This window comes from Eleutherodactylus coqui, chromosome 2 (genome assembly GCF_035609145.1).
Source record: "Eleutherodactylus coqui strain aEleCoq1 chromosome 2, aEleCoq1.hap1, whole genome shotgun sequence".
Taxonomy (NCBI): domain Eukaryota; kingdom Metazoa; phylum Chordata; class Amphibia; order Anura; family Eleutherodactylidae; genus Eleutherodactylus; species Eleutherodactylus coqui.
Genome location: NC_089838.1, coordinates 80787289 through 80859377, shown reverse-complemented (window position 1 = coordinate 80859377; position 72089 = coordinate 80787289).

Genomic DNA, 72089 nt, shown 5'->3' with positions numbered 1-72089 from the left:
ATCATAATGGAATTTTGCATTATGATATCATAAGGGAATGTTACATTATGACATCATAATGGAATTTTGCATTATGACATCATAATAGAATTTTGCATTATGGCATCATAATGGAATGTTACATTCTGACATCATAATGGAATGTTGCATTATGACATCATAATGGAATTTTGCATTATGACATCATAATGGAATGTTGCATTATGACATCATAATTGAATTTTGCATTATGACATCATATTGAATATTACATTATGACATCATAATGGAATTTTGCATTATGACATCATAATAGAATTTTGCATTATGGCATCATAATGGAATGTTACATTATGACATCATAATGGAATTTTGCATTATGACATCATAATAGAATTTTGCATTATGGCATCATAATGGAATGTTACATTATGACATCATAATAGAATGTTACATTATGACATCATAATGGAATGTTGCATTATGGCATCATAATGGAATGTTACATTATGACATCATTATGGAATGTTACATTATGACATCATAATGGACTTTTGCATTATGGCATCATGATGGAATGTTGCATTATGACATCATAATGGAATTTTGCATTATGACATCATAATGGAATGTTACATTATGACATCATAATGGAATGTTGCATTATGACATCATAATATAATTTTGCATTATGGCATCATTATGGAATGTTACATTATGACATCATAATAGAATGTTACATTATGACATCATAATGGAATTTTGCATTATGACATCATAATATAATTTTGCATTATGGCATCATTATGGAATGTTACATTATGACATCATAATGGAATTTTGCATTATGACATCATAATGGAATGTTGCATTATGACATCATAATGGAATTTTGCATTATGACATCATAATGGAATGTTACATTATGACATCATAATGGAATTTTACATTATGACATCATAATGGAATGTTACATTATGACATCATAATGGAATTTTACATTATGACATCATAATGGAATTTTGCATTATGACATCATAATGGAATGTTACATTATGACATCATAATGGAATTTTGCATTATGACATCATAATAGAATTTTGCATTATGGCATCATAATGGAATGTTACATTCTGACATCATAATGGAATGTTGCATTATGACATCATAATGGAATTTTGCATTATGACATCATAATGGAATGTTGCATTATGACATCATAATTGAATTTTGCATTATGACATCATATTGAATATTACATTATGACATCATAATGGAATTTTGCATTATGACATCATAATAGAATTTTGCATTATGGCATCATAATGGAATGTTACATTATGACATCATAATGGAATTTTGCATTATGACATCATAATAGAATTTTGCATTATGGCATCATAATGGAATGTTGCATCATGGCATCATAATGGAATGTTACATTATGACATCATTATGGAATGTTACATTATGACATCATAATGGACTTTTGCATTATGGCATCATGATGGAATGTTGCATTATGACATCATAATGGAATTTTGCATTATGACATCATAATGGAATGTTACATTATGACATCATAATGGAATGTTGCATTATGACATCATAATATAATTTTGCATTATGGCATCATTATGGAATGTTACATTATGACATCATAATGGAATTTTGCATTATGACATCATAATGGAATGTTACATTATGACATCATAATGGAATTTTGCATTATGACATCATAATAGAATGTTACATTATGACATCATAATGGAATTTTGCATTATGACATCATAATGGAATTTTGCATTATGACATCATAATGGAATGTTACATTATGACATCATAATGGAATGTTACATTATGACATCATAATGGAATGTTACATTATGACATCATAATGGACTTTTGCATTATGGCATCATAATGGAATGTTGCATTATGACATCATAATGGAATGTTACATTATGACATCATAATGGAATGTTGCATTATGACATCATAATGGAATTTTGCATTATGACATCATAATGGAATGTTACATTATGACTAGGGATGAGCGAACGTGTCCGTTACGGACACATCCGCACCCGGACACCGGCTTTGCCGAACACTGCAGTGTTCGCGAGTAAGTGTCCGGGTGCCGCCGGGGGGCGGGGAGATGCGCGGCGGCGCGGGCGGCAGTAGCGGGGAACAGGGGGGAGCCCTCTCTCTCTCCCTCTCCCCCCCACTCCCCGCCGCACCCCCCCGCGCTGCCACGGCGGCCCCTGAACTTTTTCGCCCGAACACTGAAGTGTTCGCAAAGTTCGGTGTTCGGGCGAAAAAGGGGCGGAGCCGAACGTGTTCGCTCATCTCTAATTATGACATCATAATGGAATTTTGCATTATGACATCATAATGGAATGTTACATTATGACATCATAATGGAATGTTGCATTATGACATCATAATGGAATGTTACATTATGACATCATAATATAATTTTGCATTATGGCATCATTATGGAATGTTACATTATGACATCATAATGGAATTTTGCATTATGACATCATAATGGAATGTTGCATTATGACATCATAATAGAATGTTACATTATGGCATCATAATGGAATTTTGCATTATGACATCATAATAGAATGTTACATTATGACATCATAATGGAATTTTACATTATGACATCATAATGGAATGTTACATTATGACATCATAATGGAATTTTACATTATGACATCATAATGGAATTTTGCATTATGACATCATAATGGAATGTTACATTATGACCTCATAATGGAATTTTGCATTATGACATCATAATAGAATTTTGCATTATGGCATCATAATGGAATGTTACATTCTGACATCATAATGGAATGTTGCATTATGACATCATAATGGAATTTTGCATTATGACATCATAATGGAATGTTGCATTATGACATCATAATTGAATTTTGCATTATGGCATCATAATGGAATGTTACATTATGACATCATAATGGAATTTTGCATTATGACATCATAATAGAATTTTGCATTATGGCATCATAATGGAATGTTACATTATGACATCATAATAGAATGTTACATTATGACATCATAATGGAATGTTGCATTATGGCATCATTATGGAATGTTACATTATGACATCATAATGGAATGTTACATTATGACATCATAATGGAATTTTGCATTATGACATCATAATGGAATTTTGCATTATGACATCATAATGGAATGTTACATTATGACATCATAATGGAATGTTACATTATGACATCATAATGGAATTTTGCATTATGACATCATAATAGAATTTTGCATTATGACATCATAATGGAATGTTACATTATGACATCATAATGGAATGTTACATTATGACATCATAATAGAATGTTACATTATGACATCATAATGGAATGTTGCATTATGACATCATAATAGAATTTTGCATTATGGCATCATAATGGAATGTTACATTATGACATCATAATGGAATTTTGCATTATGACATAATGGAATGTTACATTATGACATCATAATGGAATTTTGCATTATGACATCAAAATGGAATTTTGCATTATGACATCATAATGGAATGTTACATTATGACATCATAATGGAATGTTACATTATGACATCATAACATAATAGAATGTTACATTATGACATCATAATGGAATGTTGCATTATGACATCATAATAGAATGTTACATTATGACATCATAATGGAATGTTGCTTAATGCCATCATAATAGAATTTTGCATTATGGCATCATTATAGAATGTTACATTATGACATCATAATGGAATGTTGCATTATGACATCATAATGGACTTTTGTATTATGACATCATAATGGAATGTTGCATTATGACATCATAATGGAATTTTGCATTATGACATCATAATGGAATTTTGCATTATGATATCATAAGGGAATGTTACATTATGACATCATAATGGAATTTTGCATTATGACATCATAATAGAATTTTGCATTATGGCATCATAATGGAATGTTACATTCTGACATCATAATGGAATGTTGCATTATGACATCATAATGGAATTTTGCATTATGACATCATAATGGAATGTTGCATTATGACATCATAATTGAATTTTGCATTATGACATCATATTGAATATTACATTATGACATCATAATGGAATTTTGCATTATGACATCATAATAGAATTTTGCATTATGGCATCATAATGGAATGTTACATTATGACATCATAATGGAATTTTGCATTATGACATCATAATAGAATTTTGCATTATGGCATCATAATGGAATGTTACATTATGACATCATAATAGAATGTTACATTATGACATCATAATGGAATGTTGCATTATGGCATCATAATGGAATGTTACATTATGACATCATTATGGAATGTTACATTATGACATCATAATGGACTTTTGCATTATGGCATCATGATGGAATGTTGCATTATGACATCATAATGGAATTTTGCATTATGACATCATAATGGAATGTTACATTATGACATCATAATGGAATGTTGCATTATGACATCATAATATAATTTTGCATTATGGCATCATTATGGAATGTTACATTATGACATCATAATAGAATGTTACATTATGACATCATAATGGAATTTTGCATTATGACATCATAATATAATTTTGCATTATGGCATCATTATGGAATGTTACATTATGACATCATAATGGAATTTTGCATTATGACATCATAATGGAATGTTGCATTATGACATCATAATGGAATTTTGCATTATGACATCATAATGGAATGTTACATTATGACATCATAATGGAATTTTACATTATGACATCATAATGGAATGTTACATTATGACATCATAATGGAATTTTACATTATGACATCATAATGGAATTTTGCATTATGACATCATAATGGAATGTTACATTATGACATCATAATGGAATTTTGCATTATGACATCATAATAGAATTTTGCATTATGGCATCATAATGGAATGTTACATTCTGACATCATAATGGAATGTTGCATTATGACATCATAATGGAATTTTGCATTATGACATAATAATGGAATGTTGCATTATGACATCATAATTGAATTTTGCATTATGACATCATATTGAATATTACATTATGACATCATAATGGAATTTTGCATTATGACATCATAATAGAATTTTGCATTATGGCATCATAATGGAATGTTACATTATGACATCATAATGGAATTTTGCATTATGACATCATAATAGAATTTTGCATTATGGCATCATAATGGAATGTTACATTATGACATCATAATAGAATGTTACATTATGACATCATAATGGAATGTTGCATCATGGCATCATAATGGAATGTTACATTATGACATCATTATGGAATGTTACATTATGACATCATAATGGAATTTTGCATTATGACATAATGGAATGTTACATTATGACATCATAATGGAATTTTGCATTATGACATCAAAATGGAATTTTGCATTATGACATCATAATGGAATGTTACATTATGACATCATAATGGAATGTTACATTATGACATCATAACATAATAGAATGTTACATTATGACATCATAATGGAATGTTGCATTATGACATCATAATAGAATGTTACATTATGACATCATAATGGAATGTTGCTTAATGCCATCATAATAGAATTTTGCATTATGGCATCATTATAGAATGTTACATTATGACATCATAATGGAATGTTGCATTATGACATCATAATGGACTTTTGTATTATGACATCATAATGGAATGTTGCATTATGACATCATAATGGAATTTTGCATTATGACATCATAATGGAATTTTGCATTATGATATCATAAGGGAATGTTACATTATGACATCATAATGGAATTTTGCATTATGACATCATAATAGAATTTTGCATTATGGCATCATAATGGAATGTTACATTCTGACATCATAATGGAATGTTGCATTATGACATCATAATGGAATTTTGCATTATGACATCATAATGGAATGTTGCATTATGACATCATAATTGAATTTTGCATTATGACATCATATTGAATATTACATTATGACATCATAATGGAATTTTGCATTATGACATCATAATAGAATTTTGCATTATGGCATCATAATGGAATGTTACATTATGACATCATAATGGAATTTTGCATTATGACATCATAATAGAATTTTGCATTATGGCATCATAATGGAATGTTACATTATGACATCATAATAGAATGTTACATTATGACATCATAATGGAATGTTGCATTATGGCATCATAATGGAATGTTACATTATGACATCATTATGGAATGTTACATTATGACATCATAATGGACTTTTGCATTATGGCATCATGATGGAATGTTGCATTATGACATCATAATGGAATTTTGCATTATGACATCATAATGGAATGTTACATTATGACATCATAATGGAATGTTGCATTATGACATCATAATATAATTTTGCATTATGGCATCATTATGGAATGTTACATTATGACATCATAATAGAATGTTACATTATGACATCATAATGGAATTTTGCATTATGACATCATAATATAATTTTGCATTATGGCATCATTATGGAATGTTACATTATGACATCATAATGGAATTTTGCATTATGACATCATAATGGAATGTTGCATTATGACATCATAATGGAATTTTGCATTATGACATCATAATGGAATGTTACATTATGACATCATAATGGAATTTTACATTATGACATCATAATGGAATGTTACATTATGACATCATAATGGAATTTTACATTATGACATCATAATGGAATTTTGCATTATGACATCATAATGGAATGTTACATTATGACATCATAATGGAATTTTGCATTATGACATCATAATAGAATTTTGCATTATGGCATCATAATGGAATGTTACATTCTGACATCATAATGGAATGTTGCATTATGACATCATAATGGAATTTTGCATTATGACATAATAATGGAATGTTGCATTATGACATCATAATTGAATTTTGCATTATGACATCATATTGAATATTACATTATGACATCATAATGGAATTTTGCATTATGACATCATAATAGAATTTTGCATTATGGCATCATAATGGAATGTTACATTATGACATCATAATGGAATTTTGCATTATGACATCATAATAGAATTTTGCATTATGGCATCATAATGGAATGTTACATTATGACATCATAATAGAATGTTACATTATGACATCATAATGGAATGTTGCATCATGGCATCATAATGGAATGTTACATTATGACATCATTATGGAATGTTACATTATGACATCATAATGGACTTTTGCATTATGGCATCATGATGGAATGTTGCATTATGACATCATAATGGAATTTTGCATTATGACATCATAATGGAATGTTACATTATGACATCATAATGGAATGTTGCATTATGACATCATAATATAATTTTGCATTATGGCATCATTATGGAATGTTACATTATGACATCATAATGGAATTTTGCATTATGACATCATAATGGAATGTTACATTATGACATCATAATGGAATTTTGCATTATGACATCATAATAGAATGTTACATTATGACATCATAATGGAATTTTGCATTATGACATCATAATGGAATTTTGCATTATGACATCATAATGGAATGTTACATTATGACATCATAATGGAATGTTACATTATGACATCATAATGGAATGTTACATTATGACATCATAATGGACTTTTGCATTATGGCATCATAATGGAATGTTGCATTATGACATCATAATGGAATTTTGCATTATGACATCATAATGGAATGTTACATTATGACATCATAATGGAATGTTGCATTATGACATCATAATGGAATTTTGCATTATGACATCATAATGGAATGTTACATTATGACTAGGGATGAGCGAACGTGTCCGTTACGGACACATCCGCACCCGGACACCGGCTTTGCCGAACACTGCAGTGTTCGCGCGTAAGTGTCCGGGTGCCGCCGGGGGGCGGGGAGATGCGCGGCGGCGCGGGCGGCAGTAGCGGGGAACAGGGGGGAGCCCTCTCTCTCTCCCTCTCCCCCCCACTCCCCGCCGCACCCCCCCCGCGCTGCCACGGCGGCCCCTGAACTTTTTCGCCCGAACACTGAAGTGTTCGCAAAGTTCGGTGTTCGGGCGAAAAAGGGGCGGAGCCGAACGTGTTCGCTCATCTCTAATTATGACATCATAATGGAATTTTGCATTATGACATCATAATGGAATGTTACATTATGACATCATAATGGAATGTTGCATTATGACATCATAATGGAATGTTACATTATGACATCATAATATAATTTTGCATTATGGCATCATTATGGAATGTTACATTATGACATCATAATGGAATTTTGCATTATGACATCATAATGGAATGTTGCATTATGACATCATAATAGAATGTTACATTATGGCATCATAATGGAATTTTGCATTATGACATCATAATAGAATGTTACATTATGACATCATAATGGAATTTTACATTATGACATCATAATGGAATGTTACATTATGACATCATAATGGAATTTTACATTATGACATCATAATGGAATTTTGCATTATGACATCATAATGGAATGTTACATTATGACCTCATAATGGAATTTTGCATTATGACATCATAATAGAATTTTGCATTATGGCATCATAATGGAATGTTACATTCTGACATCATAATGGAATGTTGCATTATGACATCATAATGGAATTTTGCATTATGACATCATAATGGAATGTTGCATTATGACATCATAATTGAATTTTGCATTATGGCATCATAATGGAATGTTACATTATGACATCATAATGGAATTTTGCATTATGACATCATAATAGAATTTTGCATTATGGCATCATAATGGAATGTTACATTATGACATCATAATAGAATGTTACATTATGACATCATAATGGAATGTTGCATTATGGCATCATTATGGAATGTTACATTATGACATCATAATGGAATGTTACATTATGACATCATAATGGAATTTTGCATTATGACATCATAATGGAATTTTGCATTATGACATCATAATGGAATGTTGCATTATGACATCATAATGGAATGTTACATTATGACATCATAATGGAATTTTGCATTATGACATCATAATAGAATTTTGCATTATGACATCATAATGGAATGTTACATTATGACATCATAATGGAATGTTACATTATGACATCATAATAGAATGTTACATTATGACATCATAATGGAATGTTGCATTATGACATCATAATAGAATTTTGCATTATGGCATCATAATGGAATGTTACATTATGACATCATAATGGAATTTTGCATTATGACATAATGGAATGTTACATTATGACATCATAATGGAATTTTGCATTATGACATCAAAATGGAATTTTGCATTATGACATCATAATGGAATGTTACATTATGACATCATAATGGAATGTTACATTATGACATCATAACATAATAGAATGTTACATTATGACATCATAATAGAATGTTACATTATGACATCATAATGGAATGTTGCATTATGACATCATAATAGAATGTTACATTATGACATCATAATGGAATGTTGCTTAATGCCATCATAATAGAATTTTGCATTATGGCATCATTATAGAATGTTACATTATGACATCATAATGGAATGTTGCATTATGACATCATAATGGACTTTTGTATTATGACATCATAATGGAATGTTGCATTATGACATCATAATGGAATTTTGCATTATGACATCATAATGGAATGTTACATTATGACATCATAATGGAATTTTACATTATGACATCATAATGGAATGTTACATTATTACATCATAATAGAATGTTACATTATGACATCATAATGGAATTTTGCATTATGACACCATAATAGAATTTTGCATTATGGCATCATTATGGAATGTTACATTATGACATCTTAATGGAATTTTGCATTATGACATCATAATGGAATGTTGCATTATGACATCATAATGGAATGTTGCATTATGACATCATAATGGAATGTTACATTATGACATCATAATGGACTTTTGCATTATGGCATCATAATGGAATGTTGCATTATGACATCATAATGGAATTTTGCATTATGACATCATAATGGAATGTTACATTATGACATCATAATGGAATGTTGCATTATGACATCATAATATAATTTTGCATTATGGCATCATTATGGAATGTTACATTATGACATCATAATGGAATTTTGCATTATGACATCATAATGGAATGTTACATTATGACTAGGGATGAGCGAACGTGTCCGTTACGGACACATCCGCACCCGGACACCGGCTTTGCCGAACACTGCAGTGTTCGCGCGTAAGTGTCCGGGTGCCGCCGGGGGGCGGGGAGATGCGCGGCGGCGCGGGCGGCAGTAGCGGGGAACAGGGGGGAGCCCTCTCTCTCTCCCTCTCCCCCCCACTCCCCGCCGCACCCCCCCGCGCTGCCACGGCGGCCCCTGAACTTTTTCACCCGAACACTGAAGTGTTCGCAAAGTTCGGTGTTCGGGCGAAAAAGGGGCGGAGCCGAACGTGTTCGCTCATCTCTAATTATGACATCATAATGGAATTTTGCATTATGACATCATAATGGAATGTTACATTATGACATCATAATGGAATGTTGCATTATGACATCATAATATAATTTTGCATTATGGCATCATTATGGAATGTTACATTATGACATCATAATGGAATTTTGCATTATGACATCATAATGGAATGTTGCATTATGACATCATAATAGAATGTTACATTATGGCATCATAATGGAATTTTGCATTATGACATCATAATAGAATGTTACATTATGACATCATAATGGAATTTTACATTATGACATCATAATGGAATGTTACATTATGACATCATAATGGAATTTTACATTATGACATCATAATGGAATTTTGCATTATGACATCATAATGGAATGTTACATTATGACCTCATAATGGAATTTTGCATTATGACATCATAATAGAATTTTGCATTATGGCATCATAATGGAATGTTACATTCTGACATCATAATGGACTGTTGCATTATGACATCATAATGGAATTTTGCATTATGACATCATAATGGAATGTTGCATTATGACATCATAATTGAATTTTGCATTATGACATCATAATTGAATGTTACATTATGACATCATAATGGAATTTTGCATTATGACATCATAATAGAATTTTGCATTATGGCATCATAATGGAATGTTACATTATGACATCATAATGGAATTTTGCATTATGACATCATAATAGAATTTTGCATTATGGCATCATAATGGAATGTTACATTATGACATCATAATAGAATGTTACATTATGACATCATAATGGAATGTTGCATTATGGCATCATTATGGAATGTTACATTATGACATCATAATGGAATGTTACATTATGACATCATAATGGAATTTTGCATTATGACATCATAATGGAATTTTGCATTATGACATCATAATGGAATGTTACATTATGACATCATAATGGAATTTTACATTATGACATCATAATGGAATTTTGCATTATGACATCATAATGGAATGTTACATTATGACATCATAATGGAATTTTGCATTATGACATCATAATAGAATTTTGCATTATGACATCATAATGGAATGTTACATTATGACATCATAATGGAATTTTACATTATGACATCATAATGGAATTTTGCATTATGACATCATAATGGAATGTTACATTATGACATCATAATGGAATTTTGCATTATGACATCATAATAGAATTTTGCATTATGACATCATAATGGAATGTTACATTATGACATCATAATGGAATTTTGCATTATGACATAATGGAATGTTACATTATGACATCATAATGGAATTTTGCATTATGACATCAAAATGGAATTTTGCATTATGACATCATAATGGAATGTTACATTATGACATCATAATGGAATGTTACATTATGACATCATAACATAATAGAATGTTACATTATGACATCATAATGGAATGTTGCATTATGACATCATAATAGAATGTTACATTATGACATCATAATGGAATGTTGCTTAATGCCATCATAATAGAATTTTGCATTATGGCATCATTATGGAATGTTACATTATGACATCATAATGGAATTTTGCATTATGACATCATAATGGAATGTTGCATTATGACATCATAATGGACTTTTGTATTATGACATCATAATGGAATGTTGCATTATGACATCATAATGGAATTTTGCATTATGACATCATAATGGAATGTTACATTATGACATCATAATGGACTTTTGCATTATGGCATCATAATGGAATGTTGCATTATGACATCATAATGGAATTTTGCATTATGACATCATAATGGAATGTTACATTATGACATCATAATGGAATGTTGCATTATGACATCATAATATAATTTTGCATTATGGCATCATTATGGAATGTTACATTATGACATCATAATGGAATTTTGCATTATGACATAATGGAATGTTACATTATGACATCATAATGGAATTTTGCATTATGACATCAAAATGGAATTTTGCATTATGACATCATAATGGAATGTTACATTATGACATCATAATGGAATGTTACATTATGACATCATAACATAATAGAATGTTACATTATGACATCATAATAGAATGTTACATTATGACATCATAATGGAATGTTGCATTATGACATCATAATAGAATGTTACATTATGACATCATAATGGAATGTTGCTTAATGCCATCATAATAGAATTTTGCATTATGGCATCATTATAGAATGTTACATTATGACATCATAATGGAATGTTGCATTATGACATCATAATGGACTTTTGTATTATGACATCATAATGGAATGTTGCATTATGACATCATAATGGAATTTTGCATTATGACATCATAATGGAATGTTACATTATGACATCATAATGGAATTTTACATTATGACATCATAATGGAATGTTACATTATTACATCATAATAGAATGTTACATTATGACATCATAATGGAATTTTGCATTATGACACCATAATAGAATTTTGCATTATGGCATCATTATGGAATGTTACATTATGACATCTTAATGGAATTTTGCATTATGACATCATAATGGAATGTTGCATTATGACATCATAATGGAATGTTGCATTATGACATCATAATGGAATGTTACATTATGACATCATAATGGACTTTTGCATTATGGCATCATAATGGAATGTTGCATTATGACATCATAATGGAATTTTGCATTATGACATCATAATGGAATGTTACATTATGACATCATAATGGAATGTTGCATTATGACATCATAATATAATTTTGCATTATGGCATCATTATGGAATGTTACATTATGACATCATAATGGAATTTTGCATTATGACATCATAATGGAATGTTACATTATGACTAGGGATGAGCGAACGTGTCCGTTACGGACACATCCGCACCCGGACACCGGCTTTGCCGAACACTGCAGTGTTCGCGCGTAAGTGTCCGGGTGCCGCCGGGGGGCGGGGAGATGCGCGGCGGCGCGGGCGGCAGTAGCGGGGAACAGGGGGGAGCCCTCTCTCTCTCCCTCTCCCCCCCACTCCCCGCCGCACCCCCCCGCGCTGCCACGGCGGCCCCTGAACTTTTTCACCCGAACACTGAAGTGTTCGCAAAGTTCGGTGTTCGGGCGAAAAAGGGGCGGAGCCGAACGTGTTCGCTCATCTCTAATTATGACATCATAATGGAATTTTGCATTATGACATCATAATGGAATGTTACATTATGACATCATAATGGAATGTTGCATTATGACATCATAATATAATTTTGCATTATGGCATCATTATGGAATGTTACATTATGACATCATAATGGAATTTTGCATTATGACATCATAATGGAATGTTGCATTATGACATCATAATAGAATGTTACATTATGGCATCATAATGGAATTTTGCATTATGACATCATAATAGAATGTTACATTATGACATCATAATGGAATTTTACATTATGACATCATAATGGAATGTTACATTATGACATCATAATGGAATTTTACATTATGACATCATAATGGAATTTTGCATTATGACATCATAATGGAATGTTACATTATGACCTCATAATGGAATTTTGCATTATGACATCATAATAGAATTTTGCATTATGGCATCATAATGGAATGTTACATTCTGACATCATAATGGACTGTTGCATTATGACATCATAATGGAATTTTGCATTATGACATCATAATGGAATGTTGCATTATGACATCATAATTGAATTTTGCATTATGACATCATAATTGAATGTTACATTATGACATCATAATGGAATTTTGCATTATGACATCATAATAGAATTTTGCATTATGGCATCATAATGGAATGTTACATTATGACATCATAATGGAATTTTGCATTATGACATCATAATAGAATTTTGCATTATGGCATCATAATGGAATGTTACATTATGACATCATAATAGAATGTTACATTATGACATCATAATGGAATGTTGCATTATGGCATCATTATGGAATGTTACATTATGACATCATAATGGAATGTTACATTATGACATCATAATGGAATTTTGCATTATGACATCATAATGGAATTTTGCATTATGACATCATAATGGAATGTTACATTATGACATCATAATGGAATTTTACATTATGACATCATAATGGAATTTTGCATTATGACATCATAATGGAATGTTACATTATGACATCATAATGGAATTTTGCATTATGACATCATAATAGAATTTTGCATTATGACATCATAATGGAATGTTACATTATGACATCATAATGGAATTTTACATTATGACATCATAATGGAATTTTGCATTATGACATCATAATGGAATGTTACATTATGACATCATAATGGAATTTTGCATTATGACATCATAATAGAATTTTGCATTATGACATCATAATGGAATGTTACATTATGACATCATAATGGAATTTTGCATTATGACATAATGGAATGTTACATTATGACATCATAATGGAATTTTGCATTATGACATCAAAATGGAATTTTGCATTATGACATCATAATGGAATGTTACATTATGACATCATAATGGAATGTTACATTATGACATCATAACATAATAGAATGTTACATTATGACATCATAATGGAATGTTGCATTATGACATCATAATAGAATGTTACATTATGACATCATAATGGAATGTTGCTTAATGCCATCATAATAGAATTTTGCATTATGGCATCATTATGGAATGTTACATTATGACATCATAATGGAATTTTGCATTATGACATCATAATGGAATGTTGCATTATGACATCATAATGGACTTTTGTATTATGACATCATAATGGAATGTTGCATTATGACATCATAATGGAATTTTGCATTATGACATCATAATGGAATGTTACATTATGACATCATAATGGACTTTTGCATTATGGCATCATAATGGAATGTTGCATTATGACATCATAATGGAATTTTGCATTATGACATCATAATGGAATGTTACATTATGACATCATAATGGAATGTTGCATTATGACATCATAATATAATTTTGCATTATGGCATCATTATGGAATGTTACATTATGACATCATAATGGAATTTTGCATTATGACATAATGGAATGTTACATTATGACATCATAATGGAATTTTGCATTATGACATCAAAATGGAATTTTGCATTATGACATCATAATGGAATGTTACATTATGACATCATAATGGAATGTTACATTATGACATCATAACATAATAGAATGTTACATTATGACATCATAATAGAATGTTACATTATGACATCATAATGGAATGTTGCATTATGACATCATAATAGAATGTTACATTATGACATCATAATGGAATGTTGCTTAATGCCATCATAATAGAATTTTGCATTATGGCATCATTATAGAATGTTACATTATGACATCATAATGGAATGTTGCATTATGACATCATAATGGACTTTTGTATTATGACATCATAATGGAATGTTGCATTATGACATCATAATGGAATTTTGCATTATGACATCATAATGGAATGTTACATTATGACATCATAATGGAATTTTACATTATGACATCATAATGGAATGTTACATTATTACATCATAATAGAATGTTACATTATGACATCATAATGGAATTTTGCATTATGACACCATAATAGAATTTTGCATTATGGCATCATTATGGAATGTTACATTATGACATCTTAATGGAATTTTGCATTATGACATCATAATGGAATGTTGCATTATGACATCATAATGGAATGTTGCATTATGACATCATAATGGAATGTTACATTATGACATCATAATGGACTTTTGCATTATGGCATCATAATGGAATGTTGCATTATGACATCATAATGGAATTTTGCATTATGACATCATAATGGAATGTTACATTATGACATCATAATGGAATGTTGCATTATGACATCATAATATAATTTTGCATTATGGCATCATTATGGAATGTTACATTATGACATCATAATGGAATTTTGCATTATGACATCATAATGGAATGTTACATTATGACTAGGGATGAGCGAACGTGTCCGTTACGGACACATCCGCACCCGGACACCGGCTTTGCCGAACACTGCAGTGTTCGCGCGTAAGTGTCCGGGTGCCGCCGGGGGGCGGGGAGATGCGCGGCGGCGCGGGCGGCAGTAGCGGGGAACAGGGGGGAGCCCTCTCTCTCTCCCTCTCCCCCCCACTCCCCGCCGCACCCCCCCGCGCTGCCACGGCGGCCCCTGAACTTTTTCACCCGAACACTGAAGTGTTCGCAAAGTTCGGTGTTCGGGCGAAAAAGGGGCGGAGCCGAACGTGTTCGCTCATCTCTAATTATGACATCATAATGGAATTTTGCATTATGACATCATAATGGAATGTTACATTATGACATCATAATGGAATGTTGCATTATGACATCATAATATAATTTTGCATTATGGCATCATTATGGAATGTTACATTATGACATCATAATGGAATTTTGCATTATGACATCATAATGGAATGTTGCATTATGACATCATAATAGAATGTTACATTATGGCATCATAATGGAATTTTGCATTATGACATCATAATAGAATGTTACATTATGACATCATAATGGAATTTTACATTATGACATCATAATGGAATGTTACATTATGACATCATAATGGAATTTTACATTATGACATCATAATGGAATTTTGCATTATGACATCATAATGGAATGTTACATTATGACCTCATAATGGAATTTTGCATTATGACATCATAATAGAATTTTGCATTATGGCATCATAATGGAATGTTACATTCTGACATCATAATGGACTGTTGCATTATGACATCATAATGGAATTTTGCATTATGACATCATAATGGAATGTTGCATTATGACATCATAATTGAATTTTGCATTATGACATCATAATTGAATGTTACATTATGACATCATAATGGAATTTTGCATTATGACATCATAATAGAATTTTGCATTATGGCATCATAATGGAATGTTACATTATGACATCATAATGGAATTTTGCATTATGACATCATAATAGAATTTTGCATTATGGCATCATAATGGAATGTTACATTATGACATCATAATAGAATGTTACATTATGACATCATAATGGAATGTTGCATTATGGCATCATTATGGAATGTTACATTATGACATCATAATGGAATGTTACATTATGACATCATAATGGAATTTTGCATTATGACATCATAATGGAATTTTGCATTATGACATCATAATGGAATGTTACATTATGACATCATAATGGAATTTTACATTATGACATCATAATGGAATTTTGCATTATGACATCATAATGGAATGTTACATTATGACATCATAATGGAATTTTGCATTATGACATCATAATAGAATTTTGCATTATGACATCATAATGGAATGTTACATTATGACATCATAATGGAATGTTACATTATGACATCATAATAGAATGTTACATTATGACATCATAATAGAATGTTACATTATGACATCATAATGGAATGTTGCATTATGACATCATAATAGAATTTTGCATTATGGCATCATAATGGAATGTTACATTATGACATCATAATGGAATTTTGCATTATGACATAATGGAATGTTACATTATGACATCATAATGGAATTTTGCATTATGACATCAAAATGGAATTTTGCATTATGACATCATAATGGAATGTTACATTATGACATCATAATGGAATGTTACATTATGACATCATAACATAATAGAATGTTACATTATGACATCATAATGGAATGTTGCATTATGACATCATAATAGAATGTTACATTATGACATCATAATGGAATGTTGCTTAATGCCATCATAATAGAATTTTGCATTATGGCATCATTATGGAATGTTACATTATGACATCATAATGGAATTTTGCATTATGACATCATAATGGAATGTTGCATTATGACATCATAATGGACTTTTGTATTATGACATCATAATGGAATGTTGCATTATGACATCATAATGGAATTTTGCATTATGACATCATAATGGAATGTTACATTATGACATCATAATGGAATTTTACATTATGACATCATAATGGAATGTTACATTATGACATCATAATAGAATGTTACATTATGACATCATAATGGAATTTTGCATTATGACATCATAATAGAATTTTGCATTATGGCATCATTATGGAATGTTACATTATGACATCATAATGGAATTTTGCATTATGACATCATAATGGAATGTTACATTATGACATCATAATGGAATGTTGCATTATGCCATCATAATAGAATTTTGCATTATGCCATCATAATGGAATTTTGCATTATGACATCATAATGGAATTTTGCATTATGACATCATAATGGAATTTTGCATTATGACATCATAATGGAATTTTGCATTATGACATCATAATGGAATGTTACATTATGACATCATAATGGAATGTTGCATTATGACATCGTAATGGAGTGTTGCATTATGACATCATAATGGAATGTTGCATTATGACATTATAATGGAATTTTACATTATGACATCATAAGGGAATGTTGCATTATGACATCATAATGGAATTTTGCATTATGACATCATAATGGAATTTTACATTATGACATCATAATGGAATGTTACATTATGACATCATAATGGAATTTTGCATTATGGCATCATAATGGAATTTTGCATTATGACATCATAATGGAATTTAACATTATGACATCATAATGGAATTTTACATTATGACATCATAATGGCATTTTGCATTATGACATCATAATGGAATGTTACATTATGACATCATAATGGAATTTTGCATTATGACATCATAATGGAATGTTACATTATGACATCATAATGGAATGTTGCATTATGACATCATAATATAATTTTGCATTATGGCATCATTATGGAATGTTACATTATGACATCATAATGGAATTTTGCATTATGACATCATAATGGAATGTTGCATTATGACATCATAATAGAATGTTACATTATGACATCATAATGGAATTTTGCATTACGACATCATAATAGAATGTTACATTATGACATCATAATGGAATTTTACATTATGACATCATAATGGAATGTTACATTATGACATCATAATGGAATTTTACATTATGACATCATAATGGAATTTTGCATTATGACATCATAATGGAATGTTACATTATGACCTCATAATGGAATTTTGCATTATGACGTCATAATAGAATTTTGCATTGTGGCATCATAATGGAATGTTACATTCTGACATCATAATGGAATGTTGCATTATGACATCATAATGGAATTTTGCATTATGACATCATAATGGAATGTTGCATTATGACATCATAATTGAATTTTGCATTATGACATCATAATTGAATGTTACATTATGACATCATAATGGAATTTTGCATTATGACATCATAATAGAATTTTGCATTATGGCATCATTATGGAATGTTACATTATGACATCATAATGGAATTTTGCATTATGACATCATAATGGAATGTTACATTATGACATCATAATGGAATGTTGCATTATGCCATCATAATAGAATTTTGCATTATGCCATCATAATGGAATTTTGCATTATGACATCATAATGGAATTTTGCATTATGACATCATAATGGAATTTTGCATTATGACATCATAATGGAATTTTGCATTATGACATCAAAATGGAATGTAACATTATGACATCATAATGGAATGTTACATTATGACGTCATAATAGAATGTTACATTATGACATCATAATGGATTGTTGCATCATGACATCGTAATGGAGTGTTGCATTATGACATCATAATGGAATGTTGCATTATGACATTATAATGGAATTTTACATTATGACATCATAGGGGAATGTTGCATTATGACATCATAATGGAATTTTGCATTATGACATCATAATGGAATTTTACAATATGACATCATAATGGAATGTTACATTATGACATCATAATGGAATTTTGCATTATGACATCATAATGGAATTTTGCATTATGACATCATAATGGAATGTTACATTATGACATCATAATGGAATTTTGCATTATGACATAATGGAATGTTACATTATGACATCATAATGGAATTTTGCATTATGACATCAAAATGGAATTTTGCATTATGACATCATAATGGAATGTTACATTATGACATCATAAAGGAATGTTACATTATGACATCATAACATAATAGAATGTTACATTATGACATCATAATGGAATGTTGCATTATGACATCATATTAGAATGTTACATTATGACATCATAATGGAATGTTGCTTAATGCCATCATAATAGAATTTTGCATTATGGCATCATTATGGGATGTTGCATTATGACATCATAATGGAATTTTGCATTATGACATCATAATGGAATGTTACATTATGACATCATAATGGAATTTTACATTATGACATCATAATGGAATGTTACATTATTACATCATAATAGAATGTTACATTATGACATCATAATGGAATTTTGCATTATGACATCATAATGGAATTTTGCATTGTGACATCATAATGGAATGTTACATTATGACATCATAATGGAATGTTACATTATGACATCATAATGGAATTTTGCATTATGACATAATGGAATGTTACATTATGACATCATAATGGAATTTTGCATTATGACATCAAAATGGAATTTTGCATTATGACATCATAATGGAATGTTACATTATGACATCATAAAGGAATGTTACATTATGACATCATAACATAATAGAATGTTACATTATGACATCATAATGGAATGTTGCATTATGACATCATATTAGAATGTTACATTATGACATCATAATGGAATGTTGCTTAATGCCATCATAATAGAATTTTGCATTATGGCATCATTATGGGATGTTACATTATGACATCATAATGGAATTTTGCATTATGACATCATAATGGAATGTTGCATTATGACATCATAATGGACTTTTGTATTATGACATCATAATGGAATGTTGCATTATGACATCATAATGGAATTTTGCATTATGACATCATAATGGAATGTTACATTATGACATCATAATGGAATTTTACATTATGACATCATAATGGAATGTTACATTATTACATCATAATAGAATGTTACATTATGACATCATAATGGAATTTTGCATTATGACATCATAATAGAATTTTGCATTATGGCATCATTATGGAATGTTACATTATGACATCATAATGGAATTTTGCATTATGACATCATAATGGAATGTTACATTATGACATCATAATGGAATGTTGCATTATGCTATCATAATAGAATTTTGCATTATGCCATCATAATGGAATTTTGCATTATGACATCATAATGGAATTTTGCATTATGACATCATAATGGAATTTTGCATTATGACATCATAATGGAATTTTGCATTGTGACATCATAATGGAATGTTACATTATGACATCATAATGGAATGTTACATTATAACGTCATAATAGAATGTTACATTATGACATCATAATGGAATGTTGCATTATGACATCGTAATGGAGTGTTGCATTATGACATCATAATGGAATGTTGCATTATGACATTACAATGGAATTTTACATTATGACATCATAGGGGAATGTTGCATTATGACATCATAATGGAATTTTGCATTATGACATCATAATGGAATTTTACATTATGACATCATAATGGAATGTTACATTATGACATCATAATGGAATTTTGCATTATGACATCATAATGGAATTTTGCATTATGACATCACAATGGAATTTAACATTATGACATCATAATGGAATTTTGCATTATGACATCATAATGTTATTTTGCATTATGACATCATAATGGAATCTTGCATTATGACATCATAATGGAATTTTACATTATGACATCATAATGGAATTTTGCATTATGACATCATAATGGTATTTTGCATTATGACATCACAATGGAATTTTGAATTATGACATCATAATGGAATTTTGCAGTATGACATAATAATGGAGTTTTACATTATGACATCATAATGGAGTTTTACATTATGACATCATAATGGAATTTTGCATTATGACATCATAATGGAATTTTGCATTATGACATCATAATGGAATTTTGTATTATGACATCATAATGGAATTGTATATTATGACATCATAATGGAGTTTTACATTATGACATCATAATGGAGTTTTACATTATGACATCATAATGGAATTTTACATTATGACATCATAATGGAGTTTTACATTATGACATCATAATGGTATTTTGCATTATGACATCACAATGGAATTTTGCATTATGACATCATAATGGCATTTTGCAGTATGCCATGATAATGGAATTTTATATTATGACATCATAATGGAGATTTACATAATGACATCATTATGGCATTTTACATTATGACATCATAATTGAGTTTTACATTATGACATCATAATAGAATGTTACATTATGGCATCATAATGGAATTTTGCATTATGACATCATAATAGAATGTTACATTATGACATCATAATGGAATTTTACATTATGACATCATAATGGAATGTTACATTATGACATCATAATGGAATTTTACATTATGACATCATAATGGAATTTTGCATTATGACATCATAATGGAATGTTACATTATGACCTCATAATGGAATTTTGCATTATGACATCATAATAGAATTTTGCATTATGGCATCATAATGGAATGTTACATTCTGACATCATAATGGAATGTTGCATTATGACATCATAATGGAATGTTGCATTATGACATCATAATATAATTTTGCATTATGGCATCATTATGGAATGTTACATTATGACATCATAATGGAATTTTGCATTATGACATCATAATGGAATGTTGCATTATGACATCATAATAGAATGTTACATTATGACATAATAATGGAATTTTGCATTACGACATCATAATAGAATGTTACATTATGACATCATAATGGAATTTTACATTATGACATCATAATGGAATGTTACATTATGACATCATAATGGAATTTTACATTATGACATCATAATGGAATTTTGCATTATGACATCATAATGGAATGTTACATTATGACATCATAATGGAATTTTGCATTATGACATCATAATAGAATTTTGCATTATGACATCATAATGGAATGTTACATTATGACATCATAATGGAATGTTACATTATGACATCATAATAGAATGTTACATTATGACATCATAATAGAATGTTACATTATGACATCATAATGGAATGTTGCATTATGACATCATAATAGAATTTTGCATTATGGCATCATAATGGAATGTTACATTATGACATCATAATGGAATTTTGCATTATGACATAATGGAATGTTACATTATGACATCATAATGGAATTTTGCATTATGACATCAAAATGGAATTTTGCATTATGACATCATAATGGAATGTTACATTATGACATCATAATGGAATGTTACATTATGACATCATAACATAATAGAATGTTACATTATGACATCATAATGGAATGTTGCATTATGACATCATAATAGAATGTTACATTATGACATCATAATGGAATGTTGCTTAATGCCATCATAATAGAATTTTGCATTATGGCATCATTATGGAATGTTACATTATGACATCATAATGGAATTTTGCATTATGACATCATAATGGAATGTTGCATTATGACATCATAATGGACTTTTGTATTATGACATCATAATGGAATGTTGCATTATGACATCATAATGGAATTTTGCATTATGACATCATAATGGAATGTTACATTATGACATCATAATGGAATTTTACATTATGACATCATAATGGAATGTTACATTATGACATCATAATAGAATGTTACATTATGACATCATAATGGAATTTTGCATTATGACATCATAATAGAATTTTGCATTATGGCATCATTATGGAATGTTACATTATGACATCATAATGGAATTTTGCATTATGACATCATAATGGAATGTTACATTATGACATCATAATGGAATGTTGCATTATGCCATCATAATAGAATTTTGCATTATGCCATCATAATGGAATTTTGCATTATGACATCATAATGGAATTTTGCATTATGACATCATAATGGAATTTTGCATTATGACATCATAATGGAATTTTGCATTATGACATCATAATGGAATGTTACATTATGACATCATAATGGAATGTTGCATTATGACATCGTAATGGAGTGTTGCATTATGACATCATAATGGAATGTTGCATTATGACATTATAATGGAATTTTACATTATGACATCATAAGGGAATGTTGCATTATGACATCATAATGGAATTTTGCATTATGACATCATAATGGAATTTTACATTATGACATCATAATGGAATGTTACATTATGACATCATAATGGAATTTTGCATTATGGCATCATAATGGAATTTTGCATTATGACATCATAATGGAATTTAACATTATGACATCATAATGGAATTTTACATTATGACATCATAATGGCATTTTGCATTATGACATCATAATGGAATGTTACATTATGACATCACAATGGAATTTTGCATTATGACATCATAATGGAATGTTACATTATGACATCATAATGGAATGTTGCATTATGACATCATAATATAATTTTGCATTATGGCATCATTATGGAATGTTACAAAATGACATCATAATGGAATTTTGCATTATGACATCATAATGGAATGTTGCATTATGACATCATAATAGAATGTTACATTATGACATCATAATGGAATTTTGCATTACGACATCATAATAGAATGTTACATTATGACATCATAATGGAATTTTACATTATGACATCATAATGGAATGTTACATTATGACATCATAATGGAATTTTACATTATGACATCATAATGGAATTTTGCATTATGACATCATAATGGAATGTTACATTATGACCTCATAATGGAATTTTGCATTATGACGTCATAATAGAATTTTGCATTGTGGCATCATAATGGAATGTTACATTCTGACATCATAATGGAATGTTGCATTATGACATCATAATGGAATTTTGCATTATGACATCATAATGGAATGTTGCATTATGACATCATAATTGAATTTTGCATTATGACATCATAATTGAATGTTACATTATGACATCATAATGGAATTTCGCATTATGACATCATAATAGAATTTTGCATTATGGCATCATTATGGAATGTTACATTATGACATCATAATGGAATTTTGCATTATGACATCATAATGGAATGTTACATTATGACATCATAATGGAATGTTGCATTATGCCATCATAATAGAATTTTGCATTATGCCATCATAATGGAATTTTGCATTATGACATCATAATGGAATTTTGCATTATGACATCATAATGGAATTTTGCATTATGACATCATAATGGAATTTTGCATTATGACATCAAAATGGAATGTAACATTATGACATCATAATGGAATGTTACATTATGACGTCATAATAGAATGTTACATTATGACATCATAATGGATTGTTGCATTATGACATCGTAATGGAGTGTTGCATTATGACATCATAATGGAATGTTGCATTATGACATTATAATGGAATTTTACATTATGACATCATAGGGGAATGTTGCATTATGACATCATAATGGAATTTTGCATTATGACATCATAATGGAATTTTACAATATGACATCATAATGGAATGTTACATTATGACATCATAATGGAATTTTGCATTATGACATCATAATGGAATTTTGCATTATGACATCATAATGGAATGTTACATTATGACATCATAATGGAATTTTGCATTATGACATAATGGAATGTTACATTATGACATCATAATGGAATTTTGCATTATGACATCAAAATGGAATTTTGCATTATGACATCATAATGGAATGTTACATTATGACATCATAAAGGAATGTTACATTATGACATCATAACATAATAGAATGTTACATTATGACATCATAATGGAATGTTGCATTATGACATCATATTAGAATGTTACATTATGACATCATAATGGAATGTTGCTTAATGCCATCATAATAGAATTTTGCATTATGGCATCATTATGGGATGTTGCATTATGACATCATAATGGAATTTTGCATTATGACATCATAATGGAATGTTACATTATGACATCATAATGGAATTTTACATTATGACATCATAATGGAATGTTACATTATTACATCATAATAGAATGTTACATTATGACATCATAATGGAATTTTGCATTATGACATCATAATAGAATTTTGCATTATGGCATCATTATGGAATGTTACATTATGACATCATAATGGAATTTTGCATTATGACATCATAATGGAATGTTACATTATGACATCATAATGGAATGTTGCATTATGCCATCATAATAGAATTTTGCATTATGCCATCATAATGGAATTTTGCATTATGACATCATAATGGAATTTTGCATTATGACATCATAATGGAATTTTGCATTGTGACATCATAATGGAATGTTACATTATGACATCATAATGGAATGTTACATTATGACATCATAATGGAATTTTGCATTATGACATAATGGAATGTTACATTATGACATCATAATGGAATTTTGCATTATGACATCAAAATGGAATTTTGCATTATGACATCATAATGGAATGTTACATTATGACATCATAAAGGAATGTTACATTATGACATCATAACATAATAGAATGTTACATTATGACATCATAATGGAATGTTGCATTATGACATCATATTAGAATGTTACATTATGACATCATAATGGAATGTTGCTTAATGCCATCATAATAGAATTTTGCATTATGGCATCATTATGGGATGTTACATTATGACATCATAATGGAATTTTGCATTATGACATCATAATGGAATGTTGCATTATGACATCATAATGGACTTTTGTATTATGACATCATAATGGAATGTTGCATTATGACATCATAATGGAATTTTGCATTATGACATCATAATGGAATGTTACATTATGACATCATAATGGAATTTTACATTATGACATCATAATGGAATGTTACATTATTACATCATAATAGAATGTTACATTATGACATCATAATGGTATTTTGCATTATGACATCATAATAGAATTTTGCATTATGGCATCATTATGGAATGTTACATTATGACATCATAATGGAATTTTGCATTATGACATCATAATGGAATGTTACATTATGACATCATAATGGAATGTTGCATTATGCTATCATAATAGAATTTTGCATTATGCCATCATAATGGAATTTTGCATTATGACATCATAATGGAATTTTGCATTATGACATCATAATGGAATTTTGCATTATGACATCATAATGGAATTTTGCATTGTGACATCATAATGGAATGTTACATTATGACATCATAATGGAATGTTACATTATAACGTCATAATAGAATGTTACATTATGACATCATAATGGAATGTTGCATTATGACATCGTAATGGAGTGTTGCATTATGACATCATAATGGAATGTTGCATTATGACATTACAATGGAATTTTACATTATGACATCATAGGGGAATGTTGCATTATGACATCATAATGGAATTTTGCATTATGACATCATAATGGAATTTTACATTATGACATCATAATGGAATGTTACATTATGACATCATAATGGAATTTTGCATTATGACATCATAATGGAATTTTGCATTATGACATCACAATGGAATTTAACATTATGACATCATAATGGAATTTTGCATTATGACATCATAATGTTATTTTGCATTATGACATCATAATGGAATCTTGCATTATGACATCATAATGGAATTTTACATTATGACATCATAATGGAATTTTGCATTATGACATCATAATGGTATTTTGCATTATGACATCACAATGGAATTTTGAATTATGACATCATAATGGAATTTTGCAGTATGACATAATAATGGAGTTTTACATTATGACATCATAATGGAGTTTTACATTATGACATCATAATGGAATTTTGCATTATGACATCATAATGGAATTTTGCATTATGACATCATAATGGAATTTTGTATTATGACATCATAATGGAATTGTATATTATGACATCATAATGGAGTTTTACATTATGACATCATAATGGAGTTTTACATTATGACATCATAATGGAATTTTACATTATGACATCATAATGGAGTTTTACATTATGACATCATAATGGTATTTTGCATTATGACATCACAATGGAATTTTGCATTATGACATCATAATGGCATTTTGCAGTATGACATGATAATGGAATTTTATATTATGACATCATAATGGAGATTTACATAATGACATCATTATGGCATTTTACATTATGACATCATAATTGAGTTTTACATTATGACATCATAATAGAATGTTACATTATGGCATCATAATGGAATTTTGCATTATGACATCATAATAGAATGTTACATTATGACATCATAATGGAATTTTACATTATGACATCATAATGGAATGTTACATTATGACATCATAATGGAATTTTACATTATGACATCATAATGGAATTTTGCATTATGACATCATAATGGAATGTTACATTATGACCTCATAATGGAATTTTGCATTATGACATCATAATAGAATTTTGCATTATGGCATCATAATGGAATGTTACATTCTGACATCATAATGGAATGTTGCATTATGACATCATAATGGAATGTTGCATTATGACATCATAATATAATTTTGCATTATGGCATCATTATGGAATGTTACATTATGACATCATAATGGAATTTTGCATTATGACATCATAATGGAATGTTGCATTATGACATCATAATAGAATGTTACATTATGACATAATAATGGAATTTTGCATTACGACATCATAATAGAATGTTACATTATGACATCATAATGGAATTTTACATTATGACATCATAATGGAATGTTACATTATGACATCATAATGGAATTTTACATTATGACATCATAATGGAATTTTGCATTATGACATCATAATGGAATGTTACATTATGACCTCATAATGGAATTTTGCATTATGACGTCATAATAGAATTTTGCATTATGGCATCATAATGGAATGTTACATTCTGACATCATAATGGAATGTTGCATTATGACATCATAATGGAATTTTGCATTATGACATCATAATGGAATGTTGCATTATGACATCATAATTGAATTTTGCATTATGACATCATAATTGAATGTTACATTATGACATCATAATGGAATTTTGCATTATGACATCATAATAGAATTTTGCATTATGGCATCATTATGGAATGTTACATTATGACATCATAATGGAATTTTGCATTATGACATCATAATGGAATGCTACATTATGACATCATAATGGAATGTTGCATTATGCCATCATAATAGAATTTTGCATTATGCCATCATAATGGAATTTTGCATTATGACATCATAATGGAATTTTGCATTATGACATCATAATGGAATTTTGCATTATGACATCATAATGGAATTTTGCATTATGACATCAAAATGGAATGTAACATTATGAAATCATAATGGAATGTTACATTATGACGTCATAATAGAATGTTACATTATGACATCATAATGGAATGTTGCATTATGACATCGTAATGGAGTGTTGCATTATGACATCATAATGGAATGTTGCATTATGACATTATAATGGAATTTTACATTATGACATCATAGGGGAATGTTGCATTATGACATCATAATGGAATTTTGCATTATGACATCATAATGGAATTTTACATTATGACATCATAATGGAATGTTACATTATGACATCATAATGGAATTTTGCATTATGACATCATAATGGAATTTTGCATTATGACATCATAATGGAATGTTACATTATGACATCATAATGGAATTTTGCATTATGACATAATGGAATGTTACATTATGACATCATAATGGAATTTTGCATTATGACATCAAAATGGAATTTTGCATTATGACATCATAATGGAATGTTACATTATGACATCATAAAGGAATGTTACATTATGACATCATAACATAATAGAATGTTACATTATGACATCATAATGGAATGTTGCATTATGACATCATATTAGAATGTTACATTATGACATCATAATGGAATGTTGCTTAATGCCATCATAATAGAATTTTGCATTATGGCATCATTATGGGATGTTACATTATGACATCATAATGGAATTTTGCATTATGACATCATAATGGAATGTTGCATTATGACATCATAATGGACTTTTGTATTATGACATCATAATGGAATGTTGCATTATGACATCATAATGGAATTTTGCATTATGACATCATAATGGAATGTTACATTATGACATCATAATGGAATTTTACATTATGACATCATAATAGAATGTTACATTATGACATCATAATGGAATTTTGCATTATGACATCATAATAGAATTTTGCATTATGGCATCATTATGGAATGTTACATTATGACATCATAATGGAATTTTGCATTATGACATCATAATGGAATGTTACATTATGACATCATAATGGAATGTTGCATTATGCCATCATAATAGAATTTTGCATTATGCCATCATAATGGAATTTTGCATTATGACATCATAATGGAATTTTGCATTATGACATCATAATGGAATTTTGCATTATGACATCATAATGGAATTTTGCATTATGACATCATAATGGAATGTTACATTATGACATCATAATGGAATGTTGCATTATGACATCATAATGGAGTGTTGCATTATGACATCATAATGGAATGTTGCATTATGACATTATAATGGAATTTTACATTATGACATCATAAGGGAATGTTGCATTATGACATCATAATGGAATTTTGCATTATGACATCATAATGGAATTTTACATTATGACATCATAATGGAATGTTACATTATGACATCATAATGGAATTTTGCATTATGGCATCATAATGGAATTTTGCATTATGACATCATAATGGAATTTAACATTATGACATCATAATGGAATTTTACATTATGACATCATAATGGCATTTTGCATTATGACATCATAATGGAATGTTACATTATGACATCATAATGGAATTTTGCATTATGACATCATAATGGAATGTTACATTATGACATCATAATGGAATGTTGCATTATGACATCATAATATAATTTTGCATTATGGCATCATTATGGAATGTTACATTATGACATCATAATGGAATTTTGCATTATGACATCATAATGGAATGTTGCATTATGACATCATAATAGAATGTTACATTATGACATCATAATGGAATTTTGCATTACGACATCATAATAGAATGTTACATTATGACATCATAATGGAATTTTACATTATGACATCATAATGGAATGTTACATTATGACATCATAATGGAATTTTACATTATGACATCATAATGGAATTTTGCATTATGACATCATAAAGGAATGTTACATTATGACCTCATAATGGAATTTTGCATTATGACGTCATAATAGAATTTTGCATTATGGCATCATAATGGAATGTTACATTCTGACATCATAATGGAATGTTGCATTATGACATCATAATGGAATTTTGCATTATGACATCATAATGGAATGTTGCATTATGACATCATAATTGAATTTTGCATTATGACATCATAATTGAATGTTACATTATGACATCATAATGGAATTTTGCATTATGACATCATAATAGAATTTTGCATTATGGCATCATTATGGAATGTTACATTATGACATCATAATGGAATTTTGCATTATGACATCATAATGGAATGTTACATTATGACATCATAATGGAATGTTGCATTATGCCATCATAATAGAATTTTGCATTATGCCATCATAATGGAATTTTGCATTATGACATCATAATGGAATTTTGCATTATGACATCATAATGGAATTTTGCATTATGACATCATAATGGAATTTTGCATTATGACATCAAAATGGAATGTAACATTATGACATCATAATGGAATGTTACATTATGACGTCATAATAGAATGTTACATTATGACATCATAATGGAATGTTGCATTATGACATCGTAATGGAGTGTTGCATTATGACATCATAATGGAATGTTGCATTATGACATTATAATGGAATTTTACATTATGACATCATAGGGGAATGTTGCATTATGACATCATAATGGAATTTTGCATTATGACATCATAATGGAATTTTACATTATGACATCATAATGGAATGTTACATTATGACATCATAATGGAATTTTGCATTATGACATCATAATGGAATTTTGCATTATGACATCATAATGGAATGTTACATTATGACATCATAATGGAATTTTGCATTATGACATAATGGAATGTTACATTATGACATCATAATGGAATTTTGCATTATGACATCAAAATGGAATTTTGCATTATGACATCATAATGGAATGTTACATTATGACATCATAAAGGAATGTTACATTATGACATCATAACATAATAGAATGTTACATTATGACATCATAATGGAATGTTGCATTATGACATCATATTAGAATGTTACATTATGACATCATAATGGAATGTTGCTTAATGCCATCATAATAGAATTTTGCATTATGGCATCATTATGGGATGTTACATTATGACATCATAATGGAATTTTGCATTATGACATCATAATGGAATGTTGCATTATGACATCATAATGGACTTTTGTATTATGACATCATAATGGAATGTTGCATTATGACATCATAATGGAATTTTGCATTATGACATCATAATGGAATGTTACATTATGACATCATAATGGAATTTTACATTATGACATCATAATGGAATGTTACATTATTACATCATAATAGAATGTTACATTATGACATCATAATGGAATTTTGCATTATGACATCATAATAGAATTTTGCATTATGGCATCATTATGGAATGTTACATTATGACATCATAATGGAATTTTGCATTATGACATCATAATGGAATGTTACATTATGACATCATAATGGAATGTTGCATTATGCCATCATAATAGAATTTTGCATTATGCCATCATAATGGAATTTTGCATTATGACATCATAATGGAATTTTGCATTATGACATCATAATGGAATTTTGCATTATGACATCATAATGGAATTTTGCATTGTGACATCATAATGGAATGTTACATTATGACATCATAATGGAATGTTACATTATGACATCATAATGGAATTTTGCATTATGACATAATGGAATGTTACATTGTGACATCATAATGGAATTTTGCATTATGACATCAAAATGGAATTTTGCATTATGACATCAAAATGGAATTTTGCATTATGACATCATAATGGAATGTTACATTATGACATCATAAAGGAATGTTACATTATGACATCATAACATAATAGAATGTTACATTATGACATCATAATGGAATGTTGCATTATGACATCATATTAGAATGTTACATTATGACATCATAATGGAATGTTGCTTAATGCCATCATAATAGAATTTTGCATTATGGCATCATTATGGGATGTTACATTATGACATCATAATGGAATTTTGCATTATGACATCATAATGGAATGTTGCATTATGACATCATAATGGACTTTTGTATTATGACATCATAATGGAATGTTGCATTATGACATCATAATGGAATTTTGCATTATGACATCATAATGGAATGTTACATTATGACATCATAATGGAATTTTACATTATGACATCATAATGGAATGTTACATTATTACATCATAATAGAATGTTACATTATGACATCATAATGGAATTTTGCATTATGACATCATAATAGAATTTTGCATTATGGCATCATTATGGAATGTTACATTATGACATCATAATGGAATTTTGCATTATGACATCATAATGGAATGTTACATTATGACATCATAATGGAATGTTGCATTATGCCATCATAATAGAATTTTGCATTATGCCATCATAATGGAATTTTGCATTATGACATCATAATGGAATTTTGCATTATGACATCATAATGGAATTTTGCATTATGACATCATAATGGAATTTTGCATTGTGACATCATAATGGAATGTTACATTATGACATCATAATGGAATGTTACATTATAACGTCATAATAGAATGTTACATTATGACATCATAATGGAATGTTGCATTATGACATCGTAATGGAGTGTTGCATTATGACATCATAATGGAATGTTGCATTATGACATTACAATGGAATTTTACATTATGACATCATAGGGGAATGTTGCATTATGACATCATAATGGAATTTTGCATTATGACATCATAATGGAATTTTACATTATGACATCATAATGGAATGTTACATTATGACATCATAATGGAATTTTGCATTATGACATCATAATGGAATTTTGCATTATGACATCACAATGGAATTTAACATTATGACATCATAATGGAATTTTGCATTATGACATCATAATGTTATTTTGCATTATGACATCATAATGGAATCTTGCATTATGACATCATAATGGAATTTTACATTATGACATCATAATGGAATTTTGCATTATGACATCATAATGGTATTTTGCATTATGACATCACAATGGAATTTTGAATTATGACATCATAATGGAATTTTGCAGTATGACATAATAATGGAGTTTTACATTATGACATCATAATGGAGTTTTACATTATGACATCATAATGGAATTTTGCATTATGACATCATAATGGAATTTTGCATTATGACATCATAATGGAATTTTGTATTATGACATCATAATGGAATTGTATATTATGACATCATAATGGAGTTTTACATTATGACATCATAATGGAGTTTTACATTATGACATCATAATGGAATTTTACATTATGACATCATAATGGAGTTTTACATTATGACATCATAATGGTATTTTGCATTATGACATCACAATGGAATTTTGCATTATGACATCATAATGGCATTTTGCAGTATGACATGATAATGGAATTTTATATTATGACATCATAATGGAGATTTACATAATGACATCATTATGGCATTTTACATTATGACATCATAATTGAGTTTTACATTATGACATCATAATAGAATGTTACATTATGGCATCATAATGGAATTTTGCATTATGACATCATAATAGAATGTTACATTATGACATCATAATGGAATTTTACATTATGACATCATAATGGAATGTTACATTATGACATCATAATGGAATTTTACATTATGACATCATAATGGAATGTTACATTATGACATCATAATGGAATTTTACATTATGACATCATAATGGAATTTTGCATTATGACATCATAATGGAATGTTACATTATGACCTCATAATGGAATTTTGCATTATGACATCATAATAGAATTTTGCATTATGGCATCATAATGGAATGTTACATTATGACATCATAATGGAATGTTGCATTATGACATCATAATATAATTTTGCATTATGGCATCATTATGGAATGTTACATTATGACATCATAATGGAATTTTGCATTATGACATCATAATAGAATTTTGCATTATGGCATCATAATGGAATGTTGCATTATGACATCATAATGGAATGTTGCATTATGACATCATAATATAATTTTGCATTATGGCATCATTATGGAATGTTACATTATGACATCATAATGGAATTTTGCATTATGACATCATAATGGAATGTTGCATTATGACATCATAATAGAATGTTACATTATGACATAATAATGGAATTTTGCATTACGACATCATAATAGAATGTTACATTATGACATCATAATGGAATTTTACATTATGACATCATAATGGAATGTTACATTATGACATCATAATGGAATTTTACATTATGACATCATAATGGAATTTTGCATTATGACATCATAATGGAATGTTACATTATGACCTCATAATGGAATTTTGCATTATGACGTCATAATAGAATTTTGCATTATGGCATCATAATGGAATGTTACATTCTGACATCATAATGGAATGTTGCATTATGACATCATAATGGAATTTTGCATTATGACATCATAATGGAATGTTGCATTATGACATCATAATTGAATTTTGCATTATGACATCATAATTGAATGTTACATTATGACATCATAATGGAATTTTGCATTATGACATCATAATAGAATTTTGCATTATGGCATCATTATGGAATGTTACATTATGACATCATAATGGAATTTTGCATTATGACATCATAATGGAATGTTACATTATGACATCATAATGGAATGTTGCATTATGCCATCATAATAGAATTTTGCATTATGCCATCATAATGGAATTTTGCATTATGACATCATAATGGAATTTTGCATTATGACATCATAATGGAATTTTGCATTATGACATCATAATGGAATTTTGCATTATGACATCAAAATGGAATGTAACATTATGACATCATAATGGAATGTTACATTATGACGTCATAATAGAATGTTACATTATGACATCATAATGGAATGTTGCATTATGACATCGTAATGGAGTGTTGCATTATGACATCATAATGGAATGTTGCATTATGACATTATAATGGAATTTTACATTATGACATCATAGGGGAATGTTGCATTATGACATCATAATGGAATTTTGCATTATGACATCATAATGGAATTTTACATTATGACATCATAATGGAATGTTACATTATGACATCATAATGGAATTTTGCATTATGACATCATAATGGAATTTTGCATTATGACATCATAATGGAATGTTACATTATGACATCATAATGGAATTTTGCATTATGACATAATGGAATGTTACATTATGACATCATAATGGAATTTTGCATTATGACATCAAAATGGAATTTTGCATTATGACATCATAATGGAATGTTACATTATGACATCATAAAGGAATGTTACATTATGACATCATAACATAATAGAATGTTACATTATGACATCATAATGGAAAGTTGCATTATGACATCATATTAGAATGTTACATTATGACATCATAATGGAATGTTGCTTAATGCCATCATAATAGAATTTTGCATTATGGCATCATTATGGGATGTTACATTATGACATCATAATGGAATTTTGCATTATGACATCATAATGGAATGTTGCATTATGACATCATAATGGACTTTTGTATTATGACATCATAATGGAATGTTGCATTATGACATCATAATGGAATTTTGCATTATGACATCATAATGGAATGTTACATTATGACATCATAATGGAATTTTACATTATGACATCATAATGGAATGTTACATTATTACATCATAATAGAATGTTACATTATGACATCATAATGGAATTTTGCATTATGACATCATAATAGAATTTTGCATTATGGCATCATTATGGAATGTTACATTATGACATCATAATGGAATTTTGCATTATGACATCATAATGGAATGTTACATTATGACATCATAATGGAATGTTGCATTATGCCATCATAATGGAATTTTGCATTATGCCATCATAATGGAATTTTGCATTATGACATCATAATGGAATTTTGCATTATGACATCATAATGGAATTTTGCATTATGACATCATAATGGAATTTTGCATTGTGACATCATAATGGAATGTTACATTATGACATCATAATGGAATGTTACATTATAACGTCATAATAGAATGTTACATTATGACATCATAATGGAATGTTGCATTATGACATCGTAATGGAGTGTTGCATTATGACATCATAATGGAATGTTGCATTATGACATTACAATGGAATTTTACATTATGACATCATAGGGGAATGTTGCATTATGACATCATAATGGAATTTTGCATTATGACATCATAATGGAATTTTACATTATGACATCATAATGGAATGTTACATTATGACATCATAATGGAATTTTGCATTATGACATCATAATGGAATTTTGCATTATGACATCACAATGGAATTTAACATTATGATATCATAATGGAATTTTGCATTATGACATCATAATGTTATTTTGCATTATGACATCATAATGGAATCTTGCATTATGACATCATAATGGAATTTTACATTATGACATCATAATGGAATTTTGCATTATGACATCATAATGGTATTTTGCATTATGACATCACAATGGAATTTTGAATTATGACATCATAATGGAATTTTGCAGTATGACATAATAATGGAGTTTTACATTATGACATCATAATGGAGTTTTACATTATGACATCATAATGGAATTTTGCATTATGACATCATAATGGAATTTTGCATTATGACATCATAATGGAATTTTGTATTATGACATCATAATGGAATTGTATATTATGACATCATAATGGAGTTTTACATTATGACATCATAATGGAGTTTTACATTATGACATCATAATGGAATTTTACATTATGACATCATAATGGAGTTTTACATTATGACATCATAATGGTATTTTGCATTATGACATCACAATGGAATTTTGCATTATGACATCATAATGGCATTTTGCAGTATGACATGATAATGGAATTTTATATTATGACATCATAATGGAGATTTACATAATGACATCATTATGGCATTTTACATTATGACATCATAATTGAGTTTTACATTATGACATCATAATAGAATGTTACATTATGGCATCATAATGGAATTTTGCATTATGACATCATAATAGAATGTTACATTATGACATCATAATGGAATTTTACATTATGACATCATAATGGAATGTTACATTATGACATCATAATGGAATTTTACATTATGACATCATAATGGAATTTTGCATTATGACATCATAATGGAATGTTACATTATGACCTCATAATGGAATTTTGCATTATGACATCATAATAGAATTTTGCATTATGGCATCATAATGGAATGTTACATTATGACATCATAATAGAATGTTACATTATGACATCATAATGGAATGTTGCATTATGGCATCATTATGGAATGTTACATTATGACATCATAATGGAATGTTACATTATGACATCATAATGGAATTTTGCATAATGACATCATAATGGAATTTTGCATTATGACATCATAATGGAATGTTACATTATGACATCATAATGGAATTTTACATTATGACATCATAATGGAATTTTGCATTATGACATCATAATGGAATGTTACATTATGACATCATAATGGAATTTTGCATTATGACATCATAATAGAATTTTGCATTATGACATCATAATGGAATGTTACATTATGACATCATAATGGAATGTTACATTATGACATCATAATAGAATGTTACATTATGACATCATAATAGAATGTTACATTATGACATCATAATGGAATGTTGCATTATGACATCATAATAGAATTTTGCATTATGGCATCATAATGGAATGTTACATTATGACATCATAATGGAATTTTGCATTATGACATAATGGAATGTTACATTATGACATCATAATGGAATTTTGCATTATGACATCAAAATGGAATTTTGCATTATGACATCATAATGGAATGTTACATTATGACATCATAATGGAATGTTACATTATGACATCATAACATAATAGAATGTTACATTATGACATCATAATGGAATGTTGCATTATGACATCATAATAGAATGTTACATTATGACATCATAATGGAATGTTGCTTAATGCCATCATAATAGAATTTTGCATTATGGCATCATAATTGAATGTTACATTATGACATCATAATGGAATTTTGCATTATGACATCATAATAGAATTTTGCATTATGGCATCATTATGGAATGTTACATTATGACATCATAATGGAATTTTGCATTATGACATCATAATGGAATGTTACATTATGACATCATAATGGAATGTTGCATTATGCCATCATAATAGAATTTTGCATTATGCCATCATAATGGAATTTTGCATTATGACATCATAATGGAATTTTGCATTATGACATCATAATGGAATTTTGCATTATGACATCATAATGGAATTTTGCATTGTGACATCATAATGGAATGTTACATTATGACATCATAATGGAATGTTACATTATAACGTCATAATAGAATGTTACATTATGACATCATAATGGAATGTTGCATTATGACATCGTAATGGAGTGTTGCATTATGACATCATAATGGAATGTTGCATTATGACATTACAATGGAATTTTACATTATGACATCATAGGGGAATGTTGCATTATGACATCATAATGGAATTTTGCATTATGACATCATAATGGAATTTTACATTATGACATCATAATGGAATGTTACATTATGACATCATAATGGAATTTTGCATTATGACATCATAATGGAATTTTGCATTATGACATCACAATGGAATTTAACATTATGACATCATAATGGAATTTTGCATTATGACATCATAATGTTATTTTGCATTATGACATCATAATGGAATCTTGCATTATGACATCATAATGGAATTTTACATTATGACATCATAATGGAATTTTGCATTATGACATCATAATGGTATTTTGCATTATGACATCACAATGGAATTTTGAATTATGACATCATAATGGAATTTTGCAGTATGACATAATAATGGAGTTTTACATTATGACATCATAATGGAGTTTTACATTATGACATCATAATGGAATTTTGCATTATGACATCATAATGGAATTTTGCATTATGACATCATAATGGAATTTTGTATTATGACATCATAATGGAATTGTATATTATGACATCATAATGGAGTTTTACATTATGACATCATAATGGAGTTTTACATTATGACATCATAATGGAATTTTACATTATGACATCATAATGGAGTTTTACATTATGACATCATAATGGTATTTTGCATTATGACATCACAATGGAATTTTGCATTATGACATCATAATGGCATTTTGCAGTATGACATGATAATGGAATTTTATATTATGACATCATAATGGAGATTTACATAATGACATCATTATGGCATTTTACATTATGACATCATAATTGAGTTTTACATTATGACATCATAATAGAATGTTACATTATGGCATCATAATGGAATTTTGCATTATGACATCATAATAGAATGTTACATTATGACATCATAATGGAATTTTACATTATGACATCATAATGGAATGTTACATTATGACATCATAATGGAATTTTACATTATGACATCATAATGGAATTTTGCATTATGACATCATAATGGAATGTTACATTATGACCTCATAATGGAATTTTGCATTATGACATCATAATAGAATTTTGCATTATGGCATCATAATGGAATGTTACATTCTGACATCATAATGGAATGTTGCATTATGACATCATAATGGAATGTTGCATTATGACATCATAATATAATTTTGCATTATGGCATCATTATGGAATGTTACATTATGACATCATAATGGAATTTTGCATTATGACATCATAATGGAATGTTGCATTATGACATCATAATAGAATGTTACATTATGACATAATAATGGAATTTTGCATTACGACATCATAATAGAATGTTACATTATGACATCATAATGGAATTTTACATTATGACATCATAATGGAATGTTACATTATGACATCATAATGGAATTTTACATTATGACATCATAATGGAATTTTGCATTATGACATCATAATGGAATGTTACATTATGACCTCATAATGGAATTTTGCATTATGACGTCATAATAGAATTTTGCATTATGGCATCATAATGGAATGTTACATTCTGACATCATAATGGAATGTTGCATTATGACATCATAATGGAATTTTGCATTATGACATCATAATGGAATGTTGCATTATGACATCATAATTGAATTTTGCATTATGACATCATAATTGAATGTTACATTATGACATCATAATGGAATTTTGCATTATGACATCATAATAGAATTTTGCATTATGGCATCATTATGGAATGTTACATTATGACATCATAATGGAATTTTGCATTATGACATCATAATGGAATGTTACATTATGACATCATAATGGAATGTTGCATTATGCCATCATAATAGAATTTTGCATTATGCCATCATAATGGAATTTTGCATTATGACATCATAATGGAATTTTGCATTATGACATCATAATGGAATTTTGCATTATGACATCATAATGGAATTTTGCATTATGACATCAAAATGGAATGTAACATTATGACATCATAATGGAATGTTACATTATGACGTCATAATAGAATGTTACATTATGACATCATAATGGAATGTTGCATTATGACATCGTAATGGAGTGTTGCATTATGACATCATAATGGAATGTTGCATTATGACATTATAATGGAATTTTACATTATGACATCATAGGGGAATGTTGCATTATGACATCATAATGGAATTTTGCATTATGACATCATAATGGAATTTTACATTATGACATCATAATGGAATGTTACATTATGACATCATAATGGAATTTTGCATTATGACATCATAATGGAATTTTGCATTATGACATCATAATGGAATGTTACATTATGACATCATAATGGAATTTTGCATTATGACATAATGGAATGTTACATTATGACATCATAATGGAATTTTGCATTATGACATCAAAATGGAATTTTGCATTATGACATCATAATGGAATGTTACATTATGACATCATAAAGGAATGTTACATTATGACATCATAACATAATAGAATGTTACATTATGACATCATAATGGAAAGTTGCATTATGACATCATATTAGAATGTTACATTATGACATCATAATGGAATGTTGCTTAATGCCATCATAATAGAATTTTGCATTATGGCATCATTATGGGATGTTACATTATGACATCATAATGGAATTTTGCATTATGACATCATAATGGAATGTTGCATTATGACATCATAATGGACTTTTGTATTATGACATCATAATGGAATGTTGCATTATGACATCATAATGGAATTTTGCATTATGACATCATAATGGAATGTTACATTATGACATCATAATGGAATTTTACATTATGACATCATAATGGAATGTTACATTATTACATCATAATAGAATGTTACATTATGACATCATAATGGAATTTTGCATTATGACATCATAATAGAATTTTGCATTATGGCATCATTATGGAATGTTACATTATGACATCATAATGGAATTTTGCATTATGACATCATAATGGAATGTTACATTATGACATCATAATGGAATGTTGCATTATGCCATCATAATGGAATTTTGCATTATGCCATCATAATGGAATTTTGCATTATGACATCATAATGGAATTTTGCATTATGACATCATAATGGAATTTTGCATTATGACATCATAATGGAATTTTGCATTGTGACATCATAATGGAATGTTACATTATGACATCATAATGGAATGTTACATTATAACGTCATAATAGAATGTTACATTATGACATCATAATGGAATGTTGCATTATGACATCGTAATGGAGTGTTGCATTATGACATCATAATGGAATGTTGCATTATGACATTACAATGGAATTTTACATTATGACATCATAGGGGAATGTTGCATTATGACATCATAATGGAATTTTGCATTATGACATCATAATGGAATTTTACATTATGACATCATAATGGAATGTTACATTATGACATCATAATGGAATTTTGCATTATGACATCATAATGGAATTTTGCATTATGACATCACAATGGAATTTAACATTATGATATCATAATGGAATTTTGCATTATGACATCATAATGTTATTTTGCATTATGACATCATAATGGAATCTTGCATTATGACATCATAATGGAATTTTACATTATGACATCATAATGGAATTTTGCATTATGACATCATAATGGTATTTTGCATTATGACATCACAATGGAATTTTGAATTATGACATCATAATGGAATTTTGCAGTATGACATAATAATGGAGTTTTACATTATGACATCATAATGGAGTTTTACATTATGACATCATAATGGAATTTTGCATTATGACATCATAATGGAATTTTGCATTATGACATCATAATGGAATTTTGTATTATGACATCATAATGGAATTGTATATTATGACATCATAATGGAGTTTTACATTATGACATCATAATGGAGTTTTACATTATGACATCATAATGGAATTTTACATTATGACATCATAATGGAGTTTTACATTATGACATCATAATGGTATTTTGCATTATGACATCACAATGGAATTTTGCATTATGACATCATAATGGCATTTTGCAGTATGACATGATAATGGAATTTTATATTATGACATCATAATGGAGATTTACATAATGACATCATTATGGCATTTTACATTATGACATCATAATTGAGTTTTACATTATGACATCATAATAGAATGTTACATTATGGCATCATAATGGAATTTTGCATTATGACATCATAATAGAATGTTACATTATGACATCATAATGGAATTTTACATTATGACATCATAATGGAATGTTACATTATGACATCATAATGGAATTTTACATTATGACATCATAATGGAATTTTGCATTATGACATCATAATGGAATGTTACATTATGACCTCATAATGGAATTTTGCATTATGACATCATAATAGAATTTTGCATTATGGCATCATAATGGAATGTTACATTATGACATCATAATAGAATGTTACATTATGACATCATAATGGAATGTTGCATTATGGCATCATTATGGAATGTTACATTATGACATCATAATGGAATGTTACATTATGACATCATAATGGAATTTTGCATAATGACATCATAATGGAATTTTGCATTATGACATCATAATGGAATGTTACATTATGACATCATAATGGAATTTTACATTATGACATCATAATGGAATTTTGCATTATGACATCATAATGGAATGTTACATTATGACATCATAATGGAATTTTGCATTATGACATCATAATAGAATTTTGCATTATGACATCATAATGGAATGTTACATTATGACATCATAATGGAATGTTACATTATGACATCATAATAGAATGTTACATTATGACATCATAATAGAATGTTACATTATGACATCATAATGGAATGTTGCATTATGACATCATAATAGAATTTTGCATTATGGCATCATAATGGAATGTTACATTATGACATCATAATGGAATTTTGCATTATGACATAATGGAATGTTACATTATGACATCATAATGGAATTTTGCATTATGACATCAAAATGGAATTTTGCATTATGACATCATAATGGAATGTTACATTATGACATCATAATGGAATGTTACATTATGACATCATAACATAATAGAATGTTACATTATGACATCATAATGGAATGTTGCATTATGACATCATAATAGAATGTTACATTATGACATCATAATGGAATGTTGCTTAATGCCATCATAATAGAATTTTGCATTATGGCATCATAATTGAATGTTACATTATGACATCATAATGGAATTTTGCATTATGACATCATAATAGAATTTTGCATTATGGCATCATTATGGAATGTTACATTATGACATCATAATGGAATTTTGCATTATGACATCATAATGGAATGTTACATTATGACATCATAATGGAATGTTGCATTATGCCATCATAATAGAATTTTGCATTATGCCATCATAATGGAATTTTGCATTATGACATCATAATGGAATTTTGCATTATGACATCATAATGGAATTTTGCATTATGACATCATAATGGAATTTTGCATTATGACATCAAAATGGAATGTAACATTATGACATCATAATGGAATGTTACATTATGACGTCATAATAGAATGTTACATTATGACATCATAATGGAATGTTGCATTATGACATCGTAATGGAGTGTTGCATTATGACATCATAATGGAATGTTGCATTATGACATTATAATGGAATTTTACATTATGACATCATAGGGGAATGTTGCATTATGACATCATAATGGAATTTTGCATTATGACATCATAATGGAATTTTACATTATGACATCATAATGGAATGTTACATTATGACATCATAATGGAATTTTGCATTATGACATCATAATGGAATTTTGCATTATGACATCATAATGGAATGTTACATTATGACATCATAATGGAATTTTGCATTATGACATAATGGAATGTTACATTATGACATCATAATGGAATTTTGCATTATGACATCAAAATGGAATTTTGCATTATGACATCATAATGGAATGTTACATTATGACATCATAAAGGAATGTTACATTATGACATCATAACATAATAGAATGTTACATTATGACATCATAATGGAATGTTGCATTATGACATCATATTAGAATGTTACATTATGACATCATAATGGAATGTTGCTTAATGCCATCATAATAGAATTTTGCATTATGGCATCATTATGGGATGTTACATTATGACATCATAATGGAATTTTGCATTATGACATCATAATGGAATGTTGCATTATGACATCATAATGGACTTTTGTATTATGACATCATAATGGAATGTTGCATTATGACATCATAATGGAATTTTGCATTATGACATCATAATGGAATGTTACATTATGACATCATAATGGAATTTTACATTATGACATCATAATGGAATGTTACATTATTACATCATAATAGAATGTTACATTATGACATCATAATGGAATTTTGCATTATGACATCATAATAGAATTTTGCATTATGGCATCATTATGGAATGTTACATTATGACATCATAATGGAATTTTGCATTATGACATCATAATGGAATGTTACATTATGACATCATAATGGAATGTTGCATTATGCCATCATAATAGAATTTTGCATTATGCCATCATAATGGAATTTTGCATTATGACATCATAATGGAATTTTGCATTATGACATCATAATGGAATTTTGCATTATGACATCATAATGGAATTTTGCATTGTGACATCATAATGGAATGTTACATTATGACATCATAATGGAATGTTACATTATAACGTCATAATAGAATGTTACATTATGACATCATAATGGAATGTTGCATTATGACATCGTAATGGAGTGTTGCATTATGACATCATAATGGAATGTTGCATTATGACATCATAATGGAATTTTGCATTATGACATCATAATGGAATTTTACATTATGACATCATAATGGAATGTTACATTATGACATCATAATGGAATTTTGCATTATGACATCATAATGGAATTTTGCATTATGACATCACAATGGAATTTAACATTATGACATCATAATGGAATTTTGCATTATGACATCATAATGTTATTTTGCATTATGACATCATAATGGAATCTTGCATTATGACATCATAATGGAATTTTACATTATGACATCATAATGGAATTTTGCATTATGACATCATAATGGTATTTTGCATTATGACATCACAATGGAATTTTGAATTATGACATCATAATGGAATTTTGCAGTATGACATAATAATGGAGTTTTACATTATGACATCATAATGGAGTTTTACATTATGACATCATAATGGAATTTTGCATTATGACATCATAATGGAATTTTGCATTATGACATCATAATGGAATTTTGTATTATGACATCATAATGGAATTGTATATTATGACATCATAATGGAGTTTTACATTATGACATCATAATGGAGTTTTACATTATGACATCATAATGGAATTTTACATTATGACATCATAATGGAGTTTTACATTATGACATCATAATGGTATTTTGCATTATGACATCACAATGGAATTTTGCATTATGACATCATAATGGCATTTTGCAGTATGACATGATAATGGAATTTTATATTATGACATCATAATGGAGATTTACATAATGACATCATTATGGCATTTTACATTATGACATCATAATTGAGTTTTACATTATGACATCATAATAGAATGTTACATTATGGCATCATAATGGAATTTTGCATTATGACATCATAATAGAATGTTACATTATGACATCATAATGGAATTTTACATTATGACATCATAATGGAATGTTACATTATGACATCATAATGGAATTTTACATTATGACATCATAATGGAATTTTGCATTATGACATCATAATGGAATGTTACATTATGACCTCATAATGGAATTTTGCATTATGACATCATAATAGAATTTTGCATTATGGCATCATAATGGAACTTACATTCTGACATCATAATGGAATGTTGCATTATGACATCATAATGGAATTTTGCATTATGACATCATTATGGAATGTTGCATTATGACATCATAATTGAATTTTGCATTATGACATCATAATTGAATGTTACATTATGACATCATAATGGAATTTTGCATTATGACATCATAATAGAATTTTGCATTATGGCATCATAATGGAATGTTACATTATGACATCATAATGGAATTTTGCATTATGACATCATAATAGAATTTTGCATTATGGCATCATAATGGAATGTTACATTATGACATCATAATAGAATGTTACATTATGACATCATAATGGAATGTTGCATTATGGCATCATTATGGAATGTTACATTATGACATCATAATGGAATGTTACATTATGACATCATAATGGAATTTTGCATTATGACATCATAATGGAATTTTGCATTATGACATCATAATGGAATGTTACATTATGACATCATAATGGAATTTTACATTATGACATCATAATGGAATTTTGCATTATGACATCATAATGGAATGTTACATTATGACATCATAATGGAATTTTGCATTATGACATCATAATAGAATTTTGCATTATGACATCATAATGGAATGTTACATTATGACATCATAATGGAATGTTACATTATGACATCATAATAGAATGTTACATTATGACATCATAATAGAATGTTACATTATGACATCATAATGGAATGTTGCATTATGACATCATAATAGAATTTTGCATTATGGCATCATAATGGAATGTTACATTATGACATCATAATGGAATTTTGCATTATGACATAATGGAATGTTACATTATGACATCATAATGGAATTTTGCATTATGACATCAAAATGGAATTTTGCATTATGACATCATAATGGAATGTTACATTATGACATCATAATGGAATGTTACATTATGACATCATAACATAATAGAATGTTACATTATGACATCATAATGGAATGTTGCATTATGACATCATAATAGAATGTTACATTATGACATCATAATGGAATGTTGCTTAATGCCATCATAATAGAATTTTGCATTATGGCATCATTATGGAATGTTACATTATGACATCATAATGGAATTTTGCATTATGACATCATAATGGAATGTTGCATTATGACATCATAATGGACTTTTGTATTATGACATCATAATGGAATGTTGCATTATGACATCATAATGGAATTTTGCATTATGACATCATAATGGAATGTTACATTATGACATCATAATGGAATTTTACATTATGACATCATAATGGAATGTTACATTATGACATCATAATAGAATGTTACATTATGACATCATAATGGAATTTTGCATTATGACATCATAATAGAATTTTGCATTATGGCATCATTATGGAATGTTACATTATGACATCATAATGGAATTTTGCATTATGACATCATAATGGAATGTTACATTATGACATCATAATGGAATGTTGCATTATGCCATCATAATAGAATTTTGCATTATGCCATCATAATGGAATTTTGCATTATGACATCATAATGGAATTTTGCATTATGACATCATAATGGAATTTTGCATTATGACATCATAATGGAATTTTGCATTATGACATCATAATGGAATGTTACATTATGACATCATAATGGAATGTTGCATTATGACATCGTAATGGAGTGTTGCATTTTGACATCATAATGGAATGTTGCATTATGACATTATAATGGAATTTTACATTATGACATCATAAGGGAATGTTGCATTATGACATCATAATGGAATTTTGCATTATGACATCATAATGGAATTTTACATTATGACATCATAATGGAATGTTACATTATGACATCATAATGGAATTTTGCATTATGGCATCATAATGGAATTTTGCATTATGACATCATAATGGAATTTAACATTATGACATCATAATGGAATTTTACATTATGACATCATAATGGCATTTTGCATTATGACATCATAATGGAATTTTGCATTATGACATCATAATGGAATGTTACATTATGACATCATAATGGAATGTTGCATTATGACATCATAATATAATTTTGCATTATGGCATCATTATGGAATGTTACATTATGACATCATAATGGAATTTTGCATTATGACATCATAATGGAATGTTGCATTATGACATCATAATAGAATGTTACATTATGACATCATAATGGAATTTTGCATTACAACATCATAATAGAATGTTACATTATGACATCATAATGGAATTTTACATTATGACATCATAATGGAATGTTACATTATGACATCATAATGGAATTTTACATTATGACATCATAATGGAATTTTGCATTATGACATCATAATGGAATGTTACATTATGACCTCATAATGGAATTTTGCATTATGACGTCATAATAGAATTTTGCATTATGGCATCATAATGGAATGTTACATTCTGACATCATAATGGAATGTTGCATTATGACATCATAATGGAATTTTGCATTATGACATCATAATGGAATGTTGCATTATGACATCATAATTGAATTTTGCATTATGACATCATAATTGAATGTTACATTATGACATCATAATGGAATTTTGCATTATGACATCATAATAGAATTTTGCATTATGGCATCATTATGGAATGTTACATTATGACATCATAATGGAATTTTGCATTATGACATCATAATGGAATGTTACATTATGACATCATAATGGAATGTTGCATTATGCCATCATAATAGAATTTTGCATTATGCCATCATAATGGAATTTTGCATTATGACATCATAATGGAATTTTGCATTATGACATCATAATGGAATTTTGCATTATGACATCATAATGGAATTTTGCATTATGACATCAAAATGGAATGTAACATTATGACATCATAATGGAATGTTACATTATGACGTCATAATAGAATGTTACATTATGACATCATAATGGAATGTTGCATTATGACATCGTAATGGAGTGTTGCATTATGACATCATAATGGAATGTTGCATTATGACATTATAATGGAATTTTACATTATGACATCATAGGGGAATGTTGCATTATGACATCATAATGGAATTTTGCATTATGACATCATAATGGAATTTTACATTATGACATCATAATGGAATGTTACATTATGACATCATAATGGAATTTTGCATTATGACATCATAATGGAATTTTGCATTATGACATCATAATGGAATGTTACATTATGACATCATAATGGAATTTTGCATTATGACATAATGGAATGTTACATTATGACATCATAATGGAATTTTGCATTATGACATCAAAATGGAATTTTGCATTATGACATCATAATGGAATGTTACATTATGACATCATAAAGGAATGTTACATTATGACATCATAACATAATAGAATGTTACATTATGACATCATAATGGAATGTTGCATTATGACATCATATTAGAATGTTACATTATGACATCATAATGGAATGTTGCTTAATGCCATCATAATAGAATTTTGCATTATGGCATCATTATGGGATGTTACATTATGACATCATAATGGAATTTTGCATTATGACATCATAATGGAATGTTGCATTATGACATCATAATGGACTTTTGTATTATGACATCATAATGGAATGTTGCATTATGACATCATAATGGAATTTTGCATTATGACATCATAATGGAATGTTACATTATGACATCATAATGGAATGTTACATTATGACATCATAATGGAATTTTGCATTATGACATCATAATAGAATTTTGCATTATGGCATCATTATGGAATGTTACATTATGACATCATAATGGAATTTTGCATTATGACATCATAATGGAATGGTACATTATGACATCATAATGGAATGTTGCATTATGCCATCATAATAGAATTTTGCATTATGCCATCATAATGGAATTTTGCATTATGACATCATAATGGAATTTTGCATTATGACATCATAATGGAATTTTGCATTATGACATCATAATGGAATTTTGCATTGTGACATCATAATGGAATGTTACATTATGACATCATAATGGAATGTTACATTATAACGTCATAATAGAATGTTACATTATGACATCATAATGGAATGTTGCATTATGACATCGTAATGGAGTGTTGCATTATGACATCATAATGGAATGTTGCATTATGACATTACAATGGAATTTTACATTATGACATCATAGGGGAATGTTGCATTATGACATCATAATGGAATTTTGCATTATGACATCATAATGGAATTTTACATTATGACATCATAATGGAATGTTACATTATGACATCATAATGGAATTTTGCATTATGACATCATAATGGAATTTTGCATTATGACATCACAATGGAATTTAACATTATGACATCATAATGGAATTTTGCATTATGACATCATAATGTTATTTTGCATTATGACATCATAATGGAATCTTGCATTATGACATCATAATGGAATTTTACATTATGACATCATAATGGAATTTTGCATTATGACATCATAATGGTATTTTGCATTATGACATCACAATGGAATTTTGAATTATGACATCATAATGGAATTTTGCAGTATGACATAATAATGGAGTTTTACATTATGACATCATAATGGAGTTTTACATTATGACATCATAATGGAATTTTGCATTATGACATCATAATGGAATTTTGCATTATGAAATCATAATGGAATTTTGTATTATGACATCATAATGGAATTGTATATTATGACATCATAATGGAGTTTTACATTATGACATCATAATGGAGTTTTACATTATGACATCATAATGGAATTTTACATTATGACATCATAATGGAGTTTTACATTATGACATCATAATGGTATTTTGCATTATGACATCACAATGGAATTTTGCATTATGACATCATAATGGCATTTTGCAGTATGACATGATAATGGAATTTTATATTATGACATCATAATGGAGATTTACATAATGACATCATTATGGCATTTTACATTATGACATCATAATTGAGTTTTACATTATGACATCATAATGGAATTTTACATTATGACATCATAATTGAGTTTTACATTATGACATCATAATGGAATTTTGCATTATGACATCATAATGGAATGTTACATTGTGACATCATAATGGAATGTTGCATTATGACATCATAATAGAATGTTACATTATGACATCATAATGGAATGTTGCATTATGACATCATAATAGAATTTTGCATTATGGCATCATTATGGAATGTTACATTATGACATCATAATGGAATTTTGCATTATGACATCATAATGGAATGTTGCATTATGACATCATAATGGAATTTTGCATTACGACATCATAATGGAATGTTACATTATGACATCATAATGGAATGTTACATTATGACATCATAATGGAATTTTACATTATGACATCATAATGGAATTTTGCATTATGACATCATAATGGAATGTTACATTATGACATCATAATGGAATTTTGCATTATGACATCATAATGGAATTTTGCATTATGACATCATAATGGAATGTTACATTATGACCTCATAATGGAATTTTGCATTATGACGTCATAATAGAATTTTGCATTATGGCATCATAATGGAATGTTACATTCTGACATCATAATGGAATGTTGCATTATGACATCATAATGGAATTTTGCATTATGACATCATAATGGAATGTTGCATTATGACATCATAATGGAATGTTGCATTATGACATCATAATTGAATTTTGCATTATGACATCATAATTGAATGTTACATTATGACATCATAATGGAATTTTGCATTATGACATCATAATAGAATTTTGCATTATGGCATCATTATGGAATGTTACATTCTGACATCATAATGGAATGTTGCATTATGACATCATAATGGAATTTTGCATTATGACATCATAATGGAATGTTGCATTATGACATCATAATTGAATTTTGCATTATGACATCATAATTGAATGTTACATTATGACATCATAATGGAATTTTGCATTATGACATCATAATAGAATTTTGCATTATGGCATCATTATGGAATGTTACATTATGACATCATAATGGAATTTTGCATTATGACATCATAATGGAATGTTACATTATGACATCATAATGGAATGTTGCATTATGCCATCATAATAGAATTTTGCATTATGCCATCATAATGGAATTTTGCATTATGACATCATAATGGAATTTTGCATTATGACATCATAATGGAATTTTGCATTATGACATCATAATGGAATTTTGCATTATGACATCAAAATGGAATGTAACATTATGACATCATAATGGAATGTTACATTATGACGTCATAATAGAATGTTACATTATGACATCATAATGGAATGTTGCATTATGACATCGTAATGGAGTGTTGCATTATGACATCATAATGGAATGTTGCATTATGACATTATAATGGAATTTTACATTATGACATCATAGGGGAATGTTGCATTATGACATCATAATGGAATTTTGCATTATGACATCATAATGGAATTTTACATTATGACATCATAATGGAATGTTACATTATGACATCATAATGGAATTTTGCATTATGACATCATAATGGAATTTTGCATTATGACATCATAATGGAATGTTACATTATGACATCATAATGGAATGTTACATTATGACATCATAATGGAATTTTGCATTATGACATAATGGAATGTTACATTATGACATCATAATGGAATTTTGCATTATGACATCAAAATGGAATTTTGCATTATGACATCATAATGGAATGTTACATTATGACATCATAAAGGAATGTTACATTATGACATCATAACATAATAGAATGTTACATTATGACATCATAATGGAATGTTGCATTATGACATCATATTAGAATGTTACATTATGACATCATAATGGAATGTTGCTTAATGCCATCATAATAGAATTTTGCATTATGGCATCATTATGGGATGTTACATTATGACATCATAATGGAATTTTGCATTATGACATCATAATGGAATGTTGCATTATGACATCATAATGGACTTTTGTATTATGACATCATAATGGAATGTTGCATTATGACATCATAATGGAATTTTGCATTATGACATCATAATGGAATGTTACATTATGACATCATAATGGAATTTTACATTATGACATCATAATGGAATGTTACATTATTACATCATAATAGAATGTTACATTATGACATCATAATGGAATTTTGCATTATGACATCATAATAGAATTTTGCATTATGGCATCATTATGGAATGTTACATTATGACATCATAATGGAATTTTGCATTATGACATCATAATGGAATGTTACATTATGACATCATAATGGAATGTTGCATTATGCCATCATAATAGAATTTTGCATTATGCCATCATAATGGAATTTTGCATTATGACATCATAATGGAATTTTGCATTATGACATCATAATGGAATTTTGCATTATGACATCATAATGGAATTTTGCATTGTGACATCATAATGGAATGTTACATTATGACATCATAATGGAATGTTACATTATAACGTCATAATAGAATGTTACATTATGACATCATAATGGAATGTTGCATTATGACATCGTAATGGAGTGTTGCATTATGACATCATAATGGAATGTTGCATTATGACATTACAATGGAATTTTACATTATGACATCATAGGGGAATGTTGCATTATGACATCATAATGGAATTTTGCATTATGACATCATAATGGAATTTTACATTATGACATCATAATGGAATGTTACATTATGACATCATAATGGAATTTTGCATTATGACATCATAATGGAATTTTGCATTATGACATCACAATGGAATTTAACATTATGACATCATAATGGAATTTTGCATTATGACATCATAATGTTATTTTGCATTATGACATCATAATGGAATCTTGCATTATGACATCATAATGGAATTTTACATTATGACATCATAATGGAATTTTGCATTATGACATCATAATGGTATTTTGCATTATGACATCACAATGGAATTTTGAATTATGACATCATAATGGAATTTTGCAGTATGACATAATAATGGAGTTTTACATTATGACATCATAATGGAGTTTTACATTATGACATCATAATGGAATTTTGCATTATGACATCGTAATGGAATTTTGCATTATGACATCATAATGGAATTTTGTATTATGACATCATAATGGAATTGTATATTATGACATCATAATGGAGTTTTACATTATGACATCATAATGGAGTTTTACATTATGACATCATAATGGAATTTTACATTATGACATCATAATGGAGTTTTACATTATGACATCATAATGGTATTTTGCATTATGACATCACAATGGAATTTTGCATTATGACATCATAATGGCATTTTGCAGTATGACATGATAATGGAATTTTATATTATGACATCATAATGGAGATTTACATAATGACATCATTATGGCATTTTACATTATGACATCATAATTGAGTTTTACATTATGACATCATAATGGAATTTTACATTATGACATCATAATTGAGTTTTACATTATGACATCATAATGGAATTTTGCATTATGACATCATAATGGAATGTTACATTGTGACATCATAATGGAATGTTGCATTATGACATCATAATAGAATGTTACATTATGACATCATAATGGAATTTTGCATTATGACATCATAATGGAATGTTGCATTATGACATCATAATGGAATTTTGCATTACGACATCATAATGGAATGTTACATTATGACATCATAATGGAATGTTACATTATGACATCATAATGGAATTTTACATTATGACATCATAATGGAATTTTGCATTATGACATCATAATGGAATGTTACATTATGACATCATAATGGAATTTTGCATTATGACATCATAATGGAATTTTGCATTATGACATCATAATGGAATGTTACATTATGACATCATAATGGAATGTTACATTATGACATCATAATAGAATGTTACATTATGACATCATAATGGAATGTTGCTTTATGACATCATAATAGAATTTTGCATTATGGCATCATAATGGAATGTTACATTATGACATCATGATGTCATAATGTAACATTCCATAATGATGCCATAATGCAAAATTCTATTATGATGTCATAATGCAAAATTCCATTATGATGTCATAATGTAACATTCCATAATGATGCCATAATGTAACATTCCATAATGATGCCATAATGCAACATTCCATTATGATGTCATAATGTAACATTCTATTATGATGTCATAATGAAACATTCCATTATGATGCCATAATGCAACCTTCCATTATGATGTCATAATGTAACATTCCATTATGATGTCATAATGCAAAATTCTATTATGATGTCATAATGCAAAATTCCATTATGATGTCATAATGTAACATTCCATAATGATGCCATAATGTAACATTCCATAATGATGCCATAATGCAACATTCCATTATGATGTCATAATGTAACATTCTATTATGATGTCATAATGAAACATTCCATTATGATGCCATAATGCAACCTTCCATTATGATGTCATAATGTAACATTCCATTATGATGTCATAATGCAAAATTCCATTATGATGTCATAATGCAATATTCCATTATGATGTCATAATGCAACATTCCATTATGATGTCATAATGTAACATTCCATAATGATGCCATAATGCAACATTCCATTATGATGTCATAATGCAACATTCCATTATGATGTCATAATGTAACATTCCATTATGATGTCATAATGTAAAATTCCATTATGATGTCATAATGCAACATTCCATTATGATGTCATAATGCAAAATTCCATTATGATGTCATAATGTAACATTCTATTATGATGCCATAATGCAAAATTCTATTATGATGTCATAATGCAACATTCCATTATGATGTCATAATGTAACATTCTATTATGATGTCATAATGTAACATTCCATTATGATGTCATAATGTAACATTCTATTATGATGTCATAATGTAACATTCCATTATGATGTCATAATGTAACATTCCATTATGATGTCATAAAGCAAAATACCATTATGATGTCATAATGCAACATTCCATTATGATGTCATAATGCAAAATTCAATTTTGATGTCAAAATGTAAAATTCCATTATGATGTCATAATGTAACATTCTATTATGATGTCATAATGCAACATTCCATTATGATTTCATAATGTAACATTCCATTATGATGTCATAATGTAACATTCCATTATGTCATAATGCAAAATTCCATTATGATGTCATAATGCAAAATTCCATTATGATGTCATAATGCAAAATTCCATTATGATGTCATAATGTAACATTTCATTATGATGCCATAATGCAAAATTCTTTTATGATGTCATAATGCAACATTCCATTATGATGTCATAATGCAAAATTCCATTATGATGTCATAATGCAACATTCCATTATGATGTCATAATGCAAAATTCCATTTTGATGTCATAATGTAACATTATATTATGATGTCATAATGTAACATTCCATTATGATGTCATAATGCAAAATTCTATGATGATGTCATAATGCAACATTCCATTATGATGTCATAATGTAACATTCCATTATGATGTCATAATGCAAAATTCCATTATGATGTCATAATGTAACATTCCATTATGATGTCATAATGTAACATTCTATTATGATGTCATAATGTAACATTCCATTATGATGTCATAATGCAAAATTCTATTATGATGTCATAATGCAACATTCCATTATGATGTCAAAATGTAACATTCCATTATGATGTCATAATGCAAAATTCCATTATGATGTCATAATGCAACATTCCATTATGATGTCATAATGCAAAATTCCATTATGATGTCATAATGTAACATTCCATTATGATGTCACAATGCAACATTCCATTATGATGTCATAATGCAACATTCCATTATGATGTCATAATGTAACATTCCATAATGATGGCATAATGCAACATTCCATTATGATGTCATAATGCAAAATTCCATTATGATGTCATAATGCAACATTCCATTATGATGTCATAATGCAAAATTCCATTTTGATGTCATAATGTAAAATTCCATTATGATGTCATAATGTAACATTCTATTATGATGTCATAATGTAACATTCCATTATGATGTCATAATGTAACATTCCATTATGATGTCATAATGTAACATTCTATTATGATGTCATAATGTAACATTCCATTATGATGTCATAATGTAACATTCCATTATGATGTCATAATGCAAAATTCTATTATGATGTCATAATGCAACATTCCATTATGATGTCAAAATGTAATATTCCATTATGATGTCATAATGCAAAATTCCATTATGATGTCATAATGCAACATTCCATTATGATGTCATAATGTAACATTCCATTATGATGTCATAATGCAAAATTCTATTATGATGTCATAATGCATCATTCCATTATGATGTCAAAATGTAACATTCCATTATGATGTCATAATGCAACATTCCATTATGATGTCATAATGCAACATTCCATTATGATGTCAAAATGTAACATTCCATTATGATGTCAAAATGCAAAATTCCATTATGATGTCATAATGCAACATTCCATTATGATGTCATAATGCAAAATTCCATTATGATGTCATAATGTAACATTCCATTATGATGTCACAATGCAACATTCCATTATGATGTCATAATGCAACATTCCATTATGATGTCATAATGTAACATTCCATAATGATGCCATAATGCAACATTCCATTATGATGTAATAATGCAACATTCCATTATGATGTCATAATGTAACATTCCATTATGATGTCATAATGCAAAATTCCATTATGATGTCATAATGTAATATTCCATTATGATGTCATAATGCAACATTCCATTATGATGTCATAATGTAACATTCCATAATGATGCCATAATGCAACATTCCATTATGATGTCATAATAAAACATCCCATTATGATGTCATAATGTAACATTCCATTATGATGTCATAATGTGAAATTCCATTATGATGTCATAATGCAACATTCCATTATGATGTCATAATGTAACATTCCATAATGATGCCATAATGCAACATTCCATTATGATGTCATAATGCAACATTCCATTATGATGTCATAATGTAACATTCCATAATGATGCCATAATGCAACATTCCATTATGATGTCATAATGCAAAATTCCATTATGATGTCATAATGCAACATTCCATTATGATGTCATAATGCAAAATTCCATTTTGATGTCATAATGTAAAATTCCATTATGATGTCATAATGTAACATTCTATTATGATGTCATAATGTAACATTCCATTATGATGTCATAATGTAACATTCCATTATGATGTCATAATGTAACATTCTATTATGATGTCATAATGTAACATTCCATTATGATGTCATAATGTAACATTCCATTATGATGTCATAATGCAAAATTCTATTATGATGTCATAATGCAACATTCCATTATGATGTCAAAATGTAACATTCCATTATGATGTCATAATGCAAAATTCCATTATGATGTCATAATGCAACATTCCATTATGATGTCATAATGTAACATTCCATTATGATGTCATAATGCAAAATTCTATTATGATGTCATAATGCATCATTCCATTATGATGTCAAAATGTAACATTCCATTATGATGTCATAATGCAACATTCCATTATGGTGTCATAATGCAACATTCCATTATGATGTCATAATGCAAAATTCCATTATGATGTCATAATGTAACATTCCATAATGATGCCATAATGCAACATTCCATTATGATGTCATAATGTAAAATTCCATTATGATGTCATAATGCAAAATTCCATTATGGTGTCATAATGCAACATTCCATTATGATGTCATAATGCAAAATTCCATTATGATGTCATAATGTAACATTCCATAATGATGCCATAATGCAACATTCCATTATGATGTCATAATGCAACATTCCATTATGATGTCATAATGTAACATTCCATTATGTCATAATGCAAAATTCCATTATGATGTCATAATGCAAAATTCCATTATGATGTCATAATGCAAAATTCCATTATGATGTCATAATGCAAAATTCCATTATGATGTCATAATGTAACATTTCATTATGATGCCATAATGCAAAATTCTTTTATGATGTCATAATGCAACATTCCATTATGATGTCATAATGCAAAATTCCATTATGATGTCATAATGCAACATTCCATTATGATGTCATAATGCAAAATTCCATTATGATGTCATAATGCAACATTCCATTATGATGTCATAATGCAAAATTCCATTTTGATGTCATAATGTAAAAATCCATTATGATGTCATAATGTAACATTATATTATGATGTCATAATGTAACATTCCATTATGATGTCATAATGTAACATTCCATTATGATGTCATAATGTAACATTCTATTATGATGTCATAATGTAACATTCCATTATGATGTCATAATGCAAAATTCTATGATGATGTCATAATGCAACATTCCATTATGATGTCATAATGTAACATTCCATTATGATGTCATAATGCAAAATTCCATTATGATGTCATAATGTAACATTCCATTATGATGTCATAATGTAACATTCTATTATGATGTCATAATGTAACATTCCATTATGATGCCATAATGCAAAATTCTATTATGATGTCATAATGCAACATTCCATTATGATGTCAAAATGTAACATTCCATTATGATGTCATAATGCAAAATTCCATTATGATGTCATAATGCAACATTCCATTATGATGTCATAATGCAAAATTCCATTATGATGTCATAATGTAACATTCCATTATGATGTCACAATGCAACATTCCATTATGATGTCATAATGCAACATTCCATTATGATGTCATAATGTAACATTCCATAATGATGCCATAATGCAACATTCCATTATGATGTCATAATGCAAAATTCCATTATGATGTCATAATGCAACATTCCATTATGATGTCATAATGCAAAATTCCATTTTGATGTCATAATGTAAAATTCCATTATGATGTCATAATGTAACATTCTATTATGATGTCATAATGTAACATTCCATTATGATGTCATAATGTAACATTCCATTATGATGTCATAATGTAACATTCTATTATGATGTCATAATGTAACATTCCATTATGATGTCATAATGTAACATTCCATTATGATGTCATAATGCAAAATTCCATTATGATGTCATAATGCAACATTCCATTATGATGTCATAATGTAACATTCCATTATGATGTCATAATGCAAAATTCTATTATGATGTCATAATGCATCATTCCATTATGATGTCAAAATGTAACATTCCATTATGATGTCATAATGCAACATTCCATTATGATGTCATAATGCAACATTCCATTATGATGTCAAAATGTAACATTCCATTATGATGTCATAATGCAAAATTCCATTATGATGTCATAATGCAACATTCCATTATAATGTCATAATGTAACATTCTATTATGATGTCATAATGCAACATTCCATTAAGATGTCATAATGTAACATTCCATTATGATGTCATAATGTAAAATTCCATTATGATGTCATAATGTAACATTCCATTATGATGTCATAATGCAAAATTCCATTATGGTGTCATAATGCAACATTCCATTATGATGTCATATTGCAAAATTCCATTATGATGTCATAATGTAACATTCCATAATGATGCCATAATGCAACATTCCATTATGATGTCATAATGCAACATTCCATTATGATGTCATAATGTAACATTCCATTATGTCATAATGCAAAATTCCATTATGATGTCATAATGCAAAATTCCATTATGATGTCATAATGCAAAATTCCATTATGATGTCATAATGTAACATTTCATTATGATGCCATAATGCAAAATTCTTTTATGATGTCATAATGCAACATTCCATTATGATGTCATAATGTAACATTCCATTATGATGTCACAATGCAACATTCCATTATGATGTCATAATGCAACATTCCATTATGATGTCATAATGTAACATTCCATAATGATGCCATAATGCAACATTCCATTATGATGTCATAATGCAAAATTCCATTATGATGTCATAATGCAACATTCCATTATGATGTCATAATGCAAAATTCCATTTTGATGTCATAATGTAAAATTCCATTATGATGTCATAATGTAACATTCTATTATGATGTCATAATGTAACATTCCATTATGATGTCATAATGTAACATTCCATTATGATGTCATAATGTAACATTCTATTATGATGTCATAATGTAACATTCCATTATGATGTCATAATGTAACATTCCATTATGATGTCATAATGCAAAATTCTATTATGATGTCATAATGCAACATTCCATTATGATGTCAAAATGTAATATTCCATTATGATGTCATAATGCAAAATTCCATTATGATGTCATAATGCAACATTCCATTATGATGTCATAATGTAACATTCCATTATGATGTCATAATGCAAAATTCTATTATGATGTCATAATGCATCATTCCATTATGATGTCAAAATGTAACATTCCATTATGATGTCATAATGCAACATTCCATTATGATGTCATAATGCAACATTCCATTATGATGTCAAAATGTAACATTCCATTATGATGTCAAAATGCAAAATTCCATTATGATGTCATAATGCAACATTCCATTATGATGTCATAATGCAAAATTCCATTATGATGTCATAATGTAACATTCCATTATGATGTCACAATGCAACATTCCATTATGATGTCATAATGCAACATTCCATTATGATGTCATAATGTAACATTCCATAATGATGCCATAATGCAACATTCCATTATGATGTAATAATGCAACATTCCATTATGATGTCATAATGTAACATTCCATTATGATGTCATAATGCAAAATTCCATTATGATGTCATAATGTAATATTCCATTATGATGTCATAATGCAACATTCCATTATGATGTCATAATGTAACATTCCATAATGATGCCATAATGCAACATTCCATTATGATGTCATAATAAAACATCCCATTATGATGTCATAATGTAACATTCCATTATGATGTCATAATGTAAAATTCCATTATGATGTCATAATGCAACATTCCATTATGATGTCATAATGTAACATTCCATAATGATGCCATAATGCAACATTCCATTATGATGTCATAATGCAACATTCCATTATGATGTCATAATGTAACATTCCATAATGATGCCATAATGCAACATTCCATTATGATGTCATAATGCAAAATTCCATTATGATGTCATAATGCAACATTCCATTATGATGTCATAATGCAAAATTCCATTTTGATGTCATAATGTAAAATTCCATTATGATGTCATAATGTAACATTCTATTATGATGTCATAATGTAACATTCCATTATGATGTCATAATGTAACATTCCATTATGATGTCATAATGTAACATTCTATTATGATGTCATAATGTAACATTCCATTATGATGTCATAATGTAACATTCCATTATGATGTCATAATGCAAAATTCTATTATGATGTCATAATGCAACATTCCATTATGATGTCAAAATGTAACATTCCATTATGATGTCATAATGCAAAATTCCATTATGATGTCATAATGCAACATTCCATTATGATGTCATAATGTAACATTCCATTATGATGTCATAATGCAAAATTCTATTATGATGTCATAATGCATCATTCCATTATGATGTCAAAATGTAACATTCCATTATGATGTCATAATGCAACATTCCATTATGGTGTCATAATGCAACATTCCATTATGATGTCATAATGCAAAATTCCATTATGATGTCATAATGTAACATTCCATAATGATGCCATAATGCAACATTCCATTATGATGTCATAATGTAAAATTCCATTATGATGTCATAATGCAAAATTCCATTATGGTGTCATAATGCAACATTCCATTATGATGTCATAATGCAAAATTCCATTATGATGTCATAATGTAACATTCCATAATGATGCCATAATGCAACATTCCATTATGATGTCATAATGCAACATTCCATTATGATGTCATAATGTAACATTCCATTATGTCATAATGCAAAATTCCATTATGATGTCATAATGCAAAATTCCATTATGATGTCATAATGCAAAATTCCATTATGATGTCATAATGCAAAATTCCATTATGATGTCATAATGTAACATTTCATTATGATGCCATAATGCAAAATTCTTTTATGATGTCATAATGCAACATTCCATTATGATGTCATAATGCAAAATTCCATTATGATGTCATAATGCAACATTCCATTATGATGTCATAATGCAAAATTCCATTATGATGTCATAATGCAACATTCCATTATGATGTCATAATGCAAAATTCCATTTTGATGTCATAATGTAAAAATCCATTATGATGTCATAATGTAACATTATATTATGATGTCATAATGTAACATTCCATTATGATGTCATAATGTAACATTCCATTATGATGTCATAATGTAACATTCTATTATGATGTCATAATGTAACATTCCATTATGATGTCATAATGCAAAATTCCATTATGATGTCATAATGCAACATTCCATTATGATGTCATAATGTAATATTCCATAATGATGCCATAATGCAACATTCCATTATGATGTCATAATGCAACATTCCATTATGATGTCATAATGCAACATTCCATTATGATGTCATAATGTAACATTCCATTATGATGCCATAATGCAAAATTCTATTATGATGTCATAATGCAACATTCCATTATGATGTCAAAATGTAACATTCCATTATGATGTCATAATGCAACATTCCATTATGATGTCATAATGCAACATTCCATTATGATGTCATAATGCAAAATTCCATTATGATGTCATAATGTAACATTCCATTATGATGTCACAATGCAACATTCCATTATGATGTCATAATGCAAAATTCCATTATGATGTCATAATGTAACATTCCATTATGATGTCACAATGCAACATTCCATTATGATGTCATAATGCAACATTCCATTATGATGTCATAATGTAACATTCCATAATGATGCCATAATGCAACATTCCATTATGATGTCATAATGCAAAATTCCATTATGATGTCATAATGCAACATTCCATTATGATGTCATAATGCAAAATTCCATTTTGATGTCATAATGTAAAATTCCATTATGATGTCATAATGTAACATTCTATTATGATGTCATAATGTAACATTCCATTATGATGTCATAATGTAACATTCCATTATGATGTCATAATGTAACATTCTATTATGATGTCATAATGTAACATTCCATTATGATGTCATAATGTAACATTCCATTATGATGTCATAATGCAAAATTCCATTATGATGTCATAATGCAACATTCCATTATGATGTCATAATGTAACATTCCATTATGATGTCATAATGCAAAATTCTATTATGATGTCATAATGCATCATTCCATTATGATGTCAAAATGTAACATTCCATTATGATGTCATAATGCAACATTCCATTATGATGTCATAATGCAACATTCCATTATGATGTCAAAATGTAACATTCCATTATGATGTCATAATGCAAAATTCCATTATGATGTCATAATGCAACATTCCATTATAATGTCATAATGTAACATTCTATTATGATGTCATAATGCAACATTCCATTAAGATGTCATAATGTAACATTCCATTATGATGTCATAATGTAAAATTCCATTATGATGTCATAATGTAACATTCCATTATGATGTCATAATGCAAAATTCCATTATGGTGTCATAATGCAACATTCCATTATGATGTCATAATGCAAAATTCCATTATGATGTCATAATGTAACATTCCATAATGATGCCATAATGCAACATTCCATTATGATGTCATAATGCAACATTCCATTATGATGTCATAATGTAACATTCCATTATGTCATAATGCAAAATTCCATTATGATGTCATAATGCAAAATTCCATTATGATGTCATAATGCAAAATTCCATTATGATGTCATAATGTAACATTTCATTATGATGCCATAATGCAAAATTCTTTTATGATGTCATAATGCAACATTCCATTATGATGTCATAATGCAAAATTCCATTATGATGTCATAATGCAACATTCCATTATGATGTCATAATGCAAAATTCCATTTTGATGTCATAATGTAAAAATCCATTATGATGTCATAATGTAACATTATATTATGATGTCATAATGTAACATTCCATTATGATGTCATAATGTAACATTCCATTATGATGTCATAATGTAACATTCTATTATGATGTCATAATGTAACATTCCATTATGATGTCATAATGCAAAATTCTATGATGATGTCATAATGCAACATTCCATTATGATGTCATAATGTAACATTCCATTATGATGTCATAATGCAAAATTCCATTATGATGTCATAATGTAACATTCCATTATGATGTCATAATGTAACATTCTATTATGATGTCATAATGTAACATTCCATTATGATGCCATAATGCAAAATTCTATTATGATGTCATAATGCAACATTCCATTATGATGTCAAAATGTAACATTCCATTATGATGTCATAATGCAAAATTCCATTATGATGTCATAATGCAACATTCCATTATGATGTCATAATGCAACATTCCATTATGATGTCATAATGTAACATTCCATTATGATGTCACAATGCAACATTCCATTATGATGTCATAATGCAACATTCCATTATGATGTCATAATGTAACATTCCATAATGATGCCATAATGCAACATTCCATTATGATGTCATAATGCAAAATTCCATTATGATGTCATAATGCAACATTCCATTATGATGTCATAATGCAAAATTCCATTTTGATGTCATAATGTAAAATTCCATTATGATGTCATAATGTAACATTCTATTATGATGTCATAATGTAACATTCCATTATGATGTCATAATGTAACATTCCATTATGATGTCATAATGTAACATTCTATTATGATGTCATAATGTAACATTCCATTATGATGTCATAATGTAACATTCCATTATGATGTCATAATGCAAAATTCTATTATGATGTCATAATGCAACATTCCATTATGATGTCAAAATGTAACATTCCATTATGATGTCATAATGCAAAATTCCATTATGATGTCATAATGCAACATTCCATTATGATGTCATAATGTAACATTCCATTATGATGTCATAATGCAAAATTCTATTATGATGTCATAATGCATCATTCCATTATGATGTCAAAATGTAACATTCCATTATGATGTCATAATGCAACATTCCATTATGATGTCATAATGCAACATTCCATTATGATGTCAAAATGTAACATTCCATTATGATGTCATAATGCAAAATTCCATTATGATGTCATAATGCAACATTCCATTATAATGTCATAATGTAACATTCTATTATGATGTCATAATGCAACATTCCATTAAGATGTCATAATGTAACATTCCATTATGATGTCATAATGTAAAATTCCATTATGATGTCATTAACATTTCATTATGGTGTCATAATGCAACATTCCATTATGATGTCATAATGCAAAATTCCATTATGATGTCATAATGTAACATTCCATAATGATGCCATAATGCAACATTCCATTATGATGTCATAATGTAAAATTCCATTATGATGTCATAATGCAAAATTCCATTATGGTGTCATAATGCAACATTCCATTATGATGTCATAATGCAAAATTCCATTATGATGTCATAATGTAACATTCCATAATGATGCCATAATGCAACATTCCATTATGATGTCATAATGCAACATTCCATTATGATGTCATAATGTAACATTCCATTATGTCATAATGCAAAATTCCATTATGATGTCATAATGCAAAATTCCATTATGATGTCATAATGCAAAATTCCATTATGATGTCATAATGCAAAATTCCATTATGATGTCATAATGTAACATTTCATTATGATGCCATAATGCAAAATTCTTTTATGATGTCATAATGCAACATTCCATTATGATGTCATAATGCAAAATTCCATTATGATGTCATAATGCAACATTCCATTATGATGTCATAATGCAAAATTCTATTATGATGTCATAATGCAACATTCCATTATGATGTCATAATGCAAAATTCCATTTTGATGTCATAATGTAAAAATCCATTATGATGTCATAATGTAACATTATATTATGATGTCATAATGTAACATTCCATTATGATGTCATAATGTAACATTCCATTATGATGTCATAATGTAACATTCTATTATGATGTCATAATGTAACATTCCATTATGATGTCATAATGCAAAATTCTATGATGATGTCATAATGCAACATTCCATTATGATGTCATAATGTAACATTCCATTATGATGTCATAATGCAAAATTCCATTATGATGTCATAATGTAACATTCCATTATGATGTCATAATGTAACATTCTATTATGATGTCATAATGTAACATTCCATTATGATGCCATAATGCAAAATTCTATTATGATGTCATAATGCAACATTCCATTATGATGTCAAAATGTAACATTCCATTATGATGTCATAATGCAAAATTCCATTATGATGTCATAATGCAACATTCCATTATGATGTCATAATGCAAAATTCCATTATGATGTCATAATGTAACATTCCATTATGATGTCACAATGCAACATTCCATTATGATGTCATAATGCAACATTCCATTATGATGTCATAATGTAACATTCCATAATGATGCCATAATGCAACATTCCATTATGATGTCATAATGCAAAATTCCATTATGATGTCATAATGCAACATTCCATTATGATGTCATAATGCAAAATTCCATTTTGATGTCATAATGTAAAATTCCATTATGATGTCATAATGTAACATTCTATTATGATGTCATAATGTAACATTCCATTATGATGTCATAATGTAACATTCCATTATGATGTCATAATGTAACATTCTATTATGATGTCATAATGTAACATTCCATTATGATGTCATAATGTAACATTCCATTATGATGTCATAATGCAAAATTCCATTATGATGTCATAATGCAACATTCCATTATGATGTCATAATGTAACATTCCATTATGATGTCATAATGCAAAATTCTATTATGATGTCATAATGCATCATTCCATTATGATGTCAAAATGTAACATTCCATTATGATGTCATAATGCAACATTCCATTATGATGTCATAATGCAACATTCCATTATGATGTCAAAATGTAACATTCCATTATGATGTCATAATGCAAAATTCCATTATGATGTCATAATGCAACATTCCATTATAATGTCATAATGTAACATTCTATTATGATGTCATAATGCAACATTCCATTAAGATGTCATAATGTAACATTCCATTATGATGTCATAATGTAAAATTCCATTATGATGTCATAATGTAACATTCCATTATGATGTCATAATGCAAAATTCCATTATGGTGTCATAATGCAACATTCCATTATGATGTCATAATGCAAAATTCCATTATGATGTCATAATGTAACATTCCATAATGATGCCATAATGCAACATTCCATTATGATGTCATAATGCAACATTCCATTATGATGTCATAATGTAACATTCCATTATGTCATAATGCAAAATTCCATTATGATGTCATAATGCAAAATTCCATTATGATGTCATAATGCAAAATTCCATTATGATGTCATAATGTAACATTTCATTATGATGCCATAATGCAAAATTCTTTTATGATGTCATAATGCAACATTCCATTATGATGTCATAATGCAAAATTCCATTATGATGTCATAATGCAACATTCCATTATGATGTCATAATGCAAAATTCCATTTTGATGTCATAATGTAAAAATCCATTATGATGTCATAATGTAACATTATATTATGATGTCATAATGTAACATTCCATTATGATGTCATAATGTAACATTCTATTATGATGTCATAATGTAACATTCCATTATGATGTCATAATGCAAAATTCTATGATGATGTCATAATGCAACATTCCATTATGATGTCATAATGTAACATTCCATTATGATGTCATAATGCAAAATTCCATTATGATGTCATAATGTAACATTCCATTATGATGTC